The sequence below is a fragment of the Thunnus maccoyii genome, chromosome 11 (genome assembly GCF_910596095.1).
Source record: "Thunnus maccoyii chromosome 11, fThuMac1.1, whole genome shotgun sequence".
Lineage (NCBI taxonomy): Eukaryota > Metazoa > Chordata > Actinopteri > Scombriformes > Scombridae > Thunnus > Thunnus maccoyii.
The window spans coordinates 13,583,584-13,655,672 of NC_056543.1; the positions used below are offsets into that span (position 1 = coordinate 13,583,584).

The window sequence follows — 72,089 nt, forward strand, 5'->3', positions numbered from 1 at the left end:
TAATTATAGGGACCCAGATGAGACAATTGATGAATTTAATTACTGAGTGAATGTCTGCTCTATAAGCTGAAAGTTCACAGTGAAAGTTGTGAAACTAACATGTCTTCGTCTATCCATCCTTACAGTCGAGTTGAGATCATTTCTATTGATTAAAAAAAAATATTAAGATGAGACTATTCCTCATTTTGCAAAAATGCCTGGAACCACTTCAAGGACCCATTGAACTCTCTGAGAAAACCCCTTGCTGTCTTTAGGACCCGTTTTAAGAGATACTGCTGTAGACGTTTAAAAACAAATAGACTTCGTCATCAATGGATCTGTAAAGCCATCAGATTGTCAGAGAGTGAAAAATGGCTTTAGCATGAAGCGTTTCACAAAGTAATCTTTGATAACTAATGAGGCTGTTTCTATGAGCAAAAACTAACATCCAATCAGTCTAAATCAAAGTAAGAGATGGAAAAAATGGATTGACAATTAAAGCAGCAGCCTCCACGGTTCACCACCCATAAGCTATTTCAAAGACCCCGTGGATCTAAGTTTTAGCATGTTTCTTTATGAGAAACACACTTCGCTATTAGAAAAGAGGAAAGAGAAAAGAAAAAAAAAAAATCTCTCCAGAGTCAAAACCATCACCAGACGCCACTGCAGCGGTATTTTTGAACCCGTGCGTCAGAGCGGCGGCCGTGGCCAAACCGCTTATTAAAACGCAGAAAAGCCAAGTGCCATAAAGACAGAAGGCGAGCAGCTTGTTATTATTCTTTCTGAGAGGTGAACAGGCTGAGATCAATGGCTGCTGTGGTTTTCCCTCACCACAACTATGACCCAGTAAAGCACAAAGGGCCACGCGGCTCCGACCCATACGGTCACAGATATTAACTATTCCAGGGACCTTTGTAAAGGGATGCCAAGAATAATTTCCCACATGTAACATTTCCCACCAAACCCACAGAGTCATACTCGCATACTCTGTGCCCCACCAGGCCCGATGTGCCCTGACTAGGATGACAGAGTAGAATCGATGGGAAAACTAGATCAACCTCATTAATGGAGTCAATTTTCCATTTTTTTTTCCAATTTTGCCAAATTAATGGAACATATTAGTGAAAATGCAGTATTGTACAACCAAAAAGGTATTTAAAAATACCAATTAAAGACAAATGAAAAGCTGGTATGGGGATAAATCCTGTATTTCCAAAGCTGATGGAGTCATTGGATTTACAGCTATTTATTGTCAGCCGATGTCCTGTGTTAACGCTGAGGAGGCTGGATTCTCCCCTGCCTCTGGACTCTTCCTGATATTTGTGCAGGAGTATAAGGCTGGACCAATACCTCTGGTTGTCAATATGCCATTTTGGCCAATAAAAAAAACAAAATATTAGAGTGTCATGTCTGATATGATGGAAGTTTCCTTCCTGACCACAGCTATAGTGAATGTTTATTTTTGTATCAGATGTCTGACCACCCAAAGAAACCATTCCAGCTTGGTGTGGGAGACTGTCAGTCCAGGGATTAAACATGCATAAAAGGCATGGAAATTGTCAAATTTATGGATACTGATTATCAGTTATGGCTTTGAAAAGCCCATACCAGAGATAATCTATTCATACATGGTCCAGAGCCACTGACAGAGCTGCCAGGCTACTGTTAGATCAACAAACTCAGCCGGCTGATGGAGACGTTCTCTCTCAGCGTACGCACGCTTTCCCTCCGCCACCGTATGAGGAATGGAAGTCACAAAAATTAAACAAGAAACACAGATGTCATAAAAAATTCTTGTGAAATGAAAAAAAATATTCATTTTGATTATGAAAATCCCTTTGCAGTGAAAGAATATCAGTCTGCGGAAAGGCTTGAGCTCATTTTGATGTGGAAATTGGCGAGAAAGAAAGAAAATGAACTACTTGACAATACTGTGGTGAATGATGTGATTATATAGATTATTTTTCAAGGGCCTTCAACTACAGCATCAGTTGATGTTGAACATCTCTGACCCTTGGGACTGCACAGCATCTGGACTCTGTATGAAGGAGTAATTCAAAGTAATCCTCATTCTGTTTTGGTTTAGGCTGAATTAGTCTGAGATCCGTCATGCAAATTTTGTGCCAAATCAAACTGTGCCCCGGGATAAATAGGACACACAGAAAACAAACAAGGAATACTCTTAACAACTACAGTATGTTGTCATTTTCCCCACAGCAGCAATATTCTATCAAATTGTAAAAAGTTATTAAAATGATACTGAGAGGTATTCTACACAACAAGATAACTCATAATATTTTGCTTATGTGTCGCTATACAAGTGTGTAAGCAATATGCAATAGTCATCAATGAAACATCACAATATTATCTGTGTAACTAAAGACACAAATACAATTGCAAATTTAAGAAGCACAAATTAATCCGATTATTTATGAGCTGTCATTTTCAAACAGCCAAATATACACAAGTCCCAGGATTGAAATGCATAATAACCGTAAACTGACATAAAGCTGCAATTCCAGAGATTTCAGATGTCTATATTGTATAAAGGAAAAAGCAGCATCAGTACTACAATACATGCTGCATTAGAATTACAACAGAGCCTATCTGGTGGGTGTTAGTTACATTGTAGTGAAGGCTTCAAATATTGAATATATAAATATCACCTCTTAGATATTTAACCATCTCCAAATGGTTGCAAATCTTTAGAGATTTACACACACGGATGCCTTCATGATAACACTCACTTTCTCAGCTTGTTGAACATAATACAAATCAGATAAATCTGTAAACATGCTGGGCTGACCTTTACTCATCCCACAAAAACACAGTGGTATTAACTTGTGTTCAAAATCAATTTTAATTGACTTTTCATTGTCATACGAACACACACAACATTTCTTCTGTATCCCAGAAGTGACCCAATTGTCATTATACTGCACACGTGTGCACGAGTGTTATATATAATCTTTCATATGTTACATATTTACAGAAGCATATGCATGTTTGTTTTTACATAAGGCACAGGCTACCAAAACACAACAGGCTTTGCATCAAGGTACAGACAGTATATCTGAAGAAAAAGGTTTCCAGAACAGGAAGCAGCAGAAATCTGAAAAACCCTTATCTTTTTAAATTACATCAATGATGTCCCAATACATTCAGATGCAGGAGTGTCCACCTACCTGTAGCGAATAAGAAGGGTTTCTGCCAGTAAAGTTGCAAGTTCCGATCTCTGAAGACAAATGTGTTTGGGCAGGTTAAATGAGTAATGAGTAAACACAGAGCATACCCAGTCAAGCCTTTCCTGGGTGAATAATGTTTTTTAAAAAAAAGTATCTTGAATGTCATCAACTGCAGAGAAGCTGCAGTTCACTAGAGTTGTAACTCAAGGCGGGTGCTTCCATCTGTGACCCGCCCAGAGCATCCTGCCCTCTGATCTTCAGGTTGACAAACTTGATCTTCCAGCTGTTTTTCTCCAGTGGGGAGCGGATGAGGCCAAATATTTGCTCAAAGATACCCAGACAAGCTGTATCTCTGTGGATGGTCCCAGCCACGGCCACCAGCACCAGGCCGTGTGGGGAGGCCAGCGCCTTGAGGCCCCGAGGCTCCAGGTTGGGGCTGAGAAGGAGGCGCTCTTCCTTGGTCAAGGCCAGGAGACGAAGGCTAACCAGTTCAGCACCCAGGAACTCCTCTGACTGTTCGCTGCCGGCTCTGAGGAAGAAATGCACAGCTCTGTCATCAGAGTTTGGTTTGGGGTTGTAGTTGTAACTAGTGAAAAACAAAGGTCAAGTTCAAGCACCCAAGTGTAGAAGTTTATGAGATGATTGCATCTTTTGTATTATTCTGATGGCTTATGTTTTTATTTGCCACAGTGTTTTATTTTATGCGATCACTAGGAGTCACCAAAGTCAGAAACTGTAGTGAAACTGAAAATCTAAAATGGAAATGCTTAAATTTAAAACTTAAAAATTTAGAATTTAAAGTTGCAGTTAATGTGAAACAGAGCTGCTAGACTATCTCTGCACTGACTGTTCATATCACACAAGCATTGACAAACTGCATCCCAAAATTATCCTGGCTGCCTGTCAAAACCAGACTTCATCTAAATATCCTGTTGTTTATTAGGAAATTCATCTTCTCAGGTAAACCTGAAGTCTTTTGTTCCAGCTTAAATACACTAGTCAAAAACATGAGCACTCTACTAAGAGTCAGTTATATCTTCCAAGACCTACAATAAATTCCTCAGATTGAAACCTTGTACAAAACTACATCAAATAAACGTCTAATACAAAAAGTTTCAAACTGCGAGTGAAATATATATCAGTTAAAGGATGAAAAACTGTTATCATGTACAGTACATCTTGTCCTGTGTATACTTGTTTGTACTAACGGATCCCAGGAGGATGAGCGACTGTGTCAGTGGAAACTAATGGGCATCCTCCTGGCAATAACAATAATAAACCTCAACACACTTTAATGAATTCAGGAGAGACCAACACATATCAAACATGTTGCTCCCTACCATGCAGTCTTTCTTCAAACCAATTTGCAATAAATAAAAACCTGCCCAAAATACATAACTGCTGTGACCACCAAGAGGTAAACAAACCTCACAGCAGCAGTTCCATGTTGATAACAAAATTATACATTTAAAATGTTTCCATCTAATTGTTAATGATGTTATTACCTGGAGAGGAGGTGCAACTTCACATCTGGCCAGAAGTGCTTTGGTCCCCAGTCCTGAGGTTGCTGGCCCAGTGAGGGATTCTGACTATTCAAGAGCTGGAAGAACCACTGGCAGAACTGTTGTCCAAGGACCAGCGGGTCAAAGCTGGCCTCAGTCTTCATGTCCGTGGAGACAGATGCTGTTTCTGTGGACTTTCTCTTTCTGTTGTCATCTGTCTCTCCTGGAAGGCTTTTATCAACCACCACCTTAAAGGAATGAGAGGTTATTGGTATATTCAAATAGACTGCCAAGTTGTACCTGAAGTACTATTTAGTCGACATGTTTCAATAACACATCTTCAAATGCTAATACTTGATGTTTTCTCTTGTAGGGAGACAACCTCTGAAACACTATTGTAGAGAGAGCAGTATGTTGCAACAATTACTCTAGGGGGAAAAAAAGAAAAAGCATACTTTCTGACTGCAACAAGAACATTTTAGTGAACAGATGTTTCCATCCAACAAGGATTTTTTTGTGGGTGCACAAGCCAAAAAGTTCTTCCTTATATAAAAGGTTTCTTAATTAGTAAAACAGCAATAGCTGGTGCCTCAATTAAAAAATACAGATTAATGTCCTCTTATATTACTGATTAATGTTTTTTAAATGACGGTTTAAGTTCTAGAAAAATATCAAGATGAAAATATCTCCATCAATGTGTTCAGGAGGAGAGGAGTCATATTATCCATATCTTCTAATTAATAAATTTTATTACACTAGCATGTATGTACTAGTAAATTCCAAATACATAAAAATTGTCCACAAAGCTGCTTCAGTGGAGTCTCAAATTAGTATAAGTACTAGTATATATTAGTATTTGTATTAGTATCCTAAAGAATTACACATGTTATAGCATATGTTTTACTGCTGTCAAACATGCTTTCTGAATTTCTGTTCAAGGTGAGTCAACTACAGTATTATGTAAATTTTTTTCTTTTTTTTTTCCAAAATTGTGATGAGGCAACTGAGCCAACAGATTCTTCCTTTTTTAAATGATTTCAACACTAAAAATATCTGGGAACTGACTTTATTTCCTATGAAGACTTGTCATTAGTCATAAGCAGTACAATTAGCCATTTACAGCTGTTCTGCAGATTAGGACCACAACGATTATTTTCATGATCAATTAATCTGCCAATTACTTTCTCGATTAATCATTTTGTCTATAAAATATGAGAAAATAGAGAAAAATGCATGTAATAAACCCACGTTTTGTTATGTCTCATCAACAGTCCGGAACCCATTCATATTCAGTTTACTGTCATGTATGACACATCAAAGCTTTAAATTTGAGAAGCTGCAATAAGTTTGGACTATCAAAATAGTTGCCAATTCATTTTATGTTGATCTACTAATCAGTTCATTGACTGATCATTGCAGCTCTACTACAGATAAGTTTAAAAGGTTTTGGAGGATACCACCTAACTGTATGGCACCTGATTTAAAGCCCCCCTTCACTCAAAAATACATATTTTGCTTATTGTCACCTAAGTTGGATGTTGGATGTATGTGCAGAATTTGACATTCTTCAAAAAGATATTCCCTAATTTGGTGTTTTGATGATGGTGGTGGAGATGTTCATAGGTGTTCAGTTAGATTGAGATCTGACTCTGATATGATTCACATCATTTTCATACTCATCAAACCATTCAGTGACCCCTCGTGCCCTGTGAATTGGGGCATTGTCATCCTGTTAAAGCCCACTCCCATCAGGTTAGTAATGTTTCATTGTAGGATAAAAGTGATCACTCAGAAGAACTTTGTATTGATTTGCAGTGACCCTTCCCTCTAAGGGGAGAAGTGGACCCGAACCGTGCCAGCAAAATGACCCCCAAAGCAGCCACTGGATCCTCTAAATGTAGGGGCCAAGCGTTCAGGCCTGTACCGGTTTTTCCTATATATTGTTATAAATCCATATATTCAACCATGTCAATATATTGGGGCTGCCTGACTCTGCCTCCTGTCCCTACCTTCCCAGAGGACCACAGCTCCAGCGTCCTCTTCACCAGCTGGTGTTTCTCGCTGCTCGGGGGCATCACCACCCCTTCTTTGGCCAGGTACTTGAATATGAGGTCACGATAAACTTTCTTTCTTCTCAGGAGCTCCTCAGCATTTTTAGTGAAGGACAAAATTGTCTCTGTCGCCTCTATATAACAGATTAACATACGGTGAAGGACAATTTGATAACTTCATTACCTGAACTTACTTTACTTTAGGCCGAGGTGACATGACATCAGAAAAAAAAACTGTTTATATAGCTAAGCTAAATAGCCTATTTAACATTTTATTAACCAATAATTTTACGTCCTGAACATACGTGTTTGTCGTTATGTTGGAGGTTACGTCTTTCAACATTATAACATGAAACTAACGTTAGCTCAGTGGTATCCTGTCTTGCTCTTTGCTATCTGACACAGATCGAAAACATACCTGTAATATTCTCCACGACTATCATCTTATTCGTAACCGTGTCACTAAGTGAAAGCAGGTCGTCATTTGACATTAAGTTCAGTATCTTTTTACATCCAGCACGCTCTTTTTTTGACAGTCCTGACATCTTTGATACAGTAGCTCAATTTTTAAGCGCCTCTCTTCAGCCATTCATGTCCTACTGGACGATGTCCGTACAGGAACAAGTCAGATGGAAAAGGTTCCGCGCAAAACCATGGTTGCCACGGTACTGCCGCGTTCAAGTCACATTGGAATTATCGGAATTAAGAGAACCCGACTTGTAAATGGATGTTGACTGTTGTCAGCTGTTTTAATCCCAGTTTTTCAGTGCTAATTATGTTTGATTTTCACCTGTTTTTTCAAACATTCTAAATAAATAAATTGAAATCATTAAGTCTGCAATGCCCCAACAATTTGCCTACACATAAAAAACTGGCTTTTCATTACACACTGGTGGCAGAGGTCCAGAACTGACAGGGCACTGGGACAGAGGGCTCAGGGCAGGACCAGTTCTGGGAGAAAAGCCACAAACAGCATAAATACAATATGTCATATTCTCTGATGTGTCTTCTTGTATAACTTCTTTCTACTGGTATGACTTAACTCTTCTTTGGTCAGATATTCGTTATAGTCTACAACTGACTATGGTTTTTATTTGCCTTACAAAAAAGAGAAACGTTCATCCAAGACAATTGGCAGATTATAGTTTCAAGAGGAATCAGTCTGTTGTGGTTTGTAATGGTAATTGTGATTATGTGTATTATTATTTATAGTCTTCTTCTTCATTGATTTTTAGAGCCGGTTTGCATGCAAAATGTTGCATTATCGCCTTCTACTGGATTGAAAATAAGCCTAAATTCTCTAAAGACTAAATAAAAGTATAAAAATAAAGTTTTTCTCCACCCTTCATCCCATTCTCTAATTTAACTTCTAGGCTCTGAGAGGGCCTGAAAGCCTCTTTCAACAGCCCCTGCATTTCCTCTCTAGTAATTTCCATGATATCCAAAACCTTTCTCGCTGCATCAACAATTATCTCGATTCTCTTGAATTTCCCTTCTGCCTCAGTGGCACAGTTAATCACCACGGCCAGAAATGATATGAACTTAATCTTGTCCTTAGTAAAACAACATTCATCATGCTCCCTACCTAATTTGTTTTCCCTTACATCTTGAATCTTTCCATTCCTAGCTGCTTCCGCATGGCTTAGCCTTCTCTTAGGCCTGATCTTCTTTCTTCTACCTCTCTCTTTCTCTTTGTACAGTCTGCTTGCTATACCTCATGAAACCCCCCACACTGATTACACCTGGGTTCTTTTTCACATTTTCTGCCGCTGCACTTCTCATCTCCACATCCACCACATATCCCCGTTACTCATAGTCAGCAGCGCTAGAGTTTTAAATTTACGGGGAGCACCTGAAGGCATCAAAAGACAAGCTCGCTAACCACAGCAGCAGCTAGTGTAGGTTAGCCTGCGCAGTGACGATGTACAGTCAGCACAAGCAGCTGGACAATTTACCTGCAAGATAAGAGACGTTTCAGCTGGCGTTAGGCTTAACACATTCATTAACTAATGTGTGCTAAGTAACGACTAATAGGATCAGCTGTGCGATCTAATTTTGTCAAGTAAGGAGTCAAACGCTGAAAGGTAACGTACTGTTATCATTTGCTAATATATCTACATTATATGCTGCTATTCCTTAAATTAGCTTAGCTAGGACGTGGTTAACGCTGTATGTCCAGCGCTAATTAGTGTAACTCACTAAAAGAGTTGTGTAGTTAATCAATCATGTTAGTTTAGTCGGTTGTAGCTGTTCAGTTATTGAAACTAATATCCTGAACTCCATAAGAAAATTTGGGGATTTAATAAAGACATGCGTGTCGGTAACAGTTCAAACCCCTTTAATTATAATTAAATACTTTTTACAGACACAAAAGGTGTCGTTCTACAATTCAGGGCTCTTAACTTATTGATTTCTTAATTTTAAAAAATCTTATAACTGGATGGTTGAGAGAAAACATTAGTTACTATCAAAGTGTTACCAACTTTCAAGTGAATGTGCTTAACTCATTCTGTAATAATATTTTTAAGTCACAGTTATGCAAATTTCTAAGGCTTATTTACATGTTCCACATGAAATTAAGCTTTGGGTGTCATTCTTCAATTTTATGCAAAACACTTTGTTTTATGTGTTGTTCACAGTTCTGTTTGTTTGTTTTTTTGTTTCTGCATGTCCATGTTTTATGTTTTGAATTTGTGTGCTTCTGTTTGCTAGTTTATTGTTGAATATGTGGGAATATGTGTAGGTTGTTTTGTAACAGAATATAAGCAAACCAAACCAAGACATGAAGGAAAAACCTTGGACCTTGATCAATTATCTACAAACTAAAATCAACAAGGTGGTTTGATTTGATAAACCTTGAGTAATATTTATTGACTGCTGGCCTAAAACTCTGTCACAACGAATGAGGAACTGTCTTATCAGTCACTAACATTTCACACACATCACACTGGCCTGCTCTCAACACAAGTAAATACACAGAACTGAGCTGTGAGGATGAGCCAAGCATTTCTCACATCATCAACATGTTAAACCACAAACTAAACCACAAGTAAATGTTTAAAATTGTATGCATATAAAGCAGAATGTTGCTGGCAAAGAACATGGAGTTCAGCCAAATTTTTCTTGATAACTAAAGCCTAAAAGAGTCTGTGCTCTCTTGTCTGTCCGTTATTACTGCAGATGGAGGAGTTTGAAAGCAACGCTTCGGGCCGGGTAACAGTGTACTCCATCCAAGGCTGCCCACACTGCATGCAGGCGAAGGCCACCCTGGGGCATTTGGGAGTACCGGTATGTGATGTGGACATTGGGAGGCATCCAGAGCTAAGGGCCCGGGTGAAGGAGCTGACAGGACGGAGCACAGTCCCTCAGATCTTCTTCAACAGCGTTCATGTTGGGGGCAACGATGACCTGCAGAAATTGGTGAGGAGAAGAGAAACCTAAAAAACCACTTCCTTCTTTTAGGATGTATTCATGTCTCTTGTGAAAGAGGGTAGATAAAAGCTTCCTACTAAGATATATTGTTATTTTACTTCAGCTTTTATGAGGCAAATGTTACTAATGTTACTGTCAAAAACATCGTAATTGTATCTACTGTAATTCAAAAACAAAGAAAGCATGAAAAAGTCCCAAAGTAGGTAATTGTTTAAGGCACTGCACATCCATATATATGTATTTATTGATCGGTTTCACCCACCCCCCCCCCAGGCTCCCGAGGAGCTCGAGAGGTTGGTGAATCTGGTCAAGGATGAGCCTCTTCCAACAGATGCTCCACCGCTGCCAGAGGGGAACCAGTTAGAGGACACAGCTGGGGAGCCTGATGGAGGTGAGGACTTTAGTGCTCCCACATAAAGTGAAAAGCTTTTGCTTTTTTTCAGATCACTTTGTCGCCCGTTACAAGGAGAAACAACTTTTTATACCACTGGTGAGAAATTTGGTGCAGAAGTAGGCTTTTCCTCTGCTTGTCCTTGGTGCACATTTCACTGTGTGTTTTAGCAATTATTGTACAAGGATTAGTTTGAGAAAAAGAAATGTGTCAGATGGTTTTGGAATGAGTGTGTTGTGTTGTCAGATGGTGAAATGAACCACACTGACGGGGGAAGCGTCACTAACAGAGTGTAAGAACGAAGGGAGGTTTGCCTTGGAGGGAATTATCCCACTTATACCAACAAATTATCATATGTAATCAAATAAAAAATAGAATTTTTTATTTACTTTAACTAATTTTGATCATGAAATGATTTCTAGCTGTTTGCTGGTTGCGTTGCTAGGCAACATCTAGCTTACCAGGAAGAGGTTCATAAGGACCAAGAGTTTTGAAATCCTGACAAGTTTTGAAATCAGAGGAAAGAGAATTTTACAAATTGCTCTCAAATCTTGACTCACTGAGCCTGTAAGAATAGAGAACAGCGCTGGATTCTGCTACATAACATTATTACAACTTATTGCATAGTGCTCTCTCTCTCTCTTAAATCTGATGTCCTCTCTTTCCTCCTCTCTCGTTAGATTTAGACGTCCAGATAAATGCAAATATAAACACATTTGAAATTTTGTTTGTGTTTCTCAAGAAAGAAGCTATTTTTTATTTGTTGTTGTTGTTCTTTTTTTGTTGGTGGTGGTAGTTACAAGTGCTCAAAGCTCTTTAGCTGAACCTCATTGGTGCGGTCTTACCCAGAGTTCACTAACACACTGATTTAGAAATGCAAACACACTCTGCAGCAGGTGTGGTTATACTGTCCACCTACTAAAAGTTCATTCACACCAGGATGGAGATTTTTCAGTGGTCATGGTATAATGTAAAGTGTAACTATGATTTACGGCCATGGTTAAAAACAATTTCCTTCCAGCATTCAAATTCTGAGTGAACCAGAGCCAGTGGGTCTGGTTTTGCGTCATCTTTTTCAGAAGTTGAGCCAAGTGGTTATGAAATGGTGCTGGCATATGTGGAAAGCTTGAGTAACGGCAACGTGTGAGCGTGTGTTCATCTCTTGTCACTAATGCAAAGATGGACAAGGAAACCTGATACTCTGGCTGATACCAGCAGCACCAGCCTGCCTCACAGTACCTCATTGTTTGTGATTATCAGGTGGTCCAAAGGGGCAGCTGCACAGCTCTTTGTAGAGAAATATTTCAATGTATTGTTAGCTTTGATGTAGTAGTAGCAACATCATCATAACATCCATTTGTCCTTGTCCCCTCAACAGTCTTGTTTGTACCTTTCCGATGCTTCAGTTCGGTGCACACATGCACATCCGACATCGTAACAGTATTAATATGGCAGACAGTCACAAAAAGCATGATTGTCCCCTTTAATTTGAGACCACATATTGGTAATTTCAGCACACAAATAATTAAATTGAGTGTCACGAATTGGATCAGAGTCAGCGACAAAAAAGGGAATCACACATGAATATAGTTTCCAAAGATAAAATATAATAATAATAATGTTAGTCAGCTAAATCAGTGGTGAATGCATGTGTGTGGATGAGTGAAGTGTGTGTGATGTGTGTGATGCGTGCAAACAAACACAAAACCCTTATGTATCCGGCTAGTTTAACAAGGAAGCCACTCAAATAGGCTGAGGCCTAAACTACCCAGGTGCAGGTAGTTTCCTGATATCCTCTCCAACCCCTCCCGCTGGCTCCTGAGCCAGGAAACCAAACCAACCAGACAAGCAGAAGGCAGAGAGAGGCATGTCACATGAGGGCTCAAATTAGTTTTCTCTGTGATACCTGCCAGACTGTGTGTGAAGGCATTATATGCTGGTCCATCTATAAAAAGCCTACTAGTTGCATGTAGAAAATAAAGGGCGATATTTAATAGACTAACAAAATAAAAATACATGTTTTATTTACATCTCTCCATAAAAAACAACTGCACTTACATGTAATCAGTTTGTTGCCTTGATCCCTCTTTCTGTATTGGAGTATATCGAGCTATGACCTGACCTAACTTTGGTGATTCAGATTATGTTTTTGTGCACATGCTTGACTTCACGCATCCACATCTTCCTTTTTTTACATGTTAGTGTGAACATGTGTATCTCTGTCTGTTTGTGTATGTGTGACTCTGCTCTCACAGAGTTTCAGTGTGAGAGAGATGAGTTTGCGGACCTGGTAGAGGACCTCAAACATGGCAGTGTGATTGGCAATCATAGAAGGGGACTGACTTTATACAAAAAGAGCTTCTCAGGTGATCAACTGGTTGACTGGCTGCAGAAAGAGAAGGGCATGGGTGAGTAAAGGCTGTAGAGCTGCAGTAAAACAGACATCCTGTGTTGTGATTCTGTAGCAGTTATTACAACAATCTGACAACTCCAGAATCCAGATCCAGATCTGTCAACCCTTCACTGTGGCCTTGTGTGTGCTAGGCAGGGCTCAGGCCTTTAATACTGGCCAGGCATTCTTGCAGAAGAAGTACATGGTCAGTGTGCGTGGCGGTGGGCAGCAGGATGGCAGTTTTGGAGAAGGGAAGGACAGCGGGGAGACACTTTACAGGCTGCTGGAGGATGACCCTCATTCAGCCCTCAACGCAGGACAGACGGCAGCCTGCAGTCCCATCCAGGGTAGGTCAGGACTGGACCAGACCTGGGGGCATACACACATCAGATTGAAAGTTCAAGCTGTCTGGTGTCCTTAAACATTTTTCTAACCTCTGTCCTGTGTCGTTTGCTGCTGGCTTGGTATTTGGTCCCTTTGGGTTTGTGTAGTGTGTCAGTGAGCATTGTGGTGGTAGAAGCAGGGTTCATTGATGTATCTGATAACGGCTTTTCATAAAAAATGGTGACTTAGAACTGCTGCATGACCTTTCTTTCTTTTTTTTTTTTTTAGAGCTTTCAGCCACATGTTGCCACCTTCATCAGCGGATGCAGTTTGCTCACTTGTCACAGTGCCACCTGTAACAGCTGTGCAAACTCAATCTGCTGAAAGAGCAGAATTTGGGTAAACTCAGTCCTATAATTCTGTCATAAAACTTTATCAGCACCATGAGAATCCTTGAATTGATTCTTATGCAATGTTTTGATTGGATTTCACACACATTTGCATGAATATATTTTGTTATTGACAATGTTGTCAAAGTTGTGCAATGAACAAATTGTGCAAATCTTTTTTGTTTTTCTAGCGCCAAATTAAAAGTAACTTTTTGGCACAAAAACGGCGGCTAGTGGCAGCTTCACTCAGGTTTCAACTCACTCTCCAAAGATGTTTGTCCTTTGGTCATGAGACATATTGCTTGGCTCTGTATCGTTGTATTTCTAACTGAATGTTGCACCCCTCCAGAGGCTAATTTACAAGCTAATCTCAGCTATGCTACACTGAGGTGATTACCGTCACTGCTTTTGTAAGTGTTGGTGTAATTATGCTTGGCTGTTTTCCTCTTGAATTTATTTAATTGCTCTTTTTTCTCACAGTTAGTGTTTTTTAATAATGATCTCATTTGTACCACATCAAAGTTAGCCTGATCTGTATGCAATTTGTGTTTTTCTCCCCATGAGCTTAGTCAATATCTACTTTAAAGTTATACTTTATGACTATGCTATGATTCCCAGTAACACCACAAAAATTTTGGCAAAGCTAATTGTTAATGTTTTCTTTCAACTACAACAAAACAACGGACTGTAGCTTTTAAGGAGATTCAATAATTGTCAAAGTCCTTTCCAATTTCCAAAAATACATCAGTGGATTCATTGTGATTAGTGGCGGCGAGCATCCATCACAATCATGATGGTCATTAATCAAAGCTTCAACAGCGAAATAAGTTAAAAATCCATCAGTGATGGTGTAAAAATGAGCCAAAAAAATCACTTTTCTTGCTATCATAACATGTTTAACTCATTTTCTATGTCTCTGTTTATCTCTCTCTCTTTCTCTCAGCTGCTGAGCTCTCTTTGCTTTTACGAGAGATGATTCTGAAATTGTTCTCTGAGCATCTCTCTGCTGATGGCAAGGTAATATGAAACACTGCCAAAAATAAGTCACTGTACTTTACTCCTGTATATTTGGAGAAAATGAATGCCTGTGTTCTCCTTGCTGCCGCAGTCTGTGGACTATAAAGGCATGTCAACGAACCCTGCGTTTGAACGTTACTGTGAGCTGGCCATTCAGCTTCAGAGGGTGGAGTTGCTTTCACTGAGCCGGGAGGAGAAGCTGGCCTTCTTCATCAACATCTACAATACCTTGGTCATCCATGGGAATCTGCGTCTGGGGGCCCCAACCAACATGTGGCAAAGATACAGAGTAGGACTACAAACCTGCACTCAAAGTTGTTACGTTAAGTGTTGTTAAGTGTTTTCTCGAAACCCTGAAATCTTTACCACATTCCACAGAGTCCATATAGGGTTTACTTACAGGTGTTTCTGGATCCCTTAAGCTCTTAACCGCACTTCCTGGTATCATTGTTTTATATTCAGACAAACAAAATTATGTAAAGGCACAGTTTGATTATGGTACTGCCTTTAATGAATGGATGAATGGTCATGTCCATTTAACTTTCTTCTTTTTAACAAGCTCACCATTTCAAGACAACTTTAATTTTTTATGCTAATCCACTGAAGCAGGAATGGATAACATTATTTTAAAATATTTTGTTTCTGTCCCATTTTTTTAGTTCTTCAACTATGTGAGCTACCTGATTGGAGGAGAAGTGTTTACATTACAGGACATTGAGAACGGTGTTCTGAGAGGGAACAGAAAAGGTGTCGCACAGCTTCGGAGACCCTTCTCCAAATCAGACCCACGGCTACAAGTATTCAGACATTCTGTTATATCAGAGTTGAACATTTTATCAATACTGGTAGCAGTATCGTGTAGAAACACTAATATAATCTTTTATTACGCTTTCACTCATGTTGTCCACTAGGTGGCTCTTCCAGATGCTGAACCCCTTATCCACTTTGCCTTGAACTGTGGTGCAAAGGGCTGCCCACCAATTAAAACGTACACCCCACAGGTAAGTTGATTTCAAAAATACTTATCTGATTGGTTTAATGTTTTTTAAGGCAAGAGCAATTCAAGTGGGAACAATTCTAACTCTAAATGTTTCAGCCTCTTTTGGTAAAGAAGTTTGGAAAATAGAACAGGCCTAAGTAGCGTCCGTGATTTTTTAAAAATTGACAAAGTACACGTTATATTCATATTAACCAGTGCTGCTGTTTTCTTTTTATTGTGTAGTTGGTCTTAAGTAATGGAAATAAACTCGACATTCTTGTATAACACATCTGGTAATATTAAAAAGCTTGTATGGTCTATAATCAAGTTTGATCTACTCAACTCTATCAGGACATCGACAGCCAGCTCCGCGTAGCGGCTGAGGCCTTCCTGGAGAATGATGACGGCTGTGTGGTGGATTCTGGGAAAAGAGAAGTGCGACTCAGTCAGATATTCAAATGGTACAAGGCCGACTTTGGAGGCACTGATGAGAAGGTAGTTTTGAATCTAAATTTGAAGTTTCTATCTTTTTACACCGAGCTGCTAATGAAGGTTGAAATGTGATCATTAGTAAAGTTGGTAACTAATTAATTTATGAAGTGTTTACCCTTAACTTACCTTTTCCAATCATATCTTCAGAGCAAATATAACAAGCCTTTTATCTAAGGTTGCTGTTTTAGTGACATACACGGAAGTCAGTTACAAATTTCTTTAAGTAAAAGCAATATGCCAGCAGTGGAGACAATGCAACAGTTGGCATGAGTACATGCATTGACGCCATGGTAAAACATGGAACAGGTAAAATGAGATGCTGATATAAAAATGCTGAGATCACCACACTAACCGTCAACCTCACTGTGTTTTCTCTTCTACTTTGTCTCTCTCAAAGCTGCTGAGTTGGGTGCTTGAGCACATGGGTGACTCCCCAAAGAAGACCAGCTTGCAAGGCATCCTTTCTGCCGGGAAGACCAAAGTGAGCTTCCTCCCTTACGACTGGAGCACCAACAGCAGCCACTGAGACACGCAAAACACATACACGTCGAGCTATATGCAACGTCTTTCTGCGTCTGTTCACTTTCTGCTGCGCTGCATCCACTTTAAAAGCAGATGGTTGGTGATGGCTTGCTTGCCAGATGCAGTCCACCGGTCCTCAACCATGCAGATGTTTTTATGCAAAACAAAGCTAGTGGTGAGAGGGTCTAGTTTGCACTGTATCATCAAATCATTCTTCTCTTGTAGGCTTATTTTAGCTTTAAGGTCTTGTCGTAAGCTCCCATGCCCCATGTTTGGAAGTTTATATACTTTGTTGAGTTGTACATTTTAATGGTTTGAAGGGAGTCTATTTTAGAAATCAAGTTGTACGCATATACTTTATGCTGCAGCAGCCTAATTAATAGGATAAAATGCATATTAAGTTTGTTATTAACATCCTTTTATTAACGTTTCCTACAGTGTGTAAAATGTCAAACCCTGAAAATTGATAGACATATCACAATTTATTTTAGAGCAGGTCTACTGCTGACTATGTAATGATAACTTTAATCATCAATACAGCTCCCATGCTCTCCAGTTCTAGCCCTTAAATGGTGTCAGCAACTCAGGAGTCATAGATGATCCCTATCTTCTCAGTCCAGTTCAACGCTTGTTAGACTATTCACATGAAGCTCAAAAACGTTTGATCACAGCATTTAATCAGAGCAGATGGAGACAATAACTCGGTTCATTCTCCAAACTCTCTGCCTTGACAAGCCATATTAAAACCCTGCGAACTTACAACGGTACTTCTACAAAGCTGATCTGTCATTGTCAGATGACAATGCAAAGCTGCACCATCTGTAGAATTTGTAAGGGCCATTTTTAACCTGCAGATGTAAAACGGTTGATTTTTCATGCTACAGGTTAAGAAAATAATAGCTGCTGCAGTTTTAACACTTAATGTAAAGGGAACTCATATTACACCCAGCGGATGTTAAATATAAATATAACTCCACTTGTGGCTGTAAAACACCAGATGCTTTTTGAAGATTTTATAAAGAAGTGTGTGAATTCTTCTCCTTTATAAACCACTATGACTCAGGTTTAGCACTGAGTTTTAGTGTTACCTAGAGAAATACTTATTAACTTTTATTCAGCGCTTTTTCAAGGGACAAACAAAATGCGGTTACATGCTGCTGTGATGGCACATGTCGTGTGCCACAGTGGCTACGAGGGCGCTGTATCCTCTGAAGTCCCCATCTTTGTGGACGGGGTTATTTGTAGGATCCAGCCCCTGAATTAAAAACCAAAACACAAAAAAAGCGACTGTGTGCTTGTTTAAGAAGCTCAGACTTTGTCTTGTGTCTTGTTCAGCTTTTACTCCTGACCCCCAGTGGTATTTTGTTTCTTCCTAATGTGAACCTATAAGGTTGTTCACCCCTCTTTTTTAATCCAGGTCTTCCAGTTTAAATTGAAAAAGTGCTACTGTTGTGTTTTAGCACACTTATTTAGTAAAGGACATAGTAATATTGTGAATAAATGAAATATTTATCCAGAGTCTACCCATTTTGGATGCACTTTGACACTTTGCATGTTTTTGCTGGGTTTGAATACTACTGAGACATATTTGTACATTTTTTTTTCACTATGACAATGTTCACTGTTTGTCTACATGAGAACAATGTGCTGTGTTTATCAAGCTATTTATTCCAGAGTGTCTGCAGAATATTCAAAATATTTCTTCAAAATATTTCCCATCACCCACATCAGTAGTCATGAATGCAATTAAATGTAGCAGTGTAAGTCTTATTGATTTTTAATGTTTGGTGAGTTGTGTTTCCACCTAAATTTTTACAGTTTTTTCCAGTACTTATTGGTTATCCATTTTACTTGGCCTTAAAAGTTAAGACTTCTTCATTTTAAAAATTGTACATTTTCCAATGTGATGCCCACACATTTAATTAACATAATTCTATGGTAATAAGGACTGTAGAGCTTAGACAGAAACTATAAATAAGGGGCTTTCTCTGTTTCCATAATTCACTGACTCTCTTATCTCAGGTCCAAGGATAATATGAGTGTTTATAGTCATAACAATTTCAGCTCATTCTGTACAGTCCATATTCCTTTCTAAAGACATTGTGTCATATGTTATAATTCTGCTGTTATTTTTGTTCTTCAAGCTACAAACAGCTCCAAAGCAAATGGTTAAATTAGCATGGTTAAAACTGAATGATGCATGCACTGAATGCATGATACTGGAAAACCCTCCAGTCTTGAATGTTGGCCTGTAGCGGAACCGCCCCTCTGTCACTTTGTTCTTGGCCTGTAAGCTCAGCCGTAATAGTTTGACCTTTACTCTTGCCCCCAATATGACAGATACAGGGTCATTTAGACCCTCATAAGGGAATTCAACAGTGCAAACCCAGGTTTTGTGAAGCCAGCCATAATTAAACTCAAGCAAAAAGTGAGATTTATCAACCTTCACAAATTTTCCTGTAATATACAAGCCCTCAGTTTACTACACGTAATTCCATTATTGACTGATTGAAACAAAAAATAAGGAACAATAGACAATTGGTGGACCTATTTTAACTGAGGAAAATTGTTTTATTTATGTATATTCCTGTACTTTTTAAAAATTACCTCACATGTATCAGGAAAATGTGATGCAAAAACTTTTTTAAATAAGCAATTCTATTTTCTTCTGTCCTGGTGTTAACAATGAAGCAATATGTTTATGAATAGTAAATATGCAACGCTGAACTAAAATAAAGTATATATTGAGTCTGTCGGCTGCGTCTTTCTCTGTGATCTCTTTGAAGAGAACATGTATGCTTTGAAGTTAGTGACAGCGAAGGAAATAAAAACAGAACTGTCTTGTGTAGGAATGGTGTGCAACAAAAAAACATTCAAAACCAATAACGTTAAGATATATCATTTGTTTATTCAAACAAATTCAATCACTTTTTCTTTAAGAAAAATAGATGGGGAATCATTACCTTTACAAATCCAATCTATTCACATTTTTACATATAAATAAGTATGTTTAAGGGAACAGTCCCATAAAAACATTACATTAAAAAGTTATTAAACAGATCAACCACCTCAAATGTTTATACATAAATGACCATTTTGAAATACCTAATGAAATATATGGTCATTGAGTAAACATAATAAAAATGCTGAACTTTGAAATTCAAAGCAAACTTGTACTGTATTACTGATCTTAATGTTAATCTTTACCTACAGTCTAACACTGTGATTTAAAGTCTTGGCACTAATAAAATTGTGAATAATTCATATGCTGTACAGAGTAAAAGTGTAACAGTATGAAGGCAGATTTACATGGTTTCAGACATTTTGGTCAAGGCTTTAATGAGTGATTCATGTTGACTTACCATGCCCAGAAGACTAATTAACAAAAGGCAAACCCAAACCCTGACAAACCTGCCCAAATACAGAAACAGCAGCCCACACAAATTATGTTGAAAACACCTCCTCTTAGTTTGAGAACTTACTGTATATGCCAGCTTTGAATGAATTAAATTAAAATAAGCTTTATCTGTATAAAGATGTGACACCACCACATATCCGCTATTACTATACTGTCAAGTAAATGAGCCTTTTTTTATACATCCTCTCTACAAAGACAAAAGCTGGTGCACGATTCATTTGGAAGACTACAATAATTAAATAAAACATGCGCTAAGCAGAGGGCGCTACACTTACAGTTGTTAATACTGCTTATGACGTATTCATGAAACATTCACTCTCCCACAAAATTCAGATAGGATAAAACACCACGGGTCTGAATATGACGGGACAGCTTCTGTTACCGAGAGGTTTAATCAGCAAGACATGAGAAAACGGAATCAAAACCAGATCCTCTGTAAGGACTCAGTTTTTACAAAACACATAATTAGACTGTAAAATAAAGTATTATTGTCCATGGAAGAATCAGTTGGGTGGCCAAAGTTTTGTTATTTCCAAAACTAATCCCAAAAGGATATGTGAAGCAAGGAAAAAAAAAAATCTGGGTGAGTTCAAATAAAATCTAGAAGTGTTTTTCTTACACAAGTGATTAAAAAATTATCATTCTGGCTCATTTTACCTGTTAAAAACTGCATTCATCCATACATCCAACTTTGCCTGCTTCTACCTACAGTATGTATTCAGGATGAATGAATGAGAGACTGAATTAAAATGTATTAGTTGCTGTGGATTAAGCTTGGAAATCAGGCCAGGTTAAAATTCATTACATTTCCTTCCTAGGTTCACAACCCTTTTCCTTTAAGTTCCATATACCATGTAATACTATAACTTGATCACAGTATGATTGAGCGTTTGTACACAGGCAGCAATTATTTTGGTTTGTTTTTGATTACAGGGAGGTTGTCTTGGGCCATAGACTCTGTTCCAAAGTGTTGCTCGAGCCTTTGTTTCACCAACTTACTGGACAATGCGCGCACACACTGATGATGTTTTGAGGAGCAATATGTTCAAAACTAGTTTATGCTGTCAAAATTATTGCTTCAAATGTTCACCAATTCATTTAAATAATTAAATAACAATAAAATCCTCCAGCTAAGCATTTAGCCGCATACTTTGCTTTTGTTTAGAAACCGGTATCCAATAAATAAATAAGTGCTGTATCTGAATCGTAAGAAAGGGTTCCAGTGTTCATTTATCTTGAAGGCCTGCCCTGAGCCAGGTCGCAGGGTACAATGGTCACTCCAGTTGCAGCTCCTCTTCACTCACAACTAAGCTGCAAAATTTAAAACAAAAATGATTATTCAGTGGTTCGAGTGGGTTTGAAATATTCATATGTTAATCGATTGATACATTTTATAAATCGGTGAATCAAGCGTACTTACTTTCATCGTCTGAATCAAAGCCAAAGAGTGCAGAGCAGGTGTTAAGGGCTTGGTGTTTCTGTAATTCTTCTACGCTGCTGAAGGAGGAAAGACATTTGCCACACCGGTGTCTGGTCTTCTGCTCGGGGGTCACATCGTTCACCTGCTGCTCCTTCTCTGGGACAGGATCCTTCTTTTTCTTATTGTTCCAGTAAACATATTTCTTTTGAGAACTCTCTTCGGTGGACCTCCTCTTGCGCATTGAGAGCAGAGATTCATCAAGGTAGGTGGAGGGCGGCGGCCGGATGAAGGGGGCTTTGACGAAGGTCGCGTAGGAGGGATCTTCGGGTTTGAAGGTTTTGTGCTCAGTGATGTGTGGCTCTCCCAGTTTCTGCTGGACTCCCTCAGCCAAAGTAGACATGTCCTCAAGGTCTTTGACATTCAAGGGGTCCAACTCGACGGACGATCTTTTCTGACACCTCTTTCTAGGAGTGGCTGCAGCGGCGTCGGTATGGGAAGTGGAAACCTTTCCTTCTGACACTTGGTCTCTTGTCACATCCTCATGTCCATTGATGGGGGGTTTGCTGTCCTCCATGGGCTCATAACAGACCTTTATGTCAGGCAGGTCTTGACTACTGTCTGGGAAATATTCATCACAAGCCGGTTCTTTCTTTATTTCCTTGATCTCGCCTCCAAGATTAGAGGTTTCTACATGATTAGGACTGAGACTCTCCCTCTGCCCCTTTTTACTCTGCAGCCATATCTCCTCAACCTTCACCCTCTGCTTCCAGGGAGCTTCAGAATTTTGTTTCTTCTGTCTGCTGGGTCCCAACTCTAACTCCTCTTTTTGAGGTGCTGGGATGTAGTGTCTCCACTCGTGGTCATAGAGACCTTGGAGGCTTGAGAATAGCTTCTCACAGTTTGTGAAAGGGCACTGGGGTCTGAAGGGCTGGTGGATAATCACATGGTCTTTTAATTCCTGCTGCGTCATGAAGCGCTGGTTACACTCCAGATGGTAACAGAAGTGTCGAAGAGGCGTGTCATGGAGCTTCATGTGGTCCTTATAATGCTGGAGAAACTGTATCTGCCTGTTGGATGAAAGCACAGTTTGCAGTAAAAAATATTAAGCAACAGACTGAATAGTTACAATAACTTATTTACAAAGTTTAAAAAGAATGGTGAAATCTGAACAGTTTTTGCACATTTGGCACTTTTGACACACGAAAACAAGGATTTTCATAAAGTCAAAAATGTGTGTTTTAAACCGTGAACATTCTACTGCATATGAACCAATGTCTTTATTGTTATACCCCTAGGTGGCAGGTAAAACAAGAAATTGCATCTTTCAACACGCAGACACATTATTTGTGAACCCGTATTTGCATTATGTGACTTTGCCTAAAACTGTAGAATCCAAAGAAGCACCAATACTTGCATCTAACGTAAGAAAGTGCTGCTTTAATCTCTTCTGGTGTGTCGTCATCCTTTTTTAAAGTATGTTGTATGTCCCACATGCATTTGCTCATTAGGAAAGGTAGGTGGTGTTTTACTCACTTGCAATCATTGTGGCAGTATTAAATTTCCAAAGAAAAATTAAATCAGTTTCAACCAATCCTGATTTAGGCCCTAGATACTGAATTGGGAATCTTTATTAATATGGCTGACTATACTTGACATTTATATACCTGATGCTGTAACGTACACGCCATCCAATTTTCCACCTTTCACAAAGTTAAAGATTTTTCTAAATAATGCAGCAGATAGATGTGTTTACGACTGAAAAAAATACAGATACGGTTTTTGTAATGGTGGTGCCGATACACTGATTTATAATCAGTTATGAGAAAATAGTCAAGCTTCTTTCTGTGATGCCCAATGTACTGTGTATCTTACCTGAGGCAGAAGGTGCACTTGTGTTTGGCCCAAACAAACGTCTTCTCCAGCACCTTCTCTTCGTTAATATGGCATCTGATCGCATGCTTTGTCAGTGTGGTGCTGATCCTCAAGAATACTCTATCACAGGACACCGAGGGGCACAAGTGATATGTGATGTCCACGCCGTAGCCATTTTCCTCCGCTGGCTTCTCGTTCCCTTCTCCTTCTCCCTCTCCCTCCGTTTTCATCACAGTTGGATCTTTTACAATCACCAGGCCATCTTTAATGACAACCTGCTCGTCCTTGAAGTCTACCAGTTTGAATATATTAGAGTTAGGGTTCTTGCACTTTTTGTGAAGCACAGATGTCTTTTTGATGAGGGTGCGGAGGTTTCTGATGATTCGCTCTTCCCTCCTGAGGCTGGACACTTTAGTTTTGCCCCCAGGTTTCTGCTCAGGAGTTTCCCCATCAGAAATGGAGGTCTGATTTTCTTCCTGAGGCTGGCTCTGATTTTCCACATTATCTACCGTTCCATTAGTAGCAGGCGTTTCCTCAGTGCATGGCTCCTTATCATTGGGTTTATGCTTGCACATTTCCTCAATGTGGTCCAGAACATGCTTTTTGGCAAAAGGAAGCTGTTTAAAGCGTTTTCCACAGAGGATACATCTTAGTTTCCTACTTTTAAGGTGTGAGAGAGCATGCCTCATAACATTCAAGCCTTTATAGTCTTTGCGGCAGAAGTTACAGTGATACATCAAGTGGGCATATTGTTGAGTGCGGAGTACTCTGTCCTTCCACGTTCTCTTGATTTTCACCTAAAGAATAGACCACAAACAACTGAAATCAGTGCAATGAGTTAAACAGAAAAAGTAAGCAGAATATAGAATAAAATTCCAAACAAAAAAACACTTGAACCATCTCATGTCTTTCCCTTTTCTTTTGATAGGTCAGTGTCTTGCTGAATTACTGTATTCACAAGAGTGTATATAAACACAACAATACAACAATTCCAATGCTGCTATGGTACATGTTCTCAGTGAGAAAAACACAAAATATTTGTCTTCTTAGGGCACATTCAGACTGACAACAGCACCAGGTGAAAAAAAATGCAACCTCCTCCTCATTCATTTGAACAGGACCACTCCGCTGATGCAGAGGGCTCTTGCAAAAGATGCAGGGTCGTCCACACGCAATGCAAAGTTATTCTGTAAGGCCCTGAGGTACCCAATCAAATTCATGCAAACGCACAACTTTAACATGATTGTTTGTGGAAAAAAAATAAAGTGACTGCCGCCATGATAACTTTCCAAAGCTGTGAAATCTTTCCTAATAATATTATTAACTACTGTGAGGTGTTTTGGTGTCTAATAAGCCTTCAAACTTGTGGATCTATTACTTAGACTTTCTGGAATGTATTTCATCATCTCAATGGTACCTGAAACAACATGTCCCTGCCAAAGCAGCCCCTTGCATTTTTTTTTTATTTATTTTTTTTTAAACACAGGGCTGTTTTTGGTCTGAACACCAACTTACACAAAAAAAACAACTGTTACATCTAAAAAGGAAGTGAATATTATAAAGCTAATCAAGACAAACTGACCTCAGTGTTTGAGTCTTCTGTTTTCACTGTTGGTTGTGGCTTCTGTTCTGTGTCACCATTAAGTTTATCTGATGCTGAAGGTTCTGGAGGGGGCAGTTTCTCAGTGTCAGGCTTTTTGGATTTAAGAGAGTAACTGTGTAACAGTTCTATCGGACAATCCAATAACTCTAAGGGGGGGCCATCGAGCTCAGGATCAGCTTCAACAGCGGGGACAGCAGCTTGAGGCTCACAAAGCTTGGACTCTGACTCTGTTTGAGATTCCTCTTGCGTGTGTTCACTGAGACTGCTACCACAGACCATGTCAGTTTGGTTCTCAAGTCCGTTTTCCTTCTCGAGTTCATGCATCTGCTCTGATTGATTCTCTTTCTGTTCCCTCTCTTGTTCAAGTTCATTCTCTAGGTGAGGCATATCCTGGTCTCTGTCTTCTGTGTCAGTTTCCTCTTCAAAACCGGACTCCTCCTCGGTGAGGGATATTTCATTATCAGGGAAAGAGAGTTCCAGTTTCTGTAAAGGTTTCCTTCCCCGGTGTTTTCCTTTAACTTTGACCTTCTTCTCTTTAACCGTCTGTGCCTGCTCCAGCATTGGAAGACCCTGCAACCATCGTTTCTTCCGGCCTTTCCTTTTCAAAATTTGGCTCTTCACACATCTAGACAAGTATTCTCTACTGCGTTTTAGAGGAAGCTTTATAGGAGCAGAATTTTCTATGTTAGTGTGATTGCGTCTTAGTGAATACATAGGCTTACTACCTGAAGAGGAGGATTTGAGATTGTACTTGATCTCTGGATCATCACCAAGGTCAACCTCATCGTCGGACACAGACTGTTTTCTCCTTCGCAGGCCTCTTCTCCATTTCCTCCTCTTCAGAAGAGCATTATTTGATGGGGCCAGACACTTTCCTGACCCCCTATCTAAAGTCTTCCCTTCTGGAGGGCGTTTGTTCGCAAATGCAGCTTCAGTGCACTCGCAGGAATTTGAGTCATTCACACAATTATTTGTTAACAGCTCTTCACGGTATTCCTTCTCCTCTTCCTCCCTCATCTCATTGAGAACAGCAGCCTTCATGACCTTGTCACTCATCAACTCCAAGCAATGAGTCCTGATGGTCAGGAGGTTCCAAAACTCAGGGTCAAAACACAGGCGTTCCTTGAGCATCTGGAAAACAAAGAAGTAAACGGTAGGCACAAATTATAATGCCATTATATCCAATATATAATCATATCATATATCATATTATATAATGCTAAATATATCCCCCTCTTCATCCTGTCAAACCTGCAGAATATGGAAGCGAACATTGGTTCGGACAGGGCTGTTGTTAGGATGCGGTTCCTGGTCAGGATGCATATAAAGCAGGCAGACAGTGCGGTAAGCCTCCAGGCTTCGTTCCTGGCAGAAGGCCAGCAGGGCACATGCTCGACAGATCTCCAGGTCATGGGGAAGCAGGAAGGCGATGGTCTTGCAGACCAGTGACCGGGTTACACTATCAGCCTGCTTGTCACACAGCTGCAAGGCCCTGGCACAAAGCTCCACGCAGACCTGGACTCCTTCACCACCAAGCTGTCCAAAACAAAAAAAAAAAAAAAGAAAAAAGTTTAATGACTTGAGCAAAGCAGAAAGGCAAACATTCATTTTGACTGCACAAGTCTACACTGTTTACATGTTATTTTCTTCAAAGAAAGAAAAAGAAACTTAAATGAAACATTGCCATCTACACACAATAACTGGCAGATTTGCTTTACACCATTGCTTTCCAATGGAGAGATTGATGATGCTAAACTGAAGCCATGTGCTTTGAACAGTGTAAAGCATGTTTTAAACCGACTAATAGAAACAGTTTCCCCTATATATACACTTTGTATGTTGTTGTCCACTTGTTGTTGTATATGTATGTATCTATTTTTTCACTCATTCGCTTGTACATAATAGTGATATGTTTATGTTTAATTATCTTTGTTTGGCTTGTTGTCCTTATGTATCTTTCTGAAGATTGTTGTGTGTAAGTACATTGAGAGCAACCGGTAACCGGAGTCAAATTTCTTGTATGCTCAAACATACTTGGCCGATAAAGCTGATTGTGAAACTTCAGACAATGTGCAGAATATTTTTATATAATTTCTCCTGTGAAACACAGTATGGGAAAAAATGATGCTGGGATCTCAGTCATACCTCTGTTGTGACCAGTTTGATGAAGGGAAAGATGGCTCTGACGTTAGTAGCAGAGGAAGCCAGCTGCAAGCACTCAGCCAGGAAGCCTTGTCTTGAGGGATGAGCCCTAAGATGCAGCCTGCTCCAGATGAACACAAGGTCCCTGACGGAAGGCAAATAAGTCTGTTATGCAACAACTTTGATCATTTCTAAGCCAGTAAAAAGAGAAGTACTGGACCAAATTGACAAAATCCATGTTACTCTCTTTACAACAAGATTCATGGATATAACAAACATACGTTACAGAAACTGAAAGTAACATTCCACTATAAAAATATAGGAGGATAATCCAGTGTAATATTAGTGAGATGTACATGCCTGAAGGTGTAGCTCATTCTTACCAGATGTAATACATGTCTCCATTGTGTAACTGCTGGGTAAGGAAAGCTTTACACATCGACAACAGGAGCTCGTCCTTTTCAACACTTTCTGTGTTACAGATGATCTCCACCGCATCACGGCCATCTATCTCTGCCATCTGAGGACGGAGATATATTGAAGCACACACATGCACGGAAATACATCAAAATACAAAGTAAATGTATTAGAATCAGTACCTTGAATACAAAAACTTTAAATAATCTGTTCATTTTTATTTTATTATAGATTTCAAAATGTCTTTTCATAATGACTTTTAATCATTTATTAAATTATTAGTGACTTACACATTTGACTATTTATTCATTCCATAGTCAATTTAGACAGAATACAGAACGCAATTTTTCTGTTTCTTCTTTTTTTTAATGTTTTTTCATCCATCCTTCTCTCTGCCATCTGAAGGGGAAAACTTATTAATCTACACAGCCCCACAATTTCTTACATCCCTAATCCTTTCCACTCTGCTTTTGCCACCCTTCGTCTCTTACCTCCTTATGAAGGTGTTCATGCAGAGAGGCCTTGTAGAGGCAGGTCAGGTAAGCCTGATGGAAGTACAGGTGTTTTCCGGCCTTGTGGTTTTCCAGGCAGCCTTTAGCCAGGGCCTTTGCCTCCTGCATTCTTTCACAGGCCTGCAGATAACGAACCCGGAGCTCCAAGAATACTGGCAACTCTGAGCTCAGGTACTCTTCCACTGCATGGGAAATAGAATCACATGTATAAATGGGGATATACACAAACATATGTAATATGGACAATGTCAAGGAGAGTAACAATAATGCTGTTGCCTTTAACATTCTTTACCAGTCAATGAGTTTTGTTGATCTCTAATATGATGGATACACTTTGTATTTTGTATTAAACGTAGTCATGAGCCTACCCTCGTTTGGAGACAAATCTGTCTCCTTCAGGATTCCTTGCAGCACTGGATTCTCCCATGGGCCTCCTGCTTTGATGATCTGCTTCAAATGATGAAGGTAGATGTTCCTGTGTCTTAGGAGCTTGGAGTGGCACTCCTACAAAGAGTGGTAAAAAAAACAAACAGATTAATTCAAATTTCCTCTTAGAATACACACACATATTTTTTCAAAGATGACCAATTGCAATAACGTGTTTTAATATACAGTACACAGGCCTGTAATTGCCTACTAAAACAATCAAAATTACAATGGACAGACTAGTAGCAGGAAACATTGAAGTAGTTGTTATTGATGTGAATCCAAACTGGTTGTGTTGTTGTAGTTTCTGATCAGTGCTGGTAACTTTAACTTAACACTAAGCACATTTTACTAATGGCAGATAGTTGGCTTGGGTGGTATCAAGGTATTATGGTATACCAGAGTATTTAGAAATACTGAACGTATAATTTTCAATACCGTCAAAAGTACAGATGCTCCTCTTTCTATTTAACTGATGCAGAGATGCTGTATTGAGGTGAAATATTGAAGTGCACAGCACAAGCCACCAGAGGTCAGTCTGGTTGAACTACTGGTTGAACAGACAGCTGACCTGAGAAAGATGGCGACTGTGAGTGGAATCATGAAAATATTCCCACATATAACTTTATCTTGAGATGACCTCTTCCAACTAGAAAAACAGTTTATTAGCCACATGATTTTATTCAACTTCCAGTCTGCCACAACCACCCACACATCATCTCTGTTCAGCCCACTGATGTGTTGGTATCCGCTGCAGCAACAAGTGTCATCAGGTATTCTATGGGCCAAAAGTATTTAAATCCAGCAAGACTTGTCTAAGTAAGCTAATTGCATATTAGACACACAGCATCGTGGGCTAGAAAATGTCTTGACAATGACTTCTATCACCAGCAGCTCAGCTTTTACATTTTTTTTGTTTGTTTTTTTACACAAATACCATCATATACCATATACCTCGGTGAAATGTTAGAAAGATATGAAGAAATGAAAAAATAGATACCGCCCAAGCCTAGCATATACGGCAGTTAGGTCATATGAAAGTGTTTTGTATGACATGTCTCTTTTTAAACCAGCACAAAATTTGTTCAAGGCAGTTGTGTGAATTCAGTCTGATTCCTTCTTTCTTTTTTTTCTCTCATTCTCATGAACTAAAGATTGCAACAATGGGTCAGTTTTTCTCACCTGAAAGGAATCAAGGATGTCTTTTAAAGGCTCTTCTCCAAATTCTTCTTTGCTGAAAAACAGCATCAGTTCAAAGAAGCTCCTAGAAGACAACGAGTGCAACATCAGTGCCAAAAAACATTTCATAGTAAGTGAGACAACAGTTCAATTAGTAAATTTAGTTCATCAAGCCTTATGCAGTTCTTTTCATTACAAAGTACCACTGTTCTTAAAATAGACCTGTCAAAGAGTAGATAATGACCACATTGCTGCACCATATCTATATATATATATATATATATATATATATATATATATATATATATATATATATATATATGTGTGTGTGTGTGTGTGTGTGTGTGTGTGTGTGTGTGTGTGTGTGTGTATGTGTATGCCAGCAAGTCATACTGTTCCTAGAAGATAGATAACAAGATGTACTACACACTTTAACTCTGTTGTCTGTGAACATGTTTTATGTCTTATTTGACTTTTATTTATTAAATGCCCTATTCCAAAGAAAAAAAGAAAAAAAAGTCAATTCCGGCACACACTTATCACTTCTGCACTGATTTATTAAAAAGTGTCAACATTTCGGTCACAGGGACCTTTCTCAATACATGATCATTTGTTGTCTTGATAAAGGTCCCTGTGACACTGTCACTTTTTAATAAATCAGTGCAGAGGTGATAAGTGTAAGTAACTTCAGTAAAGTAAAGTAATTTACTTTTTTTCTTTGGAATTGGATCTTCGGGGAAATTGATTCTCTGCATCACAGGAGAGACTACGTAAGTGGTGTGTGTGTTGATTTCTACTGTTATTTTAAAGGCCCTTCTAGGGACGGGCATTAGAAATTAGCAGTAGCTATAAATGCTGTGATGCATTGCACTGGATATTTGCTGAGCAATTCTCTGTGTATATTGTTTCTGTCCCTAACAAATAAACATTAAAATGAAAAGAAAATGAAATATTACATTACCAAGTAGCAAACTACTTACAGGGCCAGACTGCTGAGAACATAGTGGATGTGTTGACAGTCATCAGGGAAGGCAGCAGTGGCTTTAGTGAAACGGCAGAGTGCTGTCCGCAGCACCTTCAGCTGAGGGAGAGGAACTTGCCATTGACCAGTGTACTCCTCAACCAGCTGTGCGTGAAGAACATAGAAAGCAAGAACACCACAAAAATATTTAAATATTTGTTTTGTTTTTAAAAAAATCAATACAATAGTTACACTCATATAGTCTAAGAAACAAACACTACACATTCTTCAGAAAAAAGTGGGCTGCAGCTGATCAACACAATTAGTTTTTCAATTTACCAAGTCAAGCATTTGATCAACAAAATTGAGCACATTCAGACATTGTTTACTTCAATGTGCTTGAGCATATTGCCTGAGGATGTTATGTGTAAATACAGAGGGGAAGGAGTTTTCAATGGAGACAACCACATTTTGATAAATTCAAAATTTAAATCTTGAAATCTGGTACTTAACTATAGTGACGTCAAATACTGTTGATATATTATGGCTAACTAAATTTCCCACTAGAGACATAAATCCTTTTTTTTTTCTTTTTTCTTTTGTATTTGCCGACCTTAGAATTTCTCAAGTAGCTTTCTAGCATTTGAGCTCACGTTGTGTTTTCTTAATATTCACAAGAAAAAGTTATTAGTAACCAGTTACTTTAGCCCAACACAGCTCGCTAAAGACCTAACGTTAGGCTAACGTTAACCTCATACCGTTAATTAGCTTAGCTTAACTGACTAGCTATCAAGCTAAATATAATAATAATAATAATGTCACATTTAATTTGAGCCGCACTTTTAATGCATAGTGAAACGCAAAGTGCTACAGTATTAATAACATAGAACACACAACATAAAAAATAGTAATGAGAGTTAAGATGAAAAAGATGATAATGACCAACTGTCTCTAAAAGAAGTATAAAACACAACTGCTACATGGTGTTACTTTGCAAGGAGAACTGAATATGTGTATCTACATTTTGTCAACATTTTGTTGTGTTTCTGGCGGGCTATGCCATATATAAATAGACTAAGCAACACAACTGCATAAATAGAGCTAGTCTGGAGGCTAATGTTAGCTAGCGAAGCTAGTAGCGTTAGCAATAAACAGACGCCGACTCGGAGGAATATCAAACGAAATGGAGTCTAACATACCTCACAAAACTCAGAGCAATACTCTTTGCTCCTTAGAGAGGATTCATCGCTGCAGTGTCTGTTACACAATGTGTCTAGAGCTGATTCTAGCCCGTCTATTTCCAAATCACTCTCGCTGTCCGCCATACTAGCTGCTGTATCCAGCGCATAGTCAGAGTTGCCAGGTCTGATAGCCTGCATCCTCCTATCCGCCACGACAAAACATTATCAACCTGGCAACCCAGTAATTACAAACGTAATAAAGTATTCAAAGTTATTAGCAAACAGTGGTGGAAGAAGTATTGCAATCTTTTACTTAAAGTCTCCCTCCACTTAAAAATATGTTTTTTTCTTCTTGTTCCTACAGTTGAATGTTTGGGCTTCATTGTGCAGAATGATGTATGTGCAGAGTTTGACACTTGAAAGCGGTTTTCACATTCTTCTGCTGAAGATGGAAAGTTTGTCTGTGCTCACTGAAAATCCACAAGTGTGATGTGGAAACTTAAAGTCTCCAGTGCACATACACTGAGAATTGACTTTTTAGTCAAGTAGGAGACATCTTGTGTCCAGCAAGAAAACCTTTAAAACGAAATATATTTGAATATTTATAAATTCTAGCATTTTATTGAGGGAGAAGGAGGTGATGTAATTTTAAGAATTTTAACAAGATAATTGAAATTTTTGGTGGAAAACCCATATCAGACACAAATTAAGCTAATATTTGGAGTATATTATATACATCTTTTATATATTATATATGATATACATATTATATAAAACATGTCTGGAGAGGATCTTTAAGTAAAAGTAGCAATGCCACAACATAAAAATAGGCTACTTCATTACAAGTCCTGTGTTAAAAATATTACTTAAACACACAAAGGTAGGCTATTAGTTTCAAAATGTACTTAAAGATTCCCTTCAGACATGTATTAAGACACACAAAAATACACTGCTTGGAACAATAGTGTGTGTCTGATATAGTTTTCCACAAAATAAATAAATAAATAAATAAATAACATGTTAAAATTCTTGAAATAGTACCTCCTCCTTCTCCCTCATTAACATTTCCAGAATCTATGTATAAATACATTTCATCTCAGAAGCTTAACTATTGGACACAAGATGTCTCCTTGTTTGCTGTAAAGTCATTTGCACTGGAGGCTTCAGATTTCCACATCACACTTGTGTAAGTTGCATACTGGACCAGGATTGGCTTCACAACTAGTTGTGATGTCAAATCATGCTCATAGATCAACCCCTTTAAAAAAAAAAAAAAAAAAAAAAAAAAAAAGATTTTCAATGTGCACAAAGAAACTTTCACTTTCAGCAGATGGATGTGAAAGCAGCCTTAGTGTTGTCTTAAAACATGGAATCAAAGGATTAAATGTGGATTTTTGACTCTAATTTACAGAAAAAGACGCGTCAAGGTGAAAAAAGATCTCTAAAAAGTGATCTCAATTCATTACACATATAAAATATATAATCAGTTTTGAATGTAAAATATTGACCTGAAATGTAACGAGTAACTATAGCTGTGAAATAAATGTAGGGTGATGGAGTAAAAAGTACAATATTTTTCTCTGGAGTAGAGGTATAAAGTAGCATCAAATGGAAATACTCAGGTAAAGTAAAAGTACCTCAAAACTGTATTTTACAGTACAGTACTTGAATAAATGTACTTAGTTACATTCCACCAATGTTAAACTATAGTTCCCACCATTTTATATACCTCGTAAACCTTAAAACACAAAGGCTGCTTGATAAAATTAAGCAATTTGACTAATAGATTGGTTATAGACTGAATCACATCGAGAAAATTGCAGCTAGTTGGTCCCTGTGTTTTTTGTAGGTGAACATCAAAAGTGGTCATCCATTAAAAGTGGAGATATAATCCTGAGGGAAAACTTTGAATGTCTTGACTATCAATAGTCAAGAAAAAAGAAATAATTTCCTACCTGGCAGACAGCATTTGAAGTCAATTCTCTGTGAAAATCTGCTTGCTAAAACTGAAACTTGCTTGAGGTGGTTATTCCATCACAGTGAGCACACAGTGAACTTTTACCCACTTTTTTCAACAATTATTATTGCAATACAGAAAAACTCTCAAAAAGTATTGGTTTGTTTGTGTAATTTTGATTGTTATAGCACAATAAACAGGAAAAAATGTGCAGGCCTATATGCCATGATGGATGAGACATTAGGAAAAGTTTGGTTTGTTTTCATTCATGGCAATTTTCAAAATGAGTCAACATTATCTGTAGTCATCTATCAAATCCTTTGTCTATTCATTTCTAATAGATCAGATGAACATGACAGAGAAAGCCTTTCATTATGCAGACTTATAATCCCTTTGCAGATGATAAAAAAATCATGTGGCTATGTCAGCTAATATGTCCAAATAATTAGTGACTACTTATATATACAGTAAAACATTTATATATAGTGATCATTTATATCTAATTAATACAATGGATCTAGTTTATTTAATCCCTAGAGAAACTGAAATGTAAAAGAAGCCCAGATGTAGTTTTATGTAGAGCTACATACTGGAACTATTTCACCTAACTAACCTAACCTACCAATTAAGTGAATAAATGTATTTCCCAAAATATTAAAATATTCCTTTAAATGAAGGGATAACACAAACTTCCACTTCCCTCTCAGCACCTAAGCGACAGGTAAAAGAAGTGTCTGACATCACCATGTGTATTGGAGGAGGCACATGGCTATCTACACCTAATCCAGGGCAAAATTGTGTGTAAAACTGTTGGGATTTCCGTAGTGAGAAATGTGTGAATAAAGGTGACATTTTTTCTTTTCTCATTTTCAAATCAACATTGGAACACAATCTTCATCACACTGTAGGTTCAAAGAGGCAAAGAGGACTTGAATGATAAGATTCAGTTTTACAAAAAGAGTGAATTTAGGCAGTTTTTGGTTTGATGAATATTTTTGGAATATTAGCAACTACAGTATCCTCTTTTCCATGCAACAGAAGACAGAGAGATGTACACTTGCACAGTAATAGTTTTTATTTTTTTACTTTGATTTATTTTATTGATGAAGCCAAATGAATAATACCATATTTCTTCATTAATCGTTTTGTTGCAGCAGTGAGGGAGAAATATGTTAGTTTATCACAACCAAATGCAGTCTTTCTGCTAGCCACAGGGAGGCGCCACAATATCAGAACATGGAAAATATCCTGTCTGTTCCGTCAAAAAGGCTGAAATATGGGGTTGCAGTTCATCATCTCAACATTCATTTACACACAAAGCTTATCAGTGAGTTATAATTTTATGTAATCCCTGCTACTAATCTCTCCATACACATACAGACTAAACTGCACTTATCTTACTCACTTACCAAATCTTCACTCAGATAATTATTATTAACTCAGAGAAGAACAGATGAACATCAAGTGGACTGTTTATTATTGAACATTCAGACAGTGAAAGTTAAAAAAAAAAAGAATTATGGTCATACTGTCAGAGAAGCATATGACACACCTTGTGTTATCTTTCTGGTATACAGTACACCCTCACACATCCACAATATTTCCATCAACATACCATGTGCCCTCTTAGAGGCAATACAGAAATAGTAGTTCTATTCCAAGTACTTGAGTGGGAGTAATGTAATGAGGACTTCTCCATCAGCGGTTTTCACATTCATTAACATAATGCTGGCTGTGGTGTGGGAGTGAGATGGGGTGGGGTGTTTAATGGCTCCAGGTAATATGAATAAATAAATAAACAAACTGATGAACAAATAGCTTAAGAAATAACTGAAAGAAACAGGAAATGTTTTGAAAAATATTACTTAAAGTGCCAATATCTCATAGAACCTGTATAGTAATAATAATATAATTTATTTTTGTTATTATTATCATTATTCATTATAAATGGAATGGTCCCAGATCATAAAACATGTTTTACACATTCTCTTGCAATAGTTACCAAGACTATCAGCAGCTTTAACAATCTTCAAATTTATATTTTGTTGGAATATTTTTGCAGTGCTGAATACATATCATATATTCCACAACAATTTCTATAAAAGTCACCCTCTGAAACATCACAGCCACAGAAAGTCACAACTTGATATGCTGTGATATTTTACACATGTTCTGTGTTTCAGCTTGGACTACATAGAAGGAAGGTCATTATATGGAAGAGACATAATGGTCAACTTTAAGTAGGGGTTATCAGAACCCAGATCTCAAAAAGGTCAACGATGACCCATTTTCTAAAAACCAACATGTCAGTTTCCCACCATACACTCCAATTAACATCAAGGAGGTCTCAGGCTGTTCTATTAATAGCAGGATGTAGATTTCAATGTGGAACTTTGCTGCAAAGCTCATTGCTGAGCTGGTGCCATTTAGGCTGCTGGAGTGCCTGGTGAAGTGTCTGGAAATGGGTGTCAATCCTCTCCTCTGTGAGATTATTCCCTCTCAGGCATAATAAGTCAGTATTTAATGGGTATTCTCTGACCTACAACCATTAATTTGCCGCCTTCTGGTTACATATGTGTGATGGTGTGTGGGTAAGATCGTGCATAATTGTAACCATCAGAGGTAATGACTGCACCTAACAAGTCTTTGGAAAGCTTTTTTGAAGTCTTCATTAAATATGGTGTAGATAAGAGGGTTGATCAGCGAGTTGAGGTACCCCAACCATGTAAGAAAGTCAGCCATCTCCATTGAAGTACTGCAAGAACCGCAGGTGTTGACGATCACCTCCTTGACGAAAAATGGCAACCAACAGATGACAAATGCTCCGATTATCAACCCCAACGTAGATGCTGCTTTGCGCTCCCTTGAGCCTGAGATCCGCGGTCCTTGGTAAAACTGGCTCCGACGTGACTCACTGCGTGACTCGTGCCGGCGAGACTTGCACTGGAAAGCCTTTACCGAGACACGCACCCGTTCACGTGGAGGTTCCTCAGTTGAGGCTTCAGAGAAAGACTTTTCCGGTGGGCTTACGGGCTCTGGACTTTGAGGTCCCCGGTCGTCATCGTCATCTCCAGCAGGGTAGGTTGATGGGATCATGCTCCCATTGGTCATGCACGAGTGACGGCTAGCCCGGCTGGCTTCCCTGCGCATATAGAGGGTCTGAGCGGCCCGGTAGATTTTATAGTAGAGGATGAGGATGAGCAGCAGAGGGATGTAAAATGCTCCGAGTGTGGAATACAGAGTGAAGGCCATGTGATGGTGGATGATGATGCACTGGTCTTCCTGCTGTGAATCCCCACTGTAGTGCCTCCACAGCAGAGGAGGAAGTGAGATGAGGATAGACAAGAGCCACACTACTGCCACCATGGCCCCTGCTCTGGCCCCTGTACGTTTCCGTGAGTACTCCACCGCATCAGTAATGGCCCTGTAACGGTCGATGGCAATCGCAGCAAGGTGGAGGATGGAGCATGTGCAACAAGTGATATCCACACTTAACCAGATGGTACACACCACCTGGCCCATGACCCAGCTCTCTTTCTGGATGTACATGATACTGAAGGGCATGACCAGCACAGCCACCAGCAGGTCGGTCACTGCTAATGAGCAGATGAGGTAGTTGGCTGGGTGATGCAACTTGCGGGTGACTGCGATAGCTGTGATCACCAGGCAGTTGAAGAATGTAGTCAGGATAGCCACTACAGAGAGGGTCAGCGTAAGCAGGATCTTACTGGGAGGGAGTTTAGTGGTCTCCACTGAGTCATAACCTCCGCTGCTTGTGGCATACACTCCTTCAGTACAATTGGGAAAATCCATTCTGCAGGCAGAATAGAAAGAGAGTTGAGCATTAGACATAAAGGGAGCTTAGAAAAAATGTTTCAGGAATGTGTCAGGAACATTCATTCAGAGTCAATATTTATATTGTGACTGCAGTATATATTATTTGTTGTTGCTCAGTCTGGTCATAATTTGACATAGAATTCAGTCAGTCAGTATCTTAAAGTGCAGTAAAATTTACTTGAAGCAGTTTTATTCTCCCCCTCTTCTTTCCAAAAATTGATAGCCACTGATTTTGTTTTCTGCACTTCATATGGAAAGAAACAAACAAAGTGGATGAAAGGAAAGTTTTCAAAATGTGCTTTTAGGGATAATCGACTTTAATGACTGTGTTTCAGGTTTTGAAATATTAAAATACTATCAAAGCTTTGAAAATCTTCATTTCAACCTGCCAACAAAAGTTTGCCAAAACTCTTGAAGTGAAAATACAGCAGTCCAGTCCTACCTGTTCAGGCTGTGAGGTGTCCAGTTGGTTTAATGTGCGACAGACAGCCTGCTTTGATCTGTCCTGCCAGCTAGCTCTGCCATCACATCATCTTTGTCATTCATCAACACCTGGGAGAGATAGAGAGAGAAAGAGTGAATAAGAGAGAGAAATTGCAAGAGAGTGAGAGAAATAGAAAGATTGTAGAGAGAGAAAAGACACAGTTAAAAGCAACAAAGTAAAGATACAGTCAAGGATGAGTACGCTTACACAACAGCATAAGCCACTGCAGATGCAGGAAAGGGTTTTTTTTCAAAAGCTAATATACTGGCAGGTTTTCATTTGAATTCACTGATATGTGGATCTTTTTTAACTTGGTCATTTGAATATTCACCAATGTGACCTCTACACCTCTAATTAGGGTCTGAATAGTAATTGATTAACCTGAGTTTATAGTCATATCCAAATAGTATAAATGCTGTTCAGAGGCTTTTCTGACTTGATACTGTAAGATTAAATTGCTGTGCGTAGTGGAGAGCACAGAAAAAATAACATATTTGGAATTATTAGTATGAAAATATTTAAAAATTAAACAGAATAATTAAAGAATGTCAGCCAAAAATATTCTCCATCAGCAGCTTCAATCCAAAAATATTACAGTTTGCAGCTGTATGTGTATCGGTCGACCATTTAATTAGCAACAGCCACTGTGATTAAATCAAAATGCTCAGGTATAACTGTCATCGCCACTCTCCCTCATTTTCCGCATTGCTCAGTATCCTGAAGATATGAGTGGGAACTGTTGCTATAGAAACACAAGAAGTACAGTACTTTTATTTAATGTGGTGATGGAGCAGAGGCAGCCAAACACTGACTGTCAGGTCTCTACGGAGACCATGCGACTCCCAGGCAGTAGGCTAGGTGCGGGGGTAGAAGGGTGGGTGAGTGGCGTGGCTAGACTACATGACAACTGAATGAGATAAGAGATCCCGGTTCACTTAACCCAAAACATGTCAAAGTGGTCGCTAATATAATTCAAACTTCCAAACCCATTTTTGACAAAAAGGGTTCTATATAGAGCCAAAAAAAGGATGTTTTTACTGTTGTACCAGAGCTGACCTTCCTTGGTGGGATGTAATACCCTATTATCAAAGGCTCCAGCATTACATGCAAAATCTAGGCGAATCATTTTTCATCACCATTGTTGAGCACCTCGTATAAAATGTAGGTGAAATCCACCAAGAGCAATGCAGAGGCATATGATGAGTGTTGTTTCACCAACTCATTCAAGGTGTGGGCACTGGCCATCCTTCAGCCAAACTGAGTCACCTGGGTGCTCTTTGCTTAATATCATGGTTTTACTTTGTGAAAAATCATATTTTCTACTTTTTATCAAACATAATTTCACAAAGAACCATAGCAGTGTGTTTACATCTATTTTTTGCTTGGCATATGATCAGTAGGAGATTAAACAACAATCTCTTTCCCAACTCACATTTGCCAGAACTAGTGTTTCAAACAGCGGTTCGCACCTGTTAGCAAAAGTTTTTAAAGTCTGTGTAAAGCAGTAATAAATATGTATTCTGAGTTTTTCACACCACATAAAAATGAATTATTAACCACCAAGCCAAATTTAAATGCTAAGTATATAAAATTGGGTTTCAAAATCATGGAAAAACAAGCAGTATTCTGAGCTCTAAAACGCTGGGGTCATGTCTGCTGAAGGCGCTGAAAGCACTGAAACTGAGCCCCAACTGAACAGCCTCTGAGCCTCTGAACTTGACAATGCTCATAATGAACCCCCTTAAAAAATATACAATTTAAAATAGGCCTTGTTTGTAGGTGTAACACAAGAAACATGGATGATAATTCAAAAATAAAGTAGCCTAATGCTAGAAGCCGCTGTACAATTCAGCACCCATTTGGTAGGTAAATGTGAACTTATTTTAGTAAAAATGTAACTTAAATGAGTAGTTAACAAGCCAATCATAATTATTTATTGTTTAACTGTTGTTTTTTTAATGAAGTTTGGAGTCAACAGGAGTATGTCTATACTAACAGTGAAGGCACCGGAGTAGCACCCGCAATGCAGCGAGGGTGAGACTAGACAGACTGCAAACAATCAGGGGAAGAGAGGAGAACTAAGGACTAAGCTAACTAAGGGCTAACTCCTCATCGGCTATCTCTACCCAGCATCTTCCTCGCCAATGTACGGTCTCTGGTGAACAACATCGATGAACTGCAACTGCAGATCACCACTCATAAAAAGATTATGGACTGCAACTTCATGATTTCTATGAAAACATGGCTAAACAGCGGCGTCCCCGATAGTGTCATTGAGTAACCTGGGTGGATACAACAGGTAATGACTCCAGTAAGACCAGAGGGGTGTGGGGGACTGTGCATTTATGTTAACAAAGCTTGGTGCATGGACAATGCCATTATCGAGAGGCACATCTATTGTTGTGACTGCAGCATACATCAGGATGCTAATGCTAAGCTTGCAGTGAAAGTATTGCATGCTAGTCATCCCTCTACGTCATGGATCCATCATTTCAGGCCCGCCCAAAAAATCCTGAACACAGAAGTGGTGAAAAGCAGTTTAACAGTCTAACTCCGCAATTCAGTACTACACAGTTCACAGTCTTTTCACATAATTTCAGCAATTATTTTCTAACATGTGTAATGTGTTTCAAAAGAAAATTCTCTGATTTTCCATTACACAGACTGTAAAATGTATTTTCAGGCTTGTTTCAGGCAAATTGCTTCCTAAAGTGAAGTCTAACCAAACATGTCAATAACTGTCTCTTTGCTGAGAAGAGTTGGGTACAGTTTATTATGCGTCATTGGATGTGCAGTACATTTTAAATACTAACTAACTAACTATAATAACAAATTGCTTTGCTGCTGTGAAGTAAACCAATGAAGAGTATTTGTTTCTTTACACCTGTGATTTGAATCTTTAAAGAAAATGAAATTGCCTTCCTCTGTGTTCATGCAATTATACACTCCATCCTTTTTACCCTTGGATGAATTTGGAAGAAAACCTAACCACACTTAATATGCAAATTATTTTATGCAGATAGATACTTGATAATTACTGCTGCAGTTTTTTTCTGTGTTTGCGCACACATGTATAAATAGTTATACACTATGAACATACTGGGGCGTGTTTCTATGAGTGCGTGTCTGTGCATGCATGTATGTATTTTGCAGTGACTGACAGTGTTTACAGTGACAGCCTGTCATTATGTGCAACAAAGAAATCATCTGCTTTTGTCTTAAAATGTTCTAAAACACAGGCTTTCTGTTCAAGGCCATCTGAAGATAACTTCCAGTGAGCCAGCAAAAACCCAGTGCCCTTGCAGGAATTGAGCAAACAGAGAAAACAGCTCCATTCACTGACTGATAGCCACATTGTTTTAAAATTATACAGCAACTTTCAAGTTGTTGTCTTTTTTACGGTGTTGCCACATTATTTCATTGAGTCATTGAGTCATTATCTATTCATTGCGGTGATACGATAAACTAATTGAGCCAGCTGATACCATTCTGCAACTTTTACTGGGCTCTATGATCAGCAATATTAGCAATTACAGATACTCAGCACTAAAATAACTATACATTTTCAAGATACAAAAATTTGAATTGCAAGTTTATTCTGTGACTACAGCAAAAACGTGTGAGGTTGCTTCTGCCGTCTATAAGTGACGGATTCAGGATGAGCAGATAATGAGGAAGCTGACAAAGCAGAAACATGTCCTCAACTTTCAGACATAAAGATACAGAGATTAATTTAATCTATCCTCAAACTGTGTCCCATTCACCGCTCAAGCACATACACAAATGTGACAGCACCCTCCGACCAGCACACATACTATATGCTGTACATAGACACACACATACAAAACACCAACTTCACTCTATGTTCCAAAAGGTTTGCAGTCACCGAAAAGATACCCTGTGACATTCAATCCCTCTCTCTCTCTTTTTTTTCTCTCTTTGTCCTTTTACATGCACAGGGAAGCTAAATGTTTCACGTGGAACGAAATCTCAGAAACACAAACACTTTGGCCCAAGCAGAACATAAAGCTGCCAAGTGTTGTTGTGAAGGAGGAGAGTTGTGAAAAAAATGATTCTTTGAGTGACAGATCTGGAAAGAAGCAAAATAAATGACTAACTATACAACCATAACAGGGCACAGCAACACTCATTCATTTGCCGGTCCATGTATCTGTCTATCTATTTCTATCTGCTGTATTTATTTAATTTTTGTGGTGGAAAAAAATGACAAAATACTAAAAAAAGAATACTAAAGAGGTCACCCTCTAACATGATGAAATACTGTTAGTGAAAACTAATCTCATACATGAGTAGAGATTAATTTACCCTACGTTAAAGCAAAACAATAAAGTAACATAGTAAATTGTATTCTGAGGGAGCAGTAATTGCATAAAATGATATTAAGGGTTCACCATACGGCTGTCAACTTGTACAAAACATTCCCTAATAATCCAGTGTTCTTTTTTTTTGGTAATGAAAGTATTTTATAAAGACCAAAGTTCACTTGATAACTCCTAGATTAATTTTGTAGCAAGAAAATAATAATAAAAAAAACCTTGCAGCAGGAACCCAAAAGCAACTGACAAAATTATTTACAAAATATGGAAATCAAATTAGAATGTGCATTTAATTATAATATAATCAGAACATTAGAACAAATAAAGAAATTGATTAGTACATGTTTAAATTAATTAGAACTAGTGTCAGTCTGTTATATAAAAAGATGAGTGATTATGTAGAACAACAGTGAAAAGTAACTATATTTGCTAATTATTAATGTGTGTCTAATTTTTAGTGACTCATACTCACTGTCATGTATTTCATAAAAGGGTGATATCATTCCCACCTGAGTGGGCTGAGCCACAGTCATGTGGATTTTGTAGCAGTCACTGTTTTCACTCATTGACCTGTGTCCTCGTTTCAAGCTTGACTGGAGCACCCTACTGTATGCATGTCACAGCAGGGGTTTCACTGCACAAGCGGATGCACACAGTCGCTGTCTGCTCTCTCTATCTGCTTCATGTAGATAGAAGTATTAGCTGGTGAGGTGCCCCCTGAGGACTGAAATTGATGGGATTAGTCTAAGTGGTGCATCATAATGGTCAGGAAAAAATAAAAAAAAAGCTTTGTTTTGTTTTTACACCCTTGCAGGTATGTCACGTTGTGTATATCGGTGATAATGTAACATAAAGTTGATAGATCGACACTTACTCATCTAAGTAAACATTGAGTTTGTGCATAAAAATGGACAATGCTTTACTAAGTGGAAATACTCATTATCTAGAATTTAGACTAACACCATAAAATGTAAATTGTGTCAAGGTCAGAGTCACCGGTCCACAGCTGCAAACACGAAAAAGGCATCTGTCACAGCATTTGCATGCAGATGTGAAACTGGTGGCAGATGAAGGGAATGCCTCAATCACTGCTTAACAACCTGAGATTAGTTCTCGAGTGCTGTGCAGCAGCAACGCTGAAAGAACTGAAAAGACTTATGTCAGGCTGTGTAGAGGAGGTAATGTTCCCCGTGTCTGCAGTATAATCACTGCACTGATGTCAAACAACTCTAAACAAGAATCAGTTTCCTCACTGACTAGCAAGTACAGTTAGTATTACTAAATTTTAGAGAGCAATTATTAACAGATTACCTTTACAAACTAACTTCTCCAGTGCAGTTTATGTTTTATTATGGTGATCCAGCCGGCGAGCATAGATGGCATGTGTTACAGCAATTACATAATGTGAAAAACCTTGATTAGACATTCTCCATAATTACAGGAAAATGCATCCAGTCAAGCTTTTATCTGGTGAACAGTGAATTCCTTTTGCTAGATACTCTCCAACCAGTGCATGTCTTTGTATCCACATCAACAATACAGGTTTGATGTAACTATAAATGCTAAATGCAGTGATTTAAAATGAATGGGTAATTGCTACCTGTAACTGTCATCAACAGATGCTTTAAGACTGCATGTAGACATTCGTTCTCAATTGATTGAAACTGTCTGAAAGCAGCATGACTGATAGTATATCTGCAGTCAATTTGAAATGGCTGCATCAATGCACATTGACATTCAACACACTGAGCCACTGTTTAGCTTGATTGAAGCTCCTATAGGATTTGAACATTTTTGACTTTGTGACAGACAGCATTACATACAGGATCTATAATCAATGTACTGCAAAACAATGTGCGTCTCCATGCATAAAACTAGTCAGTTAAAATGTATTCTCCCTGTTTCTACATTGTAAATCAACGTTTGGGAGATGGGCTCATTGTGGGGAGACACTGGACACACACACAGATGCATGAAAAACATGCGTCTGTGTGTACATCACTGAACATCCAGACAATACAACTGCCCAGTCCCACCCAAATATATATATATATGTATATATAAATCACAAGGATTTAGTTTGTAATCATTTTTGCTTGTGTTTTGTTTTTATTTTTTTCTAATTTGTGAGTTCAGTTGAACAGGAGCTCTGTTAAGTCTTTTCAATGGTTTTATTCATTTATTATGTGGCTGCACAATAGCAGACATTTTTCCGTCCTTCCTCTTCGCCAGTGTAGGATGTGTCTTTACACAAACAACACACAGTTTACAGTAAAGCATTATTGCAAAAGAAGTCTCTGAATTAAGATGTTAAATGTGTTAAAACAGATGGGCCTGACAGGAGATAAGAGATATTTCTGGGGATCGTGTAATTTGTTATCTTCTTACCAACAGCCTCCAACATGAAAATCATTTGCGGCTGAAAATGTTGTCGGGAGGCTAAACTGGAGTACGACACATGATCTGTGCCAGTTACTTCAAAGAAATCTGTTTGCTTACAGTTTCTGCCATGGAAGTTGTTATTGCTCACCATATCAGGGTTGAAGAGTCACATAATATTTTGAGCTAATGAGAGTATTTATTTAAATATTTAATATAGCAGGAGCATAGTCTGATATAATTAATGGCCTGACACTAATCTTGCTATCAAAGTGGAAAGGTATGGCCTTAATGAGGTGAAACTGTAACTCTCCTGGCGAAGAATCAAGATAAGGGAACTCCTGATAGAGAATATCAGCAGTCAAACATTAAATGAGCAAATTGCTTTCCTCTGTAAAATGCATGCCCCCTTCACACTGAAAAACATCAACACAAGCTGCCACACATCACCAGCTTATACAGTTGTCCCACCTAATGTGTATAACCACATACACCAGACTGAAATATCTGGAGTCATGTTTCTGGCCACATGATGACTGATGTGCGATAATCACTTAAATTATCTGAGTCTTTGGCTGCTAAATGCTCCACTAACTTTTTTCTGTCTGCAGTGCAGTGCTGGGCAGGTAGCGTTCAATGGGTTTAGTTTGTTTCTGGAAACAGCTGCAACAGCAAATAAGTTTCGGGGGAAACGAAACATCTCCGAGATTGTTTTGACTGTTTTTTAATCAGCATAATGAGAAAGCTTTTGTATTGGAGGTGTCTGCAAAAAAAATGACTAGCGATGTATGGTAATTAATTTATTTTACTACAGTATCCACCTTAGGCAACGGAGGCATGCTGATTAGTTTTTGATGACTCAAAACACAAAAGTTTTGCAAAATATTGTGGTCTTAGTATAGAAAAGTCAAAGCCAATTTGAGGCACTACTTTTTTTATCGTAATATGTGTCTCAGTCAGGATATATTCCTTACTTTAAGTGTTTTAGTATCTGAAACCTAACCAAAGGTGGGGTACAGGATGCAAATCACAGCCCCCCCCCCCCCCCCCCCCCCCCTCCCACACACACACACCACCACCACACACACACACACACACACCACCAATGTCTTCCCTGTGAATTATGTGTCATCTAAATATCTCACAGTTCTGGGTTGGAAAAAAAAAAGTTCATAGTGAACATGCCCCAGGCAGCCATTCCTAACCTTTACCTTAAACCAAGTGTTCATCCTAAAATTTAATGGCTTACATTGTGAGAACTTGCTTTTTGTCCCTAAAAACAACATGAGTAACAGAAATAATTACTCTAAATACTGTCATGATCAGCCACATGATTTTTATTAGAGTGTACCTCATGCGTAGTTCCTCAAACCAACATGGATCTAATTATTCTCTACCTCTGTTCAATTATTTCCACAAGGGTTACCATATGATGAGGGCAATGAGTGTAAATGGACTGGGTAGAGACAATGAAGCAAATGGATAAATTGACGGGGGGTTAGGAAACAAAAAACCTTGTTTACACGGAAATCCAATTTTCAGTGTTCCTTTACTGCATGTCCCCTTTTATCCCTATCATGGAATATTGTTTAGTTTTAAGTAACATTAAGCAAACATCTATTATTTAAGAAAATGATAATGTGAATGTGGGTGTTTCTTGACTGAGGTTTTGAGGTTGCTGTTTAATAGTGAACTCTGATGTCTCGGAAGTCAGGCTGTCCTTGCACAAACAGAGAGAGTTCACATGCAGCGGCTTCTTACAACAGATTCACTTTGTCACAAAAATGTCGGCGCTGTGTTGTTGTTCATTATAATGCATCAGAGTTTGCTTGGAAAAGCCCTGTCTTCTCAGTCAGTGTCCTTGCAGTTGTTTGATGTTGATCAAAGTTAGACTAGCAGCCTCATTGTTTACCTTTAGAGGTCAGCGTGATGCTGGAATATGTATTTCTGTGTATGTAATACGTAAACCTTCTGAAAAGGTGAAAGACTACATTTTCTGTAATTAGAACTAAGGTAAAAGAAAAGGCTCAAACATGTAGCTTATGTACTGATATATTCTTGAGAACGATTTTAACATAGCTGCAGGGGTTGAATGAATGAATAACAAATTACCATTGAATTCTGTTATCAGGTGTTGAGATTTTTTGCTTTCAAAACAAATTTTCTAGCAGGTATTGAGTTCAGGATCAAAACCTCCCGTCCATTAGCCTTGGCTCAGCTCACCACTGGCTGTGCCAAACACGCCCACAATGACAATGTTCCAAACATAGATTTGTCTTCTCTTTTTAAAGTTGGGATTAGCTACAAGTTACTAAACTCAATTTTAGTTTGCAATACAAAGTTCTTTTTATGTCCTTACTGTAAGTTTAGTGTTGGGTAGTGATGCATTAGTTTGTAACAAATTACAGTATTGTGATTACGTTTTTCAGTAATGAGTAGTGTAAGGGCTTACAGTTTGAAGTTCAGTAATTACATTACAGTTACTAATCCCAGTAATGCTCAGTTATACCAGTAGTTTGATGGGGGGTCTCTGTGCGTTCAATGGACAGACTGGTCTGGTATGTGATAGTTTGAAGCAGGGACTGGAAGTTTGTCAATGTAATTGGGCAAAAGTTAAGTTGTATGAATGTAATTTCTAGGAGCTAGGGTAGAGGTGTGGGGATGAGGTTAGCCACCAGCCACGTCGTTAGTCATACACATTTTTTTTTTCTTTCAGTCCTTCATCTTGGAGCAGTGAATTTCTAGGTTGCTGTTTTATAATTAAAGGATTCTGAAGATTTCTGATCCTTGCAGCTTGGGTTAAAAATCATTGATAGTAAAGATTAAAGGCCTAAAGACATAAACAACATGATGCAGTAATATTTATTGCTTTTCCTTCTTCAAATTCAGCTCTACCACTTTCTAACACCACAAATGAATATATTTAATGCACTAAATCATTTTAATGATTTATAATGATGATTACATGATAAACGTCTAAGTTCTATTAGTACTGAATATTGGCAAGGAGTTATGGAATTAATTAAAAATGAATATGAAATGAAATATTAGAAGAGAAGAGAATAGATTCACATCTCTGCAGCAGAAACACAGGCCAAAGTAAAAATAAGAAAAACTGTGCAAAATGAAATATGCTTATGTGCAAAGTCATTCTATCCAGTAGTGCAATTCTGTAAAGTAACAAGTTCAAGTAGCAGTGACCTGTGGCAGGATTTCTATTTTGCAACAGCTTGTAATAGTATAGTATTAGCACTATAGTAAAGTGTAATAGTGAAAAGCTGAAAATGTCAGATTACTGTAATTTTACTGTATTATATCAGCCCATGTTGCTGGATCAAGGAGATTAAGGAAACATACAAGGCTTGTTATATTTTTATATCACTTTATTTTATTTTCCTCACCATATTGTTTATATAAAGTATCAAATTTGACTTTGAACTTATCAGGGCCTGTTACTAACTATTGCTTGTGGGCTTCCAAACTTGAAACCATGCTGAGATGTGAGAATTTGGAGTTGACAAAGTTTACAACAGGATTATCTCATAATACTACACCCTATGCTCATAATCTAAAACCAATTACAGATTCCCCTGAAAGGATTTTTGCACTGAGATTAGATTAGTTTCACTGTAATTAAGACAAAGAGGAAGACAGCTATGAGATGTTTCTTATAAACTCAAACTAACCCAAACCTTTGTGGTTATATCTCAAATCTAATATTGTTGAATGATATCAGACGGCATGCTCACAAACAGTTATAGATGTGGAAATGCACGCAAAGCTTTCTTTTACTTAATACAAGGCTAATTTTTTTATCCATTAACTTTACCACTGTTCAATGCCTGGTCGACATCTTGAATGCTTTAGGTTTTTGGTTTACGAAATTTGAATAGTAGTTTTATGTAAAAAAATCAGAAAATGTAAAGGAGAACAAAGTTTTGACAGAGATTTATTCAGTGCTGTGGATAATAAAATGCGTCTTGCCATTACAAACCTATTAGATCTACATCCAAAGGATATGAGTCAGCGTATGTCTTAGCCACTTCATCAACTCACACTGTCATGACATTTAGGGTGTACTCTATCAGTGTGTGTCTTTTTTGGTACGGATTAGGAGCGCAGTAACCCTGGGCTTTAGGAAATAAACTGATAAGAGATGGCAGAAAATAAGACAGACAACTTTTTACTAGATGGAGATACCCAATTATCTGCTCTTCATATTTACTGTACCTCTCTGTCTCACAAACATGCACACACACACACATCTCCCAAAGCACACAAACGTATTGTAACATACAAACGTATTGTGCTTTTTGCTCATACTTCTGCAGTCTGTCAGTTAGAGGCAAAATAAGAGAAAGATTTGGTGCACATTACAAGAAGTTCATAAAAGCTACAGTTACCACAAACACACAGTCACAAACAAATATGCACGCACACACTATCGTGACTGCATTTACAGTACAACCCTCCCACACAAAGTTAACAGCTCTGAAAGAAGCTTGAGTCATTTACAGTACGTCGCTTCAAATTCTCACGGGATGAGTAATGTACAAGTGCTGCACAATCCAATTTTTTTTTTTCAAACACTCTTCCACATTTGAATCAGCTGAGGCACTAATATTGGGTGCATCACTTTTGCAACAGCAGATCAAGTACTGCTCATTTATCAAGCATTCAGATTTTATTCAACAGTTCTGCCCTCAGTAGTCTATGAGGAATTCCTGAATTGACACCGAGCTGAAATGGAGCTGAAATGAAACTACAAGAGGAGAGAATTAATAGACCTTTTAATTAAAAGTTGTTCCTAACCTGAAGAGAGCCACTGGGAAAAGCCCCTGTTGCATTTGTACTCAGACCTGTTGGCCTTCTAATAGGACACCAATGGACTCCCATTTGTAATCACTTACACTCTCTACAATTCAATGCTTTGTTTGATTTGCTATGTCATGCCCCCAAGTCCTGTGTGGTTTTCCAATTTGTTGGCAATAACCTAGCATATTAACTTTGATCTGTCTCCTTCCACATATTTAGAAGATAAGCATACATTGTGTTGTGTTATAAAAGTATAATAGAAAAGTACTCAAAGTCACACAAAAAACAAAAAATCAGCCAAATCATCTTTCTGTCAAACATCAGGCTAATACTTTTGGGGGGAAAGTCAGTTTTGTGTTTAATAATAAAAGAATAGTGATCAGTTTTCATAGATTGGAAGTTTTTGATAAAAGCATAAGCTTTGAGATATGTGTTGATTTTACTAAAAGGGCAATTTTACATCAAAGGATATACTGTACATAAGCAGAGTGAATGATGTGGAAATAATAACATTTAAAGAATAATTGGACTAACTATGACAATATATCTAGGTGGGCAAAATACTGTATCAGAAACACCTTGTCATAATACAGTCCACAACTAAGTACAGTCTCAAAAACTACAATATAATTGAGTCAAGACATTGCAGTTCCATTTGCATTGTATTAAATTGTACAGATATTTGTATGTTTCATATTTTGCACTGTCTACACTAATACTACTACAAGTCTCAATGTAAGTGTACATATTTTAATTTTACTGGCATTCTTCCTTCATTGAAACCTTCTGTAATAAAGTTAATTTCTGATGAAACCAGAGCAGAAAATGAAGGCAACTGAAGTTGTCCTGCCAACCAAAGCCAGACCAGCTTCTGTTTGTCTGCTGCCTATGGCTTAAGCTGTAAAAACTTCTAATGGACTCAGTGGAAGCTGTAGTCCTGAATCCACTCTGCTACTTTGGTCCTCCTCTCTGTTGGCTGCAGAGTTACTGCTGCAAAATGCAGAACTATTTGAAGCACTTCAATGCTTCTATTTTTCAGAATTTTGATTTCTTTTCTCTGAGCTTTTCAGTCCTACCTTTACCTTTTTTATCTTTTGTTGTTTAGCTTCCATATAAAGTGAGTCAGCAACAGTCATTTGCTAGCTGCGTCAGTATTAAAACAATGTTCAAAGATACTTCCACAAAAACAGTAAAGGGGTCGGCAGCACTGCAGGACATAACTAAACTAAAGGTAGCTGGCTGGGAGAGGAAGACAACATGAGGGAGATGACAGCCACAAAGAATCATACTGTCCCATGTAACAGCCCACTCAAATGGGGTGATCACCAAAGCACAGCCCTCTCTCTCTCTCTCTGTTTCTCTCTCTCTCTGATGTTTTCCGTCATTGAGCCATCAGCCCAGTTTGTGTGGCGGCCCACTGGGACACCGGTATTCCTGACGGCCACTCCACCAGTGAGTCAGTCTGTCTATCCTTCAAAAGCCGCTGAGAAATGCAGCCTTTCTATACCGACTTTTGGAGGACACAGTCATTGTATCCTTAGCAGCCCTCAGTATCCATAAGCCTCTTCATGCATGTTGATTGGTTCTGCCACTTATCTATCATTATTAAATATAACAGAACTTGACAGATGGAAAAGCAACTGCAGGATGTAAATAATGGAAGACAGACTGTTTGATCTTGTTAGCAGTTTCCATATTGTGAATCAAATGGTGTTACACTGGACATCAGTGGACTTCAATGGCACTGAGACATGAGCTGTATCAGGCTGCTACACAGACAGTCAGTAGTCAGCAGGGTTTTGTTAATTTCATAGAATTTGATGATAATAATAATGAGATAAAATAGCCAAGGAGGGCCTAGAAATGTTTGACTTGACGAGTTGAAAAAATGCAACTATATTATACATCTTTGGTTTTAGTTCCTGTGGTCTCCACTGGTGGTTCCCAAACTGGTGATTGTGGAGGGGATGGTGCATGACCAGGAAGAAAAACATGGAGAAGAATGAGATGTAATAAATCTGATTCATTTGGAAACAAGCAACAAACTAGAATGAAATTTATTCTAAAAAGCAAAGGACATATTAAGTAAAGAACGGGCAATACAGGAAATGCTCATCAGTTAAACACGTAAAATCCAAAATATGAGGAAGCCTATCTATCTTAAAAAAGCAGCAACTACCACGGCTTGAGGCTGAAGCCAGTGTGGAAGTACCTTAAAGTGCAATGCCACTGACAACCGCTAGATGCTGGCTCCAAAAAATCCCTGGCTCCAATTGACTCCCACTCAAAAAGTGTCAACTTCTCTCTTAAAATACTGAGCCAATATGTATGGTCTCAATTGCTAAATTCAAGCCCTGTAATAGGTACGCTGGTGGTCATTGCTCTGTCAGTAAGATTTAGCTACAATATACTTAAATTGTAAATCCAGTATGTTGTTCACTCAACCAACATTTGTGGAATGTAATGGTGTTTGCAGCCTCTAGACTCTGCTAGGGGAGCTTAAGGCTTTTCGTCTTCATTCAATTTCCTGTAAGAGGCCATTGGAAGAGATCGTCTCCCAGACATGGGCCACTTTATTTGATGTGGCAAGTTAATGGATGGTCTCTTCAGGTCAACTTCAGCCCCTACACGTTATTTAAAGTTAAGTATTGACTTTTGCGAGGTCAATGGTAGCAAGACACCAGCAAGCAAATAGTTGCTCCCTCCATCTGCCTCTTATTCTGCTGCTGTGAAAACTTGTCTCTCACACAAATACACAAGAACCCCTATGGTAGTGCCAGTATGTTTATTCTCTGCTGTCCTGGTTTTAAAGACTCCTCAAACGACTTCAAAGACCCATGAAAAAACAATGAGAGCCGTCTAGCATTTGCATATTTTTGGAAGCTAATGTTGGCATACGAACCTCTAATTTCAGTTCTCATCTGTCATGGAATGGTGACAATTAATTAAACATTGATTCTTGAAGGGGTTTTTTTTTTTAAGTAGCAGAGAAGCATTTGTGCAGTTTTTGTCACGAGCGACAGTGCTAGCAGACACTTACATGATGTGTCTAGACAGATTTTGATTGAGACTCTGGCCTCTGTAACATGTCAGAGAAGAGCTGTACATCAGATATCTGTCTGGGTCTTGATAAAGGCCAGGGGAACATAGAATGACACCAAGAGCAAACTTTGGTGAAAAGTTTTACTTAAAAACTACACAAGGCAGGAATTTTATTTTTAAAAAGTACTTTTCTCATCAATCTAATGGGCCATAAGAGAAGAGCATTTCAGCCTCACTAATTGCATTTCCCTAATAAAATTCTGGCATGAGATAAAGACAGTTCTGTCACAGGAAAGGACAAACTGAAATTTAATAAGTAAATACCAGCAAACAAACACAGTCAACAAAGGCAAAGAACATAAGGCCCTCCAGTTTGAGGGTGGTAATGTTATTAGAGGTTATTAGCAGCATGAATAGCAACAGGAAGAAAAATGATTATGCAGTAACATTTCTTAATATTGAACTGCGTGGGTTGTCCATGTACCGGTCATGTAAACTACTGACATTATAAACCTTATAAAACTTTGATCAAGTGTTTATAATGTTGGTTAAATGTCACTATAAGAATAAGGAAACATGGTTTCTACGTCTTAAAAATGGCTCATACAGTACTGTGTTTGCCAGTTGGCTTTCACAGGTTGTAATTTAATAGTGAAAGTTAATGGGATATCTCTGTCTCTGTCTGATCACTTTTGGCATACTTTTGTATAAATCATGCTGCGTTACGTTCAGGGAAATCCCCTCTCTGGATTTCTCAAATTTACATTTTTCATCTACCTCGCACTTTTGGACTCAATTATGTGCAGATATTAATCATCTGGTCTACCGTGATGTACTCTGGTATCAGCCAGGGAGAATTAGTGGAGTGGTGAATGCCTGACATGTATTTGTTTTCACTGTTGCACCATTGCCATTTTATGTATTTCATTTGCTGCTCTTATTCTACTCATGATGATGTTAATATATGCTTCTATTTGCTTTTACCTTTATTTTTTTATTGCTTTCTCTGCATGTTTGTCCCTGTAAAGCTTCATTACCTTGCTCAGGAATATGTAAATAAAGATTATTATTAAAGCTGTAAAGGAAGTGCCTCACCAAGATTTAAGCTTGCAAATTGCCTGTATATCCCTCTCAAATTGTTTCTTTTCAACTGTCATCTTAGGAGATAGGAAGCTTTAATAATCCTTTAAGGGAAATAAGGTGCCTGCAAATGCGCAAAAAAGAAATTTGAATATAAATATGAATAAGGCAGATTGGGGGTTCATCTATGGTACAGCCAACAGTTACTGGTACAAATTCAGTATGTACTCCTGTCTCCAAATGTGTCTTGAATATAAATGATACACTAGATTGGTACTGGCACCAGTACAGATCAGATGTTTCCATGCACATAGTGCTACAGCCTCATGATAAAAAAAATAAACACATGATCCCAAACTGTTTTCCAGTCAGACAGATGTTAAGTTAAGCACTGGAGTTCAGACTCAGTATCAGTAGACTGACACTGCATCAGATACACAGTATCAGAGACTGGTGCATTTCTACAGTATTATAAAAGCCCAGTTGACCAAGAGCTACACTGACTGAACTATGGCCTCATATCATCACCAGCCACAATGTGTCCTTGGTTTGACTCTGCTACTCATCACTGGTGTCCATTATCTTTCTTTTCAAGATAACTCCACCTCCGTAATTAAGTACCATAAGTAAATGTGTCTCCTTGGCCAAAAAGCATCCAATGTGGAGACCTTAATTCAATAGCTCATGACATTAAATGAGATCGCAATAATAATACCCTCCACTGCAAGGAAATTGTTGCATTAATACGATCAGCCCAGTATCTGAATTGCATCCATAATACATCCACTGACAATGCAGAAGATAGTGTGCCCTTTATGTAGAAAGGTGGAGGGTGAGAGTGTGGAGGTCTGGGTGCTGGATGTGCCAGTAGCACTTCTAACTTTCATAACCTTTTTATAAACTGTAACCTTAACTATGACATTTCCCTGATCTTAACCAGGTGTTTTAGTTGCTTAACCCACAGTTTTTCCACTAACATTAATCATGCTGTAGTCACTGTATCTGCACACGGCACTGTAGAAACTGAAATTTTTAAAAGTGTTGGCATCCAGTACAGTAATGCACGGTTTTGCAAAACCATCCAATATTGACGTTCTTGCGGTGCAATAGGGTTGCATGAACACACACTTGCACACAGTGAGATGTGTGCACATGCACATTCATGGGAGTGTCCATGAAAAAGCTTGCAAGCCACTCAACTCTGTGATTCCCTCTCTGTCTCTAAATCACACCAATCCAGTCTGACAGTAAATGAATCCTGCACAGATGCTGCAACGAGCGCGCACTCCACTGACATGCATTTCTCTCCCTCTCTCATATTATCTCACACACGCACACACTCTCCTTGTCAGTCAGCAAAATACAGTCTCAGGTGAATTCCAGCAGGTCTGCGGAGAGAATGATGCTCACTTTTAACAAAGTCTACATTGGATGCGAAGTTCATTGTAGGCAGATACAGTATGTCTAACATGCAACCACTAGAGAGTCTTTGCCTCAGGTTAACCTCCTAGAAGAAGAAACACATCCTCATTAACATCTCTCTCTCTTGATGAGCCAGGTTTGGAAAAGACTCAGGCAATGGTCAGTCAATTCAAATCACTCTTTACCAGGAGCAGGTTAATTAGATTTTTTTTTTCTTTTTTGTTTTTCTCTCCTTCATAATTAAAACCACCCTCTGATTATCATGTGCAGTAATCACTGTCTTACATCTGAGAGGGATGAACCGAGGCAAAAAAAAAAAAAGACAAAGAAGAAATCCAACTCCCCATTCAGATTCATAAATTTGTTTTTTTAGAGAGATACCGATTGATAATGCAATCTATGGGATCATCCAGCCCTTACTTTAGCGTATTATACAGGCTACATGACAATAGTTTTGCTCAGCACAAAGGTGGATTCAAAGTGGGCGCGTTTATAAATGTATAATGAGACAATTTTGATAAATGCAATATTTCCAACATCCAATTACGATGACAACAGCACCATCATCATCTTCATCATCATCATCACCCATGCTTATAACAACTAAACACATTAAGCGAATATCTAGAAAGTAGGTACTTCCCAATTTCGGTCCATGAATTCAGAAACTACATGTCAGTCTGTCTATCAATACTTACCCGGCTTTCGTTGCAGTGATTAAATGACAGAGGGACTCTGGCACTGACAGAGGAATATTACATTTCCCATTAATGTCCATTCACAGCACAACGACGTTCACGGCGATACCCGTTTAGTGTTTCCACGGAACAGTGACGCGCACACGGGAGCGCGCTTCTCGGCCATAGACAGGGCTCTGAGAGGTGCGTCAGTAGGGAGGAGGTGTGAGGACAAGAGTAAGAGTAATAACAGCCCTCCAGTAACCAAGGCTAATGAGGAGACAAACGTTTCTCTGTAGCACGTCGACATGATATCTTCTATTAACGTCATAAACCATAAATGTCGCATATGTGCAGTGGTGGAAGAAGTATGCAAATGTAAAAATACTCCATTACAAGTGAAAATCATGCATGAAAAATCCTACTTAAGTAAAAGTACATAAGTATTAGCAGCAAAATGTAGTTAAAGTATTGCAGTAAAAGTAGTGGTTTGGTCCCTCTGACTGATATATTATTATATATGACATCATTAGATCATTAATACTTAATTAATATTAGCATCAGTGTGTAAGTAGCATGTTACTGTTGTAAGCTGCTGGAGGGGGAGCTAGTTTGAGCTACTTTACATACAGTTAGTTTAGTCCAGCGGTTCCCAACCTATGGGTCGGCCCCTCCAAAGGGTCACCAGATAAATCTGAGGGGTTGTGAGATGATTAATGGGAGAGAAAAGAAGAAAAAACAAAGTTCTGCTACAAAAATCTGTTTTCAGTTTTTGGACTTTTTCTCTAATCTTTGGTTTTGGTGAAATATTGGATCATTTGAAAATAAATTGAAATGAAACCATGTGAGAAGTTTAGAGGGAAAAATCACTATTTGGTGGAGCTGTTAACAACTCATAGACATCTGAAATGTGACTCCGACTACACACTGCTTTTTGTAAGACGTCAAAAGCCAGAAAGATTGGAAAGTACTGGTTTCATCTTTAATAATATTTTGTATTTTAAAAGCTTGTTATATTATCCATTGTGTCAAATCTTCATCATGTACAGAAAAAACAATATTTCCCTCTGAAATGTAGTGTGGAGTGGAAGTATAAAGTAGCATAACATGGAAACACTCAACTTAAGTACAAGTACCTCAAAATTGTACTTAAGTAAAGTACTTGAGTAAATGTACTTAGTTACTTTCCACCATTGCATATGTGTTTGTGGATCATTGTGACCAATAGCCTAATTTGGGAACCCATATGGTGTAAATGAAAATTGTGCGCTAATAAGAAGTGCAAAAAAAGAATGTTTAGTAAACTTGAATATATGATAATATAAATCATACTATACTAGGCCTAAACAAAACTTTATAAACAAGAAAAATCATTTTAAACCACAACACATGTTGCAATCCCCTACAAATTGTCTTCCTTCATCAGAGGTTCTCTTGTTTTCATGATTCACAATTTAATCGAATAAGTTGTCAAATATTTTAGAAATTCTATTATAATAATTAAGCAATACAGTATCATCTTAACAGATGTTCACAGATGTTTTTTTTTTTTTTTTTTGGATGAGGGTTATGACTGACTGATCTTTCTGCGTTATCATAAAACATTTCTGATGAGCCACTTTTTCATAATTTGTCTCAGTGGAGACAAGAATCAAACCCTTGAACTTTTAAGTGTCTCACTCTGACAACAACGAACCTCTGAAAGTTCCCATTTAATGTGAATGATGGGATGCATGTTCATTTTTGCTTATTGTGGAGATTTGGACCAACATAATCCGTGAAACACCTTATAGATGTAGCTGTGTAAATTAACAGCAGTAGTACATGATGTCTAAAATGCTCACTTTGTTCACATTAACAAGTTAGTTCACAGTATCACAGCAACACTTTCATTTATTTTACAAAGAAAGTGTGAAATATATGCAGATTTCATGCAGAGCCGATGAAAACGCTCAGGTTCATTAAAGAGATGAAAACAGTAGGAGGGTACCAGAAAATTGTTTAATGTTAACAAGAGCCAGTTGGAGATATTTTGGTTATAGGGTTTGGATGATGTCATAATTAGGGGCTGGAAAACACTGGTTATATAATGAACTGGCTTGTGATCTTGAGTTGGAGGTGTTGTGTTACATTTTCCATCAATCTCTCAACTCACCTCCCTCAGAGCTCAGCTGCAGTTCTCTGCTGTTTATTTAGCTGGGTGTTGTGTTAATATAGAGTCTCTTTGTTTCCTGTAAGAAATCACTGATTGATGGACAAAATTCCCCTCACTGACTGTTAGGATGCAGATTGGTTTTAGCATGTTGAGGAGATGAAATGTAGACAGCTAGGTGTGATGTGTGGGCAGGTGTGCATTGAGGATTGACAAGAGAGAAGCCAAAACTAATCCAGCAGACAATAAGTGATTCATGGTGTTTTTAATAAATGGACGATGAAGCTGCCTTTATCCTTGGTGAAATCAATTTTTTTTTTCTTGACATTCTTTGAAACAAGTCAACCTTGATGTGACATGTGGAACTTTTCTCTGTTCGATTTAACAAGAAAATAACAATTTAAGGCTGAAGAAGAGAATAAATGGGTTATTAAGCTTGACATTTTCTGCAGTACTGTCACTTATCTTGGCTACAGCGATGAAGCAGTGTGATGGCTGCTGCCTACAACAACACTTCACTGAAGCTGAGGCTCATATTAGTCACTTGGAACAAAATGCCTGCTGCCAAATTATTAAAAACCTCCATTTAAACTAGTATCGACAGAGTAAAAGATTATACCAGGATATGGAGTGACTCTTGGACAAATGCTCATTTTCCAGGGAGGTAAGTCTCCAAAATCTCAATATGACACTGTAACATGTGAGTGGCTGTGTGAGGACAATGGTTGTACAGCATTCAGAGCAGAATTACAGGTCTTTAAAGTCTGAAAGCTGACTTATAGAATAACAAGGGCCATCTATCAAAACAGGTGCAGCCAGATTTACTACAGCATTACAGCAGTCTTACTTCCTAAAATACATCTGCTACAATTGCTCTACAGTTGTTGAGTGGCTGTACAGTGGGCAGTAAGAGCCCTTATGTTTGCTCAGAGAATTGCGCTTTGGTAACACTGGGAAGTCACTGTCAACCCTATAATAAGGGAATTTTCCTTTTTGGTTGTGAAATGCTCAGAACCCCTCAAAAACCAATTTAATTAAACCATTTTTTTAATAAGATCACAGGAAAATGAAAAATGAATGATCCTGTGTGAGACATGTAGCTAAAACGTGTTTATGATGTATTACAACACTATCTGTGAGCAACACTCACACACTCACTGTTTATAAAATCCGCAGACTCTGAAAATATTTTTTTAACTTAGTCATTATGGCTCCTGTGCTTTTTTTTGTTAACATAACATAAAACATAAAAGCTGCAAATTGTAATTTTTCCATTTACTCAAACTGCTGCAAAGATGAAGGAGCATCTATTGATTTGTAATGTTCTTTGACCTTGTTGCTATGTTGATTTGTTGTTCGTTGGTATGCAGTGAAAATGTCAATAACCAACTACATAAGTGAAGATGTGAATGTGAATACATTCTTTACTGGAAAAAAGTTAGACAGCACTGACATTTTCATCAAGATAACTGATCCCTGATCCCCACTATACATGGTAATACTCTAGAGCTGAAATGATTAGATGATTAAGTGATTAGTCAGTTGATTCATCTTTTTTTTAAGCAGAAATTGCCAAAAAATTCACTTGCACCAGCATCTGAAATGTGAATATTTGCTAGTTTCCCCAGATTTCCATGACTATAAACTCAACATGACTGTTGGTAAGTCAAAACAAGTAATTTGAAATTGTTAACTTGGGCCTCAGGGAATAATGATGGGCATTTTTCACTATTTTCTGACATTTTATTCTCTGAACAATCAACTGATTATTCAAGAGAAAAAATTGTCAAACCTATTGATAATGAAAACAACTGTTGCTTGCAGTGAGCTGAAAACACACTGCTGCTGTGTTTACATATTTTGTGAATATGGACAAAATGCAAATCTGTGCTATCCTCACACTATGTAATGACTTCAGATATTAACAGTTTGTAGGAAAAAGTGCAGTGAATGACTGTACAGTATAAAAGATTCAGGATTTCTGGATATACAATATGACCTGTCCGCAATCCGCATGTCTCTCTGGCTGATAAAATTCAAGAAATCAGATTGTAGGATCTAGGCAAGCCGTTTTGTAAATGATTTAACTGATGAGGCTGACAACTGCACCACTTCCTTCATGGTAGCAAATGAACAAATTGACCAAAATGTGATGTAACATGTCCACTAACAAGTGTGTGTCTGCACCCTCTACTCCGGGGTCTTGGAGATTGCAGCTGTCAAAAGTAAACAATAATATCATGCTTCATGAACTCATGAAATGAAAGAGGAGTACAGACAGTGCAGGGGCTCAGTTTGAGCTCCCTTCAGTGGGTAGGAGCTTAAAGCCTACTTGGAGGGGGATCTTGGATCATTTCTGTATTCATGACAAGACTTTCCACATCACCTCAAAAACTGTAGCTCTATTCTCCACTATCAAAATCTACAATCAAACACAAGAATAAAATATTTTTTCCTGATATCTCCAAAGTGCTTCCCATCATCTTCCTATCTGTATTGTCTCATTATTCTGAAATATTAGAAAGACATTAGTAGGCCTACTCACAACAACTGTTCTGGAAGAGACATAATTGGGATCCCTCAAAAGAGAAATTACCCTTGTTATTGCTAATTAGCATTGACTTTTTCTTGTCATATCATTTTTTGAAGTCATGTCACTTTTGAAAAATTATGAACTATGTTCACAATTTAGTTGCACGTCTGAGCTTGTCACACAACAAGCACTGCTAAATATTGCATGATTGGGCTCATGCAATATGTATTTTAAGCATTTACTGTACCTGCCTGTTTAGATCAACAAAATGTGTTATCTGTGACTGTGTGTTTAGACAGCAAAATGAATTGTAAACACAGTACAATTGCATACAAAGTGAATGAGAAGACGTGAATAGAGGGACTAACACATAGTTGGTTTCAGTCTTTTCATTCATGGGGCTTACTGACAAAAAGAAAAATATAGAATAACACCAGCCCTGTCCTTTAAGTGCTTCACATCAAAGACTAGCCATGTCCTTGATATTCTTTAGACCTTTTGATGCATTTATATATATCATGTATGTGTACAAAAGGGTGATTAGATAGCAGGATCAGATAAATAGCAGTCATATCCCTTTTGCCAAGCAACTAGTGATGGATGTCGTTCAGCCTTCAGAATGTGTCCTCTAACAATGACTGTTTTACCGCAAACCAGTTTTACTGAAATGCCATTAGTTTTGCAGATACAGCATTTGGTCATAAATCAAAGTAATTGACACATTTCAATTTTGACCTGATGAAAAGTCAGGGATAAGTAAAGTCATTAAAGTTCATCCTGAGGGGGACCAGATTTCATGGAAATACATCGAATAGTTGTTGAGACATTTCACTCAAAACCACAAACCTGCTGGTTTGGCAAAATATTAAGGGAATCACCAAAGTCAACAGGATTCATCTTCTGGTGATCATGAATGTCTGTACAAAATTTCAGGTCAGTCCTTCCTATATCTATATATACTCCTATATAGAGATATTTCAGTCTGGACCTAAGTGGTGGAGCGACTGACTAACATTGCCATATGGAGCAATGCAGCTAAAAATTGTCATCATTTAATTTCCCAATTATCACTGATTTTTTTAAAAAAGTATCCACTGTGCTTGTAATCTGTCTTGTATCTTGCATGTCTGTCCTCCAAGAAAATACACCATGCAGTATGGTAGACAGCAGGGAATATCTGTTTTTAAAAGACAAGGATTCCAATTATTTGAAGCTTGCAACAGTAAAATAAAAATACCAGATTTGCTTGTCTACTCCTACTCCTGAGCATCCTATTTTACTCACTCCTCTGTGTTGTCATGCACGTTATGTAACGAGGTCAGCAGATTTGCTAGACAAACTCTGCAAGTATTCTGCACAACTATAGAACTGGCGTGTTGTCTGCTATTCATTTAGCCAAGACTGATCTAAATAGCTCCAAATAACAAGAGGTTATATCAGTATGTCCTCTTCACTGGGAATCTTATGTTTTATTCAGTGTTGTTTTTGTTTTTTTCGCACAATGTGGTTGTCTTGTTGCAAAGATGTGAAACAATCAGGGACAAAAACGGAGCAATTATCTCAAGCAGCACATGTTTCGGAGCGATTTTGTACAATAGAGATTTATAATAGATAATAGAATAGAAACAATAGAGCTTCCTAAAAGATCACATACTTTGTATGTAAATAAAACACATTCCTATCTACTGACCTTTCCGATGAAGAGGCTTGAATCCAGAAATAATAGCATTTATTACACAAATCAAGCAAACTTAAAAGCTTGTAAAGGCTTCATATAATAGATTTTAGACCTTATCCCAGGAAAGATTTCAAAGAATCCTAAATGTAATCCAAGAAAGACATACACACTCATGTTTTCAGTGCGCCTGACTTGTTACTAGAGCAGAATGAACTTGCAAAGATAACATAGCCCTTGTCATAGCCTTATCATTTGATCTGAGGACCCTGCTGCTGCCGTCAACAGTTGTGACCACTAAGCCATCATGTCGTCCACAAGCGTTGATTTTAAGCAACCTTGGAGAAAGCTGAGAGGACTATGAGAGAACCCTCTGTGGTCATTTAATATCGTTTTCATCAGTTTTGATATCTCTTTCATTCCTAGGGCTTTGTACGTATTTGGTTTAAAGTTGGAGTCAGGTGGATGCATAGTATTAGATCAGTAAAAGATGTTTAAGTTGGGATGACACCCCTGCAAAGATGCTGGCCTCTCATGTGTCACAACACAGCTCTGATGGTGATTAGGGCTCATTTGAATCATCAGAATGTGGCTGTGAATGTGTGCCTTGTGTCACATCTCATCTACATGTTGATAAAAAATGCTCAAGGGACATCTATTCTCTTAGTTTAATTGTTTCAATTCTTTCTTTCTTCTATAAACATTTAAATTCCTAGTACATGCCTTCAACAACTTGCACTGCAATTCCCCTACAAGAGCAACAAATTAGAGGTTTGAGGACGAAGGATAACTTGGTAAAAGGGAATTCGAATATCATTTTTCTGTTTTTACTGAACTGCAATCCATTATTTCCAAAACAAATCAGCAATTTCACCACCTACATGGGTGCATATCAAGAGCAACACAAATAATTTGAACCAAATGTTCTATCCAGAGCGTGGGAACAGTAGTGAACGTAGACAGTGCAAAACAACCTTAGGTCACTTGTATAACATGAGAGTACTGCATTCTCCACCATCAGCTATTAGTCATTTAAGAGGGGACAGATGGACGCTACAGCTTCTTTAATGTCATCATGGCATAATCAAATATCTAATAATGTATTCAAGTCCTCTGGTTTGCAGTAAAATAGTCATTGTTAGAGGACGCTGAAGGCTGAGCAATGAATGGTGTAATGTTCTCCACTACGTTTCATTTGTTCAGGCCTTCAAAGCCGAACAATCTGCACCACTGGTATGTTGTTGTTGCTTGGCAATCACAGATGTGCTACTTAGTCTAACATGTTTTAGATACCTGTAAATCCTTCAAGAAGTCTAACCATTATCAAGGACATGGCTAGTCTTTCATGTGAAACACTTAAAAGAGGGGGCTGACATTTTCCTGTTTTTACTTCTGTCATTCAACTCCAAATGAAAAGACTGAAACTAACAATGTCTTTGTGTCTCTGTCAATACTTTCTCCTCTTCTGCCGTGGCTCATAGCCAGAAGCACCTTTGTTTTGTCTGAAATCTTTAAAAATGGGTCACAAATATGTTGTTTCGTTTCTAATAATACCCTGCAGCCGTGTAAATAGTGTATTTGTTATACACTATTTATTATTTGTTATACATTGTTGTATATTTTCAGCTGTGGATTAATACATATTTGTATCTAGCGAGTTTTTATGGAATCAGAGCAGTGTGGAGCAGGAATATCTCAAAATAAACTACAGTGACCATTAATGTCATCATTAAGGAACATGTCATTGATGTGTATTTAATAGTTTTTGGTCAACAATGGTGCTCTGTGGCTTTGGTTCCAGACACAATACTTGTTGGTAGGATCAATTAATTTTGGTCTTTTTATGGGATTTGTTGGAAAGAAAAAATATATAGAGTATATGTACATACACCTCCAACTTTTCAGCAAAGTAACCTACTTCACTGTGCCTGTCGAAAACTAGTTGTGTGGTGTGCAGCATGAAATCAGACCTTGGTTGCAATCAACCAACTTCTTTATTGTGCTGGTTTGTTTGGCTGCACTGTACACAAATACACCAGTTGCTCTTCGGTTGTGTTTCTGATAAAGTAACTGCTCAACGAGTTTGCACTGCATCCAGAATTGTGGGGTCTATAGTATTACACCGCACTTGCTGATACAACAATAACCACAGGTGTCACAAAATCAAGACGGACTGAAATCTGAAGAATTACGACTAAAAAGCTAAAACAGTTTTACTGATATGGTAAAACTATATCAATCCTTGAAATCATTTCCATACTGGATATGGGAGGTTTTCACATGGGAACAGCATTTCCTTGAAAAAGTAATAAAAAAAAAAAACTCTTTAATGTATAGTAATTGAAATAATCTTGGACACAGTTAGGGTTAAGTGCAGGTCTTGGTTAGAAAATGGAGGCTGGAGCTGCTTATTTATAGTGGTTGGTTCCTACATAAGTGTGTATTGGTGTTTTTAGTTATTGGTTTAGCTTCTCTATTACAAGAGAAACTTGTGGGAATAGTGAAATATGCACACACGCACACACACTCACACACACACACACACACACACACACACACACACACACGCACACACACGCACACACACTCACACACACACACACACACACACTCACACACACACACTCACACACGCACACACACTCACACACACACACACACACACACACACACACACACACACACACACACACACAGAGAGAGAGACTAAAGTTTCATAGGAATGAACACAGAAAATAATAAAAGCAAAAATTGTCTCTTATTCTGAAATGATTTGATGCCATTGTTCCCATATGTCTGCCTCAGGTTCTGATAGAATGGATGAGGAGTAAGAAGAGACAGACTCACAGACGGATAAATCTTGATTTTGCAGACAATCTTCAAAAGTGATGTTGTATTATTACTGTGTACCACTATGATTGTAGCCCTGAGTGTGTGCAATATTAGAAAGAATGTTCATGAGATGAACAGCTTACACAACAACACCACCACCACAAACTACAGCTTCAAAAATTACCATCATGCTGAATCACCAGCACTCTGACTCAGTCTCAACAAAAATTGAACTTTAAAAGCTTCATAATGCAGGTTGATTGCATTTGGATTGGAAGTGATACTATTTTAGGTAAAATAGCCCTTATGTGATCACATCTGCTCAGACTTATCATAGTTTGCATAGTAAAAGAATTGTCAAGGACATGGGGAGCATTTTTATTAGATACTGTGCACTATAGCAAATAATTATACACAATTACTGTTAAATAAAATTGATAAATAAATTGAAAAAAAACATAGAAATATAGAAGTCACTGTTATTTCCCAACTTATTATAACTCAAATAACCCAAATTAACTTTCTATATGACTTTTTCCTGATTAACTCTGAACCAAACATGGAGCAACACAAAACAGTGTTAGCTAAAGTCTGCTTTTTCCCTGCACATCTCTCCATGGTGTGGTCAGACATGATAAATCTACTCAGAGAATTTTGTTGGTGATTGGTAAAGATTAATACCAAAATAACAATCAGCACACTGACTATTCAATTGACTACAATGTCAATCAGCACTATTGTCTTTGATCTTTTTTTTGTTGTTGTTTGTTGTTAGTCTACTCTACTATCTTTGATCTGTTATTCAGGAACTAATTGTGATTTCCCCCAGTAAAACTTCATAGCTGCTTGTTAGTTTTGTAGCATGATGCTTTACTTGACTTTAGAGGGCACAAAAATGGAAGGTAATGGTAAGACAATTATGGCTAACAATTATTTTCATTATTGATTAATCTGACGATTATTTTCTCATTTGGTCTATATAATGCCAGAAAATGGTGAAAAATGTCGGTAACTGTTTCCCAAAGCCCGAGATGACATCCTCATTTGTCTTCTTTTGTCCCACAACCCAAAGATACAAACAAGACTAAATAAACCAGAAAATATTTTCATTTGAGAAACTGGAATCAGACAATTTCAACTTTTTTATTAATAAATGACTCAATAATTGACTCAAAATAGGAATTAACTTTCTGTCAATTGATGAATTGGCTAATTGTTGCAGCTCTAAAGACAATCATGAGGTAAGGAGGGTCTAATTAGCACCTATTCAGTATGACGAATCACTTTACTTGGGGTTGCACGAAAAGAGTAACTCATGTTTAAGCAATTAGTAATAAATGAGTCATTACTGTTTTGTTCTGCTCTGCATTTAGCTCAGAATTAATTAGGAACGACTCATAAAGAAAATGATTAATGTGTTGATTCTCAGATAATTTAAACTAATCATTACATAATAATTCATCAATATAGTATCTCCCAGTCTGTTCTCTAGTAACCTTACATTATCTAATATATAGTCCTCGATTCAGAGTTATTCAGGAACTACTTATTAACCCTTCAACAATCATCAGGTTGTTATTGATTAGTTCCTCATTAATTTCTTAGTAACTATTCACAATTTTGTGTAGCATATTGTAAAGTGTTTTGTTTTGTTCTTACTAATTAGTACCAACTGTGTGGGAGATTTTAACAAAACCTGTGCCAATCTGGTTTATGGAGCGGCAAACACCAGGTAAGCATTAATTCGTCTGGATTTCACTGGCATATTTAAGTAACCTGCAATGGTTCAAAAGCTCTTTTTTCACACAAAAATGCAAAAAAATGTATCCTTATGTTTCAGATGAGCTTTTGGAATGAAAGTACTCACTCAAATATATTGTGTCTCAGCATCAAATTACTGGCAGCTTCGGTATAAAAACTGTCATGGGTCAGACGTCTAAAAGCACTCATCAGTCAGGTCCGTGCCAGTCGACACATTACCGCAGATTGCACTGGGATTGGATGCCACTCAGTGCCCGCTCAGTCCGGCCAAACAAGAAGACAGCAATGGAAAGTGCCACATCTGAGGGTGAGTTTAGAAAAAAAGATAATAGTTTCCTGCCACACACTAAAAAGACCACACACATGCAAACATATATGCACAAAAGCCCACTTGTACCCAACCACAAATACGTGTCCTAGTTCAGTTGAAAGGAGATGATTCACTCTTTGAATAGCAGTCACTCTCCCATCTTGCCAATGACTGAGGCAGTGCTAAAAAGCAGAGGCAGATACAGATAATACTAGTCCAATCTGATGAACAGCAATGACAATGCACGTTGCAATTAAATACACTCATGTGCTCACTGAATGGGGAAATTAGGACATCTTTCACCATTGATATTTTATAATGGGCACGGTAACAGGCAGCACTGATTTGAGACGATAGTCCCTTAGAGAGGTTGTTGGTTTTTTCTTATCTTTAGAAAAAAAAACATCTACAGTAGTACCACCTGCCATTCTTTGTTTCTAAATCTGGTCATTGGCTCAGGTTGTTTTTATTCCCAACAATTCCATGTCTTTGAGGTTTTAGCCAAAGTTCAGTCAGCTTCTGGGCACAGAATCTCTCTCAAATAGATCATATTGTCCACTGGAGCTTGTCATTGAATTAGGAAAAGTGAATCTTCTTTTTTATTCCAGCTCAACACATAGTGCCAACACAATCAAGAAGCAGGGGCTGATTGGCTTTTGCTCACACTTTTGTTTTCATCTTGCTTTAACATTCTTTTAATGTCAATCTTAAGTTCTTTTACATTATTCTTATCAGAATAATGAGTCAAAATTTAGTTGACACTGTCACATAAGGTTGTAAAGGGTCTCATACTATGGTATTTTACTGTAAATGTTTTTGTTTTTTTTAATTTTATAAGGATCATATTTTACAGGTCTTTTGTGTGTACGTCTTGCACATAAAAACTGTAAAACTATAATAGTACTATAATCAGTGCTGCACAGTAGAAAGTATCATATTGTGTATATTTCCGGGACACATTGTGTTTTCTCTAACATTGAATGTTTCTCCATGAGTACTGCCGGACAGTGCTGTGTAGTAGTTTTTTATGTATTTTACGAAGGATGTAGGATGTGCCATGTGCGGACTATGTTTTGGATTGCTTTATTTCATCTTAGTGTGTATGTTTCTCTTACTGTGTATGTCAAGTTTTATGCACACACTGCAAACCAATTTCCCTCTGGGATTATAATAAAGTTCATCTTTAATTTTGCACAAATTTCCTGGATGTTTTCTGAGTAATTTGCAGGTTCATTAAATTCAAAACTACAAACTAAGTATTTTCTAAAAGTCTAATTTATTAAGAAGCTATGAATGAACCCAAATATAATGAGTGAGCACTTACCAACTAAACCAGCTTAACACTTTTTCTGTTTTTCTCTTATAATTTGTACCAAATTGCACCACTCTCTCTAAGTTAAATGTCTGTTAAATAATTGGTAAATACCTGAAAATTACCTGTAAAATAAAGTGTTCCTGAAAACAATACTTACAGAATGTTTTCAATTGGTTATGTTATGCACTGATTTTTAAAGTTGGAAACTCAATGTTCTCTCTCATGCCGAGATAGTGAGCAAGCTGCATTTAGATAGTGTGAGATGAATTTCTGTTTTCCTTGAATGTTTTTTCAATCTGTGTCTTTTGCTTAAATGCAGTCAATAGACAGATAGATAATTATATAGAGTTCATTGACTGGCATTGCTGTTACAACAGGAAGAAACCCTGTGTGTGATAGCTCTTATGAGCATATTGCACCATGAGCCCCATATTGTGACATCATTATGAATAATAATAATGATAAATAATGATAATGACAACAACATTACATTTTATTTATGGAGCACTTTTCAAGGTATTCAAAGACTCTACATAGAAGGAAAAAAAAACTATATATGAAATATTATGAACCAAATCATGACTGTATCAATACACCCAAACTCTTTACACCTGTACTCTTAGAGGAATAGTTACACATTTTCACACTAAGAGATGAAAGACGAGAAGATTGATACCACTTCTCAGTGAGGTTGCCAGGCAACTCTAACTCTTTCTAACTTAAGGCAAGAAAGCAAATAAGCGTAAATGTCAGCTATGAATAAACTAGTTAATGCTTAAAGAAATTCTAAATGAAGATGATCCTGCACACATCTGACAGTGTCACTCATTATAATGCTCTGTGTACAGATGGGATCAAATCGGCCCAGCATGGTGTTGATTTCCTAAAGAGGCCTCTGCTTATCTTGTACCATCTCCTTTCCTCTCTCTGCAGTGATCCATAAATAGAGGCTGGGTCATAGCAAAATTGCACCAAAATGATTTTCCCTGTCCACCCTCATTTAGATCATATGCTATCAAATGATGGAAGCACAGATAATGTGTGTTGAGGAGCAGACCCGGGGGCTGGCAGATAATTTGTTTGCTTTGTTCATTTGAAGCTGCCATCCTTTCAGCTGATGTGGAATACACTGTCAACGAAAATAGTTCTTATCACTTGTAGCAGAACCCTTTGCGATGCCACGTTGTGTCATACCAATATGTTTTCATGTCATTGACCCTGGGTACGATTTTTTGTGGATGTCATACTGATGTGCAGAATTTGTGAAACAGTATAATTACACTAAGTTATTATTTTACATTTGCAACAAACCCTCCAAAGCAGGATGCTGTTTTCTGATAAAAAGCTCTAAAAACCAACTGTACACTACCTGCTCAGCACCAAACAGCAAACAGACACAATTAGCAGGTAGCTGATGAACATAGTGAAGCTAAAAAGCCAGATATTTCCTTAAAGAAATCATGGTCAAAAGAAATGTTGACTGTTGTATGAAAGAGGAAATGAGCAGTGGTCTCCCATGGCAACATTACATGTTTTGTTCGCTGTATAATAATGTCGCCTACTGTCCTCCTTTGCTCTCAACGGACAAGAGTCATAATTCCTACAGAGGCCTTTGTTATATGAAGATAACATAATGTCATTAGGGAGCATTTACTGAAATGACAGGTGCTGTCGTTTTTTGTTTTGTCAAGTGGGATTTCTTGGGAATTAAACTGTAGTTAAATTTGTCTGAACCAACATTTTGTGTCACCGTAGTGGACTAGGGGAAGCGAAGATGGTAACACAACAACCAGAATAGAAACAGACAAAGTAGAGGTGAACAGAAAAATGCTGTTTATTGAAATATAACACAAATGTTCTGTAAATGCAGGGAAAACAGGACAAAGTGATTGTGCCAAAGTAAAAATTAAATTAATAAAATCTACTAACCTCTTCTTCTGAAAAGTGGGTCCACCAAGAAATTAACATAGTGTATCTAACAATAGTTGCCTACGCGAGCAAACTTTATCACTTGACAGAGTACAAGCAGCTCGACACAGACGAGGGCAGAAATGAGAGAAGTTGCACAAGGTCTGCTCTTCTGATGAGGGTTTTGGTTGGCTATTGGCTATCCTACAGAGTTTAATGAGCCAATGAGGTGCTGGACAGACATCAACGGGTGGAAGCCAATCTGTTGATTGCACCTGGAGAGAGAAACAGAGAAGGAAGAAAATACACACAAAATCCAGTGTGCATGACTAGAACTTAAGCTAATGTCAAGGTTATTCTTATTACAGTACATGGTGTGTTTCTGATTTACATTCTAGTTGCTGAAGGTTATTTCAAGTTCAATATAAATGCTTACACCCTACACAAAACCCTGGAGGACCCCTTCTTTAAGATAAGCCACCCATTCAACTGCTCTGTGGTGATTTCTAGCAAGTGGACATTCTGTAGCATTGCTCCAATTCCCCTGATCACCCTAATCAGGAGTAGCAGCTGCACTAGGCTTTTATCACAGGCATAATTATTGAGCGATCGCTGTTAGGTTTGTGAAATAATTGGCTTTTGAAAAATACAAGTGCAGCTTAAGGCCAAGGGAGAGAATGACTCAAATTCTGAATGCGAAAATTTGAAACTCTGTTGCAACAGCTGGCAAGAAGTCAATGCTAAAATAAATTTGTTGTGGATTGTTATTATCATTTCTCTTTTCAGTTCTCAAGCAATGTACTCTGCAATAAAGTCAATGTAATTACACTGTGGAAGAATTAAGTCATACAAATTAAATGACAAAACACATTGTTGGTCCATGCACTCCAGAGAGACACATACAAGCGTTTTCTGATCTGATGCCCTTATCAGCAATAATCGGCAGGATGACATCATTTGTCTATTTTATTATTGCATTGTGAGATGGCTACTATTGTGATTTTTAAAAAACAAAGAAATAGAGACTCATTACGTTTTTTAAAAATTGTGTATTTGACAAGTTTCACTATCTTGTTTTTTTAATATTTTTACACACAATCTACTGACATTTGTCACACTATTTACAAAAATTATGTATAAAATGTAAAATGATGATGAGTTGTGGGCTGCATGTTTATGTATGAGAGAGATGAAGAGATTAATCAATGTAAAAAAAAAACTGTTTATTCTTTTATTCTTCGAGTTGGATCATCAAATAGGTGCTTGGCTACTGGTTGGCTCCTATGTGCACTTGTGGCTGTATCCAGTCAATATGGATACAGCTGTCAATATGGAAGCTACAAGTTCACTTCACTCACAAATTCAAAAGACGAAATATAAATAACCCTGGAACAACATTACTTTATATAGCTGTTTTCTTAAACTGCAGAGTATGTGGTGTTGCCTCAATTTCTGAAAGCTGCTCACAATCACAGATATAAGGTTAAAGTATGGTTGTCAATGCCATCCTGAGTTTCCACAATATGTTCACCAAGATCAAACACATTTTCCAAAGTGACAACAGTATATTTAATTCAACATGTTTGTGACAGTAGAATGTTGTAAAATAGCTACTCATGTATGAAATGTTATTTCTTGTTCCATGGTTTTGGCATCTCTATCAGTAGCACAAAACTCTGGTATTCTCTACTGTGTAAAGCTGTCAGATCCCTTTTGTAATGTGGTAGGGGCTGAGGCACATCCCACAGACTGGATGTAGCTTCTATGTGTATATATCTATGATTTCC

General features: G+C 38.0%; 4 protein-coding genes across 4 annotated transcripts; 1 reads left to right on the forward strand and 3 right to left on the reverse strand.

Annotated features, from left to right (window-relative positions):
• Nucleotides 1–2,815: 2,815 nt before the first annotated feature.
• c11h3orf38 (chromosome 11 C3orf38 homolog) lies at nucleotides 2,816–7,341 on the reverse strand. Its single transcript, XM_042426543.1, has 4 exons — nucleotides 7,136–7,341; nucleotides 6,676–6,851; nucleotides 4,670–4,914; nucleotides 2,816–3,693 (listed from the first exon to the last, which is right to left on the reverse strand). Exons 1-4 carry the CDS (start codon nucleotides 7,260–7,262, stop codon nucleotides 3,330–3,332), a joined length of 912 nt encoding a protein of 303 aa, XP_042282477.1. The 5' UTR covers nucleotides 7,263–7,341; the 3' UTR covers nucleotides 2,816–3,329.
• Nucleotides 7,342–8,595: 1,254 nt separating this feature from the next.
• On the forward strand, nucleotides 8,596–19,408 carry zgc:152951 (uncharacterized protein LOC569013 homolog). The gene is made up of 11 exons (XM_042425887.1): nucleotides 8,596–8,801; nucleotides 9,898–10,137; nucleotides 10,423–10,540; nucleotides 12,796–12,948; nucleotides 13,085–13,279; nucleotides 14,589–14,662; nucleotides 14,754–14,951; nucleotides 15,322–15,459; nucleotides 15,574–15,663; nucleotides 15,993–16,136; nucleotides 16,531–19,408. The coding sequence occupies exons 2-11, from the start codon at nucleotides 9,898–9,900 to the stop codon at nucleotides 16,657–16,659; spliced, it is 1,479 nt and encodes a 492-aa protein (XP_042281821.1). The 5' UTR covers nucleotides 8,596–8,801; the 3' UTR covers nucleotides 16,660–19,408.
• Nucleotides 19,409–19,538: 130 nt separating this feature from the next.
• LOC121906785 lies at nucleotides 19,539–31,962 on the reverse strand. Its single transcript, XM_042425886.1, has 12 exons — nucleotides 31,805–31,962; nucleotides 30,625–30,770; nucleotides 29,648–29,729; nucleotides 28,408–28,543; nucleotides 28,019–28,221; nucleotides 27,494–27,630; nucleotides 27,114–27,255; nucleotides 26,220–26,504; nucleotides 24,948–26,099; nucleotides 23,366–24,162; nucleotides 21,494–22,560; nucleotides 19,539–21,384 (listed from the first exon to the last, which is right to left on the reverse strand). Exons 1-12 carry the CDS (start codon nucleotides 31,928–31,930, stop codon nucleotides 21,380–21,382), a joined length of 4,278 nt encoding a protein of 1,425 aa, XP_042281820.1. The 5' UTR covers nucleotides 31,931–31,962; the 3' UTR covers nucleotides 19,539–21,379.
• A 3,307-nt stretch (nucleotides 31,963–35,269) lies between these two features.
• htr1fa (5-hydroxytryptamine (serotonin) receptor 1Fa) lies at nucleotides 35,270–55,954 on the reverse strand. The gene is made up of 3 exons (XM_042426730.1): nucleotides 55,838–55,954; nucleotides 38,023–38,132; nucleotides 35,270–37,557 (listed from the first exon to the last, which is right to left on the reverse strand). The coding sequence occupies exon 3, from the start codon at nucleotides 37,554–37,556 to the stop codon at nucleotides 36,360–36,362; it is 1,197 nt and encodes a 398-aa protein (XP_042282664.1). The 5' UTR covers nucleotide 37,557; nucleotides 38,023–38,132; nucleotides 55,838–55,954; the 3' UTR covers nucleotides 35,270–36,359.
• Nucleotides 55,955–72,089: the final 16,135 nt, after the last annotated feature.

Bases quoted from the DNA above. Each gene is read 5' to 3' on its own strand.
- c11h3orf38 (XM_042426543.1), bottom strand. From the start codon at position 7,262: ATGTCAGGACTGTCAAAAAAAGAGCGTGCTGGATGTAAAAAGATACTG. The intron at 6,852-7,135 runs GTATGTTTTCGA...TCTGTTATATAG, and splicing joins AGTCGTGGAGAATATTACAG to AGGCGACAGAGACAATTTTG. The intron at 4,915-6,675 runs GTAGGGACAGGA...CATTCCTTTAAG, and splicing joins AGCTGTGGTCCTCTGGGAAG to GTGGTGGTTGATAAAAGCCT.
- htr1fa (XM_042426730.1), bottom strand. From the start codon at position 37,556: ATGGATTTTCCCAATTGTACTGAAGGAGTGTATGCCACAAGCAGCGGA.
- LOC121906785 (XM_042425886.1), bottom strand. From the start codon at position 31,930: ATGGCGGACAGCGAGAGTGATTTGGAAATAGACGGGCTAGAATCAGCT. The intron at 28,544-29,647 runs GTGAGAAAAACT...CACTCTTTGTAG, and splicing joins ACATCCTTGATTCCTTTCAG to GAGTGCCACTCCAAGCTCCT. The intron at 27,256-27,493 runs GTAAGAATGAGC...GCCTTCCGTCAG, and splicing joins GGAGACATGTATTACATCTG to GGACCTTGTGTTCATCTGGA.
- zgc:152951 (XM_042425887.1), top strand. From the start codon at position 9,898: ATGGAGGAGTTTGAAAGCAACGCTTCGGGCCGGGTAACAGTGTACTCC. The intron at 10,138-10,422 runs GTGAGGAGAAGA...CCCCCCCCCCAG, and splicing joins ACGATGACCTGCAGAAATTG to GCTCCCGAGGAGCTCGAGAG. The intron at 12,949-13,084 runs GTGAGTAAAGGC...TGTGTGTGCTAG, and splicing joins GCAGAAAGAGAAGGGCATGG to GCAGGGCTCAGGCCTTTAAT.